Source organism: Arachis stenosperma, chromosome 10 (assembly GCF_014773155.1).
Source record: "Arachis stenosperma cultivar V10309 chromosome 10, arast.V10309.gnm1.PFL2, whole genome shotgun sequence".
In the NCBI taxonomy this organism is placed as follows: domain Eukaryota; kingdom Viridiplantae; phylum Streptophyta; class Magnoliopsida; order Fabales; family Fabaceae; genus Arachis; species Arachis stenosperma.
Window position 1 is genome coordinate 6188526 of NC_080386.1, and position 60948 is coordinate 6249473.

The following is a 60948-nucleotide window of genomic DNA, read 5'->3' on the forward strand; positions in this document are numbered from 1 at the left end:
AAGGTAATTAAGAATAAAGATGAGAGAAGGTGATGATAAAATAATAATAGAGATTAGAGAGTAAGCAAAGCCGGCTGATGGATATGATTAAGCAAGTAGTGAATGAAGGGAACGTGCGAGGATGGAACGTGATGAGTAATGAGCTGTCTTGCATTGTTTTGGAAATCGCAACGCGTGAGAGCCATTGGAGAGTGGAGACTTACTCATGGTCACTGCATTTTGTCAACAGTCAACGGATTCCTCTTCTACTTCCAAATTGCGCACGCTCAAAATCTTATCTACGTCCACAAAATTTGTTTAAGGTGTAAATTTAAGTGCACTTGATTTCACGTGAAATTAATTATTGAGAGTTGTTAAATAATTTAATTAATTTAATTAAATTTTAAATTTTTATCTAATAATTTTTATCTATTAGCTTTACATAAAATTAATTACACCTAAATTTTTATCATTTTTTAAATTATTCTTTTATCTTTTAAAAAATAAAAATTTTATAATTTAAAAAAATATTTTGATAGAAAAATATAAGATTTTCTTCACTTTTTTGTGTTAGAGTGTGCACGACCTAGCTAGGGCCAATAATTTTCACTTATCCATATTTATTAAACTATGCGTATATTAAAATCATTACTAATATTAATTATTAATATAAAATATATATTAAAATATAAAATATATATTAAAAAATTAAATAATATATATATATTAAAAATATTTTTTTATAAAAATATTTATATTAAAATTAAACTTGCAATTTATTATCTAAAAAAAATATTTTTATATAAAGATAATTATATATAAAATTTTTATGGTAATGTCCACCTAATTATATTACTATAAGAAAAATATCAAGAGATTGATAGTGCAAAAAATTAATTAGTGTTAGTTCAAATATTGCAAAACAAGTAAAAAATATGGTTATCTAGCATTTCTTTCATTATTATTATTATTATTATTATTATTATTATTATTATTATTATTATTAAGAGTAATAAGTAGTCATACCATATGACCAAGAAAAAAAACCGAAAAAAATATTATTAATAGCCAAATATTATTTTTTCCTTTTATAAACGAGAAAAAAAATTAAAAAATAATTGATAGCTAAATTACTAAAGAATTCCTATTGATCACCTAAAGTTTTTAAATTTTTTATATTTTTTAAATTTTAGCTAGCTAATGAATTTTATTCAAACCTGAACAAATAAAGTGGAAAGAATCCTCTAGCTTACATTGAAACCTACGTATCGTATATGGTTAGAAATTAATGACTAAATCTTTGTGCTAGCATTCAAACATATAATTAAGAAGATGTTATTAATATAAAGTATTGAGATTGCTAATACCGAAGGCGATATCATAGAGTAGCAGACTAGATCGGTTGAAGGGAAATTATATAATGAGGAGATGTTGAGAATAATTTTTTCATATTATTAGCATATTAAAAATGAAACACTAAAATTATACACGTGCTGGGTCAATTTTTTTTTATATTATATATTATATGTATACAAAAAATTAAACACTAAAATAATTATTAGTATATATTACATATTGAAATAAAAATACAATTTGAAAATAAATCAAACAAAATAAATATTTGTTCTACCAAAGATACTCTTCAAGTTATAACTCGTTGCTGCTATGCCGTGAATGCTTCCAATTTTTCGATCAGTAGAGATGAGAGACTCTCAAAACTCGAACTGAACGTAGAATCTGCAAAAAGATTCTGATACTCAAGTTAGTGATATATTTATTAAAGCATAAAACAGAACGAAAGTATTGTGATTGCTTGCTATATTTTCGGCCTGCCTTATCGTTGAGCAGATGTTGTTATTTATCGTTATATAAAGTAACAGACGTCGTAGTATTATGTCCGAGCTTTAGGGATAGTTCGAGATACGGGCGAATAGTTTGAAAATGGGCCGTTATTTTGGAATAGGTGAAGTAGAATCCGATGTATAACGTTATTAGGTGGAAGTATAAGGATTATGGAACACAACCTCTAAACTTAACTTGCTGACCTCTTGTTAGCAAGTTGAGCTTTTCTTACAGCTGTATATACCTCGGATTAGTGAAGTATTCCTGAGCCCCCAAGTTCTCTAATTTTGAATTCGGTCAATGTTTTAGGTTTAGTGACAGCAATAGTCTCCTGGAATCTCCTTGGAGGCAACCTGCTTTTTATCACATGAAGATGTATATCAGGACTGAGTTTGGGAATTTTTATTGCGACTTTTACAAATTGTGTCATTTAGTGCTTGAGACTTTCATATTATCCTTGCTTGATGGTGCTAAGAAAATTAGAGTCATGAATGTAGATCTTTGAAACTACAAAATGGTTAACAAATAGATCAGCAAATTCGTCAAAGCTGAAAATTGAACCTACAGAGAGAATAGAAAACTATAATAAGGCAGTTCCGTCCAAAAAGGTCAGAAACGAATGGCATAAGATTGGATCAAAAATACCATTTAAAAAATCATATATTCAAATTTAATGAAGTGAATTTTGGGGTCACTGAAGCCCTCATAAGGTTTTAATGTGGTCGGAAGTGTAAAGTTCTTTGGCATTTGAAAGTTCATGATTTCGTCAGAAAAAGAATTTGTTCTCTTCTTGTTGAACTTCGAGAGGTGACTTCCATTGCCGTATTTGTTTCAAAATAATGTTTGTCTTTAGGATTTTGCTTGCTTGTAGTCTTTTTATCACCATCTTCTTTGTCTGTCTTACCAATCAGAAGCTCGGACATTTTTTTAACTTCCACTTGAAGGGCAACACTTATGACCACTAGTTCGGCATGAGTGGGAGGAGGTGGCGGCAATGCGTCATCGGCCATATTTGAAATCCTGCAAAAGGAGATAGGACCAACATAGAAAAAGGGATTGCAGGGTGCTACGTGATATTAGAAATTGGCCCCACTGTGGGCGCTAAATATTCTATCATGAATACTCTTCAGGTTATAACTCGTCGCTGTTATGTCGTGAATGCGTCCAGCTTCTCGATCAGCAGGGATGAGAGATCCTGAGAACTTGGATTGGACGTGAAACCTACAAAAAGGACTCCAACTTTCAAGTTAGTGATATATCTATTAAAGGACAAAACAAAACGAAAGTATTGTGATTGCTCGTTGTGTTCTCGGCCTGCCTTATCGTTGAGCAAATACTACTATTTATTGTTGTATAAATTAACAGACATTGTAGTACTATGTCTGAGCTTTGAGGATAGTCCGAGATATGGGCGAATAATTTGAAAATAGGCCATTATTTTGGAATAGGTGGAGTAAAATTCGAGGTATAATCTTATTAGGCCGAAGTATAAAGTAGTGGCGGAGCCACATAGTGGGAAAGGGGGGCAATGATCCCCCTAATTTTATTTTTATTTACATATAAAATATATGTAAAAGTAAACTACCATTTATACCCACGAAAGTTGAAAACGCTGACATATCTACGCATAAAAGAAGGAAATTACTATTTGTACCCATAAAACATAAACTTTTGCTAGCAAAACTATCCAAATCCAAAAAAATTATTTGAATTTTTCAAATTACCCTACCACCACCACTTACTCCACACCACCACTTTTCCAATCCCAAATCCACCATCGAAATTCTTCCTCACCACCACCCTAAATCCTAACTACCACCATCACTCAAAATGCCTCCCATGCCTCCGGCGAATATTCCAGAAACAACGATTATTTCAAGCAAACACAGAACAAGTACAAACTTCAACCATGTCTTGTTGTAACTCCAATAAAAAAAAGAGACGAACCTGAATTTATGGTAGAATCCTTCCATTGAAGGGGTAGCAGATGTGACAGTCATAGGATACAGATTCTAATCCGTTTTCATATTTGGAAACAGATCCCAATCTGTTGGTTCTCCTGGAAGCGTTTTATGACCGCCATGAGGGAGTTCGACACCGGAGGTCCGTCGTTGTCGACAGTGAAGGAGGTCAATGAGGGTTTGAAGGAGGGGAGGCGGTCGAGGGACACGCCGATGGAGAGTTATAGGGTGCACAGCTGGAGGCGCGGGGAGATGGTTATGGCTGCGGCTACGACGGTGACGGTAGTGCGCAATTTGGTGATTGCGTCGAGGAGGGAGGAGGAAGGGAGGGCCAAGAGAGCGGAGACTGCGTGGAGGGAGGTCGTCTGGGAAGCTTGCAAATTTTTTATGGCGACAGTGATGATGGTAGTTGGGGATGAGAGTGGTGGTAAAGAAGAGTTTGGGTGGTGGTGGGATTTGAGATTAGAAAAGTGGTGGTGAAGATATGGGTAATTTAGATATTTTAAGTAATTTTTTAGTGTTTGGATAATTTTGTTGTGCAGAACCCATATTTCATGGGTACAAATGATAATTTATTTCTTTTAGGAGTAGATATGTCAACGTTTTCAACTTTTATAGGTAGAAATAATAATTTACTCTTATATGTAAATTTCAGCTTGACTCCTTTAAAATTTTATTTTAGTCTTATTTTATTGTATAAATATTTTTGACTTTTAATATTTTATCTAATTCTTTCCTTAATTAGTATAAGGATTATGGACCATATATCATAGCTAATTATTTAGTGACTAATTTTTTTTATGTGAATGTAGTATTTTTTAATATTTTTTTTGAAAAATTAAAGAAAAAAAAATATATGAAACAGCAGGCGATATTTCTTTCTAGCTAGCTTCCCGCTGTAAACCTGTAATTGCCGATGTTAAATTTGCTTCCAAGTTCCACTCGGTGAACATGAAAGTTTACGTTATTAGAATACTAGTAACGTGTGAGAAGTAGTAAATGGATGTACTAAAATATATTAATACATAGGAATCTAACTATTCTAAAGTTATATTGTTATTTTAGAAAAAAAAAATACATTATTAATCTTTTTTAAATTAAGATAGTAAAATTTATAAATAATAAATATTATAAATTTAAAAATAATTAAAATATTACTTTACTACTTTATTAATATTGTAATTTTAAAAACTCTTTTTCTAATACACAACTTGTCCATATATAGTTTGTTTATATCCTTTCAAATTTTAACATTTTAACTAATTATAAGTTGTAACCCACATAAGAGCTAAGACGAACAAATACGAAACCAGAATATAGCCAACGGTTTGGAGGCTGTTACTTGAAGACAAAGTCATATGTTTCCCGACTAATTGCAATTAAAAAGTGCTTGTTTACGGGACTATTATATGATTACAAAGCGAGAAGAATATGATGGTGTTGACTTCGGTAACTTATCTACATCAAGGGATATATATATATATATATATATATATATATATATATATATATATATATATAAAATAACAAAGAAGATTTCCAGTCATTTGTTGATCTATACATTATATTATAATTAGTAATATTAGAGAGATAAAAAAAATTAAAATTTATTTTATTTAATATTTATTAATTATTATTAAAATTAATAAATATTAATAAAATAAATTTTAGTTATTTTTGGTTAATCTCTTTTTGTTATTAAATATTTTCAAATTATAATACGAAAATTAATCTGCAAGAATTTGTATGTAATGTACCAATAATAGAATTTTAATTTTTTTATTATTATATAAAGAAGAGAGAGATACACTTAGCATGAACGTAAATCACGGATGTAGTTAAGAGTTCCATGCATCTATCTCAACATCATAGTGGTAGCTCTATCTTATATCGCCTCTTGGACGTAACTTAATTTTCTTGGACCATTTTAATATTATTTTTTTTAGAGGGATGATAGAGACATTCATTGCTATTTCTGAATTCTGAAAGCCATTATTGTCTATTCTTTCTAAGTGACAAATAGTACTAACTATATATTTCATTAATTTATTGACACTTACGCGTAACTATTTTTTAATGAACGAGTAAAAAGAGTGACTGAATTTAATGTACTATATATGGTAATAATAATTACTGAAGAGGTACAAAATAATAATCATATATACATTGGTTCAGTATTTAATCTATCAAACTTGGACATTTTGGCTCCGTTTATTTTTTGAAACTGATAATGAGAATAAAGAATTGGAAGTGAGTATTATGTTTAATAATTAGAGACTAAAATTAGAATTTTGTTAATTTTAAAATATAAAATTTTAATCTTTTTGGTATTTTTAGAAAATGAAGATATATAGGACTAAAATTTTTAAGAACGAAAAATTTTAAAAATATTTTTTTTAAAAAATACTTTTATTTAACTTTTCGAATCTTAAATTTAATCTTCAATCTCTCATATTTATCTTAAACTAAATATGATAATGAAATATAACTCAATCTTATACATTTTACATCAAACACAATATAAAAATTTAAATTAGTTTTTATTTCTACCTTTCAATATCTAATTCTCAGTCTCAATCTCTCTTTTAAATACAATTTTTTTTTGTGACTTAAATACAGTTTTTGAGATTTGTTCTAAACTCTTAACTGTGTTTATTTATAAATATAAGACACTAAAATAAACATATAAAGACATAAAAAAATATTTGACATAAGAGACATAAATATAGACATTATATTTAAAGATAATAAATTAATATATTTTATATCATTCTTGACAAAAAAATATTAAAACATTAATAATTGAATAATTTATTTTTTATTTTTTTATTATTTTTATTGATTTTATATATTTATATTTTTATCATTATATTTTATAAATTTTTTATATAAAAAAATAAAAATAAAATTAAATTTTATAATTTATTTTTTATATTTAATTTATTATTAAGTAAAATATAAAATATAATAATACTAATACTAATATTTATATTTATATTTTATTTTCAATATTCTATTTATCACAGAATCAAACGAAGTTTAACTTAACCACTAGCTAGCTTGGTATATTAGGCCTAGAAATATGTATATATTCTTTTCACACGGTTGCTGACATCTTCTAATTAGGCATTCAAAAAATATATATGATTGCCTAAGAAGGTTACAATCCAAGACAACTAATGAACTAGCTATGTCCAATAGGTGCAAGTGTTGCAAATAATGCCCATTCCGATGCTTAGAAAGCTTCCAAATCTTGTTATTGCCGGTGGCCAATCACAATAATGCAAATAACAAAAAAGTAAACCTTTTGGATTACGACTTTTTTTAAGAAAAAATATAGGAGGCCAATAATTTTTGTGTTTTGTGACTAATACTTCATTATTAAAAGAAGAGTGAGTGATTTTTTATTATTGGATGTAATTTTACACCATTAAAAATATTATTAATGACGAATTAATAGTTATAAAATACAAAAGTTACTACCTTTTAACACTCCTACTTTTTTTTTAAAGTTGACATCACAATTAGTCTTCGAAGTTCGAAAACCCTCACGCGGAAACTCACACACATGCGTGATCCTCTATATACATATACAAAAGCAAAAATACAAAAGGCATAGCCCCCCTTTACTTACTCATTTTCATATCTTTGACCAACTCAAATTATTAAACACAATTCCAAACCCCCTCTCCTCTCTATAAATACCACTACCTCACATCGCATTTCACATCACCAACACAATATCACATACATTTTCTATCTCATTCATCCTTAACATACAATATAAACAACTTTAATTTCTCAACTCATCATCATCATACTAGCTAGCTATTTGTGCTTGATATTCATTCCTTAGTTACCAAACTAACAATGGAGGGTGTTTTCAACAACAAAAAGTTCATTCTCGTGTTTGTTTTTATGCTTGGCTTGTGTATTGGTATCACCACAGTGCATGGCCAAGGTACCCGAGTAGGGTTCTATTCAAGAACTTGTCCTAGAGCCGAGTCCATTGTGAGGTCCACGGTTCGATCCCACGTTAACTCGGATCCTACTTTGGCCGCTAAAATTCTTAGAATGCACTTCCATGATTGCTTTGTCCAAGGCTGCGACGGTTCTATCCTTATTTCTGGCCCTGCCACCGAGAAAACGGCATTTGCAAACCTCGGACTTAGAGGGTACGAGATTATTGACGATGCAAAGACACAACTCGAGGCTGCCTGTCCCGGAGTTGTGTCTTGCGCAGATATCCTTGCTCTTGCTGCTCGTGACTCCGTCGTTCTGGTAATTACAAAGTCCTGTTGTGGTAGAATTTATGACAAAATGAAAATTTACTAGCATTGAGACTTCACAATGGATTGATTTGACTAAATTCTCATCTAATGATTCTTAACTATTAACTTTACGTGAAGTCGATTGCACCTTATTATTTTTTGTTATTAATTCAATTTTTATAGTCTAGGAATTTAACAATATATTTTTTGTTTATATTTTTAAATATTGATAATTGTCTAACATTTTTCGGGATGAAATAATTTTTTGCAGATTAATAAGAAAATAATTAATTTATAATATCCTAATATTGTGTGTTTACATGCAGAGTGGTGGATTGAGTTGGCAAGTGCCAACAGGACGCAGAGATGGGCGCGTATCGCAAGCTTCAGACGTAAGCAACTTGCCAGCACCTTCAGACTCGGTTGATGTTCAGAAACAAAAGTTCGCATCCAAGGGACTCAACACACAAGACCTTGTTACTCTTGTAGGTGGACACACCATTGGAACTTCGCAATGCCAATTCTTCAGTAACAGATTGTTCAACTTCAATGGAACTGCTGCTGCTGACCCTGCCATTGACCCTTCATTTGTTTCAAATCTACAAGCACTGTGCCCTCAAAACACCGGTGCTGCAAACCGTGTTGCACTCGATACCGGAAGCCAGTTCAAGTTTGATACCTCTTACTTCTCTAATCTCAGGAACAGTCGTGGAGTCCTGCAATCTGATCAAGCACTATGGAGTGATCCTTCCACAAAGAGCTTTGTGCAAAGATATTTGGGCCTAAGAGGCTTTCTTGGCTTGACATTCAATGTTGAATTTGGAAAGTCTATGGTTAAGATGAGCAACATTGGGGTCAAGACTGGTACTGATGGTGAAATCCGCAAGATTTGTTCTGCTTTTAACTAATGAAATGTTTGTTTAAGTGTATCATAGGTATATTTGTTAGAGTCTTATTGATTTTTTTTCTTTGTTTATTGTTTCTCTATAAGAGAATCAATTTCCAAGTGTAAAAGTTCCGATAAATAATGTCACATGTTTTTTATTACATTATTGTTTACTCTTAAGGCCAATGCTACTGTATAGATATCATTATTGTTAACTCCAATTATCATTTCACCACACCTCAAATCTATATCTATAGAAATTTTTTGGTCATTTATCCAGTAACATTGGCCTACTACTCTTAAATGTCTTTCTATACGAATTATATTTTATGGTACACATTTTTTTTATTTATCAAAGATTGGGAGATTTGAACCTGCAATCTTTTAGATGAATATAAGGAGATTATGTCATTTGAGCTATAACTCATTGGCGTTGGTTGAATTACTTAAATGAATATAAAAATGAATTTTTTATAGAAGAATATTAGTCGTTAATATTAATTTAAACAGAATGCAAAATGGAGATATTTAAATGAAACATAAGTACATTGTACATAAACCAATGAAAAGAATAAATTACCTGACTTCATTCCATTTTTTTTAATTTTTGTAAAAAACATCTGGGCCGGAATGGACTCAATTGGGCCTGGTTACTGTTGAGTTGCAGCAGGATTGGTGATTGGTGAATGGTTATGTCGCCTGAGAGCTGAGAGTCTGAGAGTGAGAGTGAGAGTGAGAGAGTGGCATTCCTTCAATTCCGACTCCAATGGCAGCCTCTGCTCTCTCCAATGCAATCCTCTCTCCCGTTTCTCCTCCTTCTCAATCTGTTTCCTCTAAACCCAAAACCTCACTTGTCAAATTCCCTAACCCCAGATCTAAACCCTTCATAGCGCTTTGTTCCTCTGATTCCGATGCTGCTCCTAATCATGATGCTACCCCCATTGAATTAAGTATGCTTCCCTTCTCTATTTCATTATTCATATTCATCTTCCCTTTCTTCTCACTCTTCCCCCCTTCTCGCAGGGTATCCCGCATTCCCAACCGTCATGGACATCAACCAGATTCGTGAGATTTTGCCCCACAGGTACGCTACCTACCTCTCCCTAAACTTCTTTTTAATATTTGGGATTAGGGTTTATCTAACTTGACAAGTACAAGTTTTTGAACCTTTTACTTGATAAATCTAAAACAAATGAATTGAAAGTTTGAATTTGTATGTTTTCTGTAAAAATTTCCTTTATTGGTAACCTTAAGGTCATATGTTCCTTTCTGAAATTGTGTTTCATACTTTATTCCTTGTGATTTTTGTTTCTTTGTTTCTCTTCTTGTTTATATTATAACTAACTAACTAACTGTCTGCAATGGTATGGTGGGATGTGGGAAGTTCAGGTTTCCTTTTCTTCTAGTAGATAGAGTGATTGAGTACAACCCTGGAAAGTCTGCAGTTGCCATCAAGAATGTAACCATCAATGACAACTTCTTCCCCGGCCACTTCCCCGAAAGGCCAATCATGCCTGGTGTTCTAATGGTTGAGGTAACTAAACTGTACACTCTATGCTAAGCACTTACTTTTATTGTGAAACCTATTCCATATTTTCTTTGAAGCATAGGAGGAGTAAATGTGTAGGGTAACCAGGGTTTATGAATATTAGGCTACATCTTTATTTCATTTGAAAAAAAAAATGGAAATACCAGTCTGTTACAAGAACCTCTTTTAGCTACTCCCAATGACTTGCTGGTTTTACTTGGAACTTCATTTGCCTAAGCATCTTGGTTCTCAAAAGTGCTCTCTTCTATTGATGTATGCTGGTGTGGTGTTTGCACCAGATATTTGCTGCAATAGAGTCACGTATATGCCTATATGGGCTGCAACAGTACCAATAAATGAGATCAACCTCCTGATTTGCCTACACATTGATGGATCAAACGCTTGTTACTAGACCAAAAGCTATAGTTGTTAGCAAGGGTGCAATTTTATTTCCCTATACTTTATTATAATTGCATCTAGCATAAGAGGTTGCATCCGTTACATTAAACCCTAAACAAGTGAAAAATCAAAGATTTAGGAGTTGAATTAGTTTTAGATGCTAATGAAGAGTAAATACACTCTTGTTTGCATGGCCAATAATGCAATAAAATAAATTTTAGGTCGAGTAGGGAGGAAGTAGAAGTAGCAGACCCCTTTGTGAATGAATGTGCAGTGTCTTTGGTATTTCATTTTTCCTTATTTTTGTTGGAGTAGTTATCTTACTTTTTCGGTCATGGTAAGTGCTCTTCCACTAAGGTTCCCACTTCTGAAGGTCCTTGAGAGTAGAGAATGTGATAAGAGAAGCATCTGGTGTTTGTGACTTAGAGTTATCTGCTAAGTTTCAGAAGAAGCTTTTTGTGCAAAAGCATTTCTAAATTTCTACGTTTGAATCTTGAGCAACATCTCTTCTAATTATTGGTTTGATGGCTGGGAACTAAATTGTATGAAGAGGTGTACCAAAAAGAAAAGGAAGAGCAAATCTTGTATGCTTTCTTTTATACTCTGCTTTTAAAGTTGGTGATAAATGTGAGAGATCTTTTGCTGCAGGCAATGGCACAAGTTGGTGGTTTGGTCATGTTGCAACCTGATGTGGGAGGCTCTCGTGAAAACTTCTTCTTTGCCGGAATAGACAAAGTGCGATTTCGTAAGCCTGTGATTGCAGGAGACACCTTAGTCATGAGAATGACACTTATTAAGTTGCAAAAGCGATTTGGAATAGCAAAGATGGAAGGGAAGGCATATGTTGGAGGCGAAGTTGTGTGTGAGGGTGAGTTCTTGATGGCTACTGGCTCGGGAGGGAGTGAATAGTTAGACATATCCCTTCCAACTAGAATAGAGTTGATTTTGCTGCGTGTCTTTTGAATTTTGATTAAATGCTTCTGCGTTTGAATGCAGAACTTTGTGAACGCCTATTTATGTATTTTTCATGAAATCTATCTTGTTCTTATGATTATGTTTTGTTTTCTGTGATTCATGAGCAGCTGAAGATAGCAGCATGTAACGTTATGTTCTCTTATTCAAATTTGTTGCATTGTTTCATATTTTCCCCATTTACTTTCTTGGCAATCCGAAGTTCCAAACAATCTTTGCAACTTGGACCCGCAGAGAGATGAGCAAGCTCGTATCTTTCACCACAACAGATTTGGTAAAGAGAGTAAAATGCTAGTCTTTATGCAATTGCTACATTTCAAATCATACACATGGGGAATCATCTAATATTAAAAGCATATGATATGATTTGAATTTGTTGTGAGGGAGCACATTGGCTCTACACAAGGCAAAGGTTCATGTTCAACATCAATCTAGCTTCTCAATTCAACTATCTACACGAATTGTTCCAAGTTTACAAGCCAAGAGCACCAAGGGGAGTCTTCCCTTGACCAGCCTCAAAGTAGAAAATCAACATAGCCAACATGGCAATCCTTGCATGCTTAATTTCAGCCAATTTGAGCCTTTCAAGCTTCTCTCTGTCTGGAATGTAAACGCCATCCTTGATGGTGCCAGCAAGTCCCAAAGGGTCAAAGAATTTGCCACCAGGGTAGCCTTGATCACCGGTGGCATTAGCAAAGTTCTCCGCTGTTCTTGACCATGGAGTGGCCCATTCCACTGACTGTGAATCAGGGTTGAAGAAGTCCACCCATCTCTTGCTCTCAACCCAACCCATGAGAAGCAACTGAGTGCCCAGTAGTGAACCAAAGGAGAAAGGAGCAATTGCATTGGGGTCAGCTCCAGCCTCAAACCATGGAACTCCACTCCATGCCTGGCCAACAAAGATTCCCACAACTGCAGCCATTGCCCACCTTCCATGAATGAGTTCAGCTTCTCTGTACCATTTCAGGAATGCTGGGTCCTTCCCTAGCCCTAGTGGGTCAAAACCATAGTCACCAGGTAGCGAGCCGTCAAGCCATTCAGGGTCAATGAAGTTTCCACCACCTCTAACACCAGGGACCCATGACTTCTTTGGTGCAGCAGCAGCAGCTACAACATATCTTTTAGGACTAACAGAAGCACCAGCTTTGCCTGCAATAGCATTAGCAAGTAGTGTCTGGCTCCTCTTTCCTCCACAAAGGAAAGAAGATCCCAAACCGTTCAACACAGCACCAGATGTTGCAGCTGCCATCGAGACAAGGGAGAAGAGCACACTGAGGCTGGTTTCAAGGTTTTGTTAGGAAGGGGAATGCAGACTTGGAAGTGATTTAATGTGTGAATGGATGCTGTGAAGTGGGAGAAAATCTAAGGGTGCTTTCATAGAAGGCCAAGTAGGAGTATGAAATCTGTAGAAGAAATCTTTGAGGGTATCGTGGATAGATTACGGACCAATGAAAACTAGATCTTCATCCTCATCCCATGTTGATTCCAACCACGTGGACATTGGGACCACACATCGCTCCACCTATTTCATCTAACTTTGTGTCTTTCCTTATCTTATGCTGACGTCGATAGTATTTTGGAAGATCATTAGATCCCAACAAGACCAATTTAATGAAGTGAGATAAGTAAGGGAGCGTAAATATGTGATTCTTTCATGCCTCAGAAAATGGGAATAATGCCCTTCATTTGAAGTTCTTTTGACCCAAGTTCATGAAGAATAATACTAAGATTTAGTTTGGTAAAATATTTTAAAAAGATATTTGTATTTTTTAGAAGTTCAAATATTTTATTTTATATTTGATAAATTTAAAAATTTTATGTATTTTATATTTGATCAATTTAAAAATTTTAAATATTTATGTTTACAGTTTTTAAAAATTAAAAATATTTTTGAAAATATTAATTTTTTTAAAAATTAATTTATATTTATTAAAATTAAAAAATTTAATATAATATTATATATTAATTAATATTTAAATTTAATTTTTTATATTAATATTTATTATAATATTTTTAAATTTTAAAAATTATTTTATTAAATATAATTTATTATTATTTATGTTTATTAAAAGTTAATTTTAATTTAATTTATCAAACATAAATAATATAATTTTTAAAAATTATTCTTTAAAAGTTAATTTTTATAAAATACTTTTAAAAAAAAATTTTTACCAAACAAAAGCTTAAGTAACAAAATGACCAAGTAATCTTGGCCATCTTTTAAATGAACAAAACTAAATGTATTGCTAGTTATTCTTCTATTAACCTGTTTTTAGTAGTATGAAATTTTTTTTATCGAATTTATTATTTTTAGTTATATGTGTGCGGTCTTATTTTTAGTCATATGTTTGTGCCGTCTTACACGGATTTCTATAATCATCAACAATAATAATAAGAAATCAAATATGATCAAATAATATAAAAAAAATTAAAAATTTATTTTAATATCTTACATTTAAGTCAAATTTTAATTTAATTTTTAATATTTTAAATATTTTATTTCAATTTTAAAAATTTTTAAACAATTTATTTCAATTTAAAAAAAATTTCAAGAGAGTTCAATATTGTTTCATTATTAAATTTAATACAAATAATTTATATATTTAATAGTGAATGACATTTAATTTCAATATGTAAGTAAAATTGATTCATCAACAATTAAAGATATAAAAATTTTTCTTTAATTGTGGAGTGTTGATATTTGATTGTTAAGATTTTGAATTTTGTATAAAAAAAATGAAAAAAAAATGTTATAAATTTTTTTTTGTTATATTTCTTTAATACATGAAAGATTTTGGTTATTTTGTTCTGTTAATTATTTATATTAAATTTAACGTTAAGACAATATTAAACTTATTTAAAATTTTTTGAAATAAAAATAAAATATTAAAAACTAAATTAAAATTTATCTTAAATATTAAAGATTAAAATAATATTTTACTTATAAAAAAAATATCACAATAATTTGTTATATTTTATAATATTCTAAAATTTGGTGATATTTCTTTGAATTGATAAATGATAGTGTTAGAAATATAATTATTAATGTTGCTTTTTTCTATTAATTTAAATTTTTTGGTATAAGTGATTTTGTGATATAATATCAAAATTTTATGTTGGAAAAGTATAAAATTTGATCATTAGTAAATTTTTAAGATGAGTGATTTTATGATTAATAGATAGACTAATGTCTCGAAATAGTGAAAATGAAGTTTGATTGAATTTTTTTTTTATTAAAGATAGAAGACTCGAACTCGCAACTTTTTAATTGAATATGGAGAGATTATGTCATTTAAGTTATAACTCATTGGCAAGTTTGATTGAAAATTTATCTTACTTTTTTCATACACATAAATTAATTAATTTTGAAATAAAACCAAGGAATTTTCAACCCGTTTTATTCAATTCAAAAGCTTATGTATTATATGCCACTAGGAAAAAATTAAATCAAATCTACAACCTACCAATGATTATATGACTAATTTGATACTTTATCATCTTTGTTGCTCTTCACCAATTTAATGAGGTTTTTTTCTGATGGCAATAAATGTACATCATTATCATATTCCGGATTAGTTTATGGTTCAGAATGTTCACCACCTTATTTGCTTTGTTTATTATCCACATGTCCTTCATTTCCTCAACCATCATCTTCAATCTTCACCCTCAGTCTCCAAATAATGCCTTAAGCTGAAAAAATTATGTTATAATATTCTTTTTAAACGAAACAAAAAAAGCACAACAAATATTTGATGAAATGGCTGATCTCTTCTCCAGAAGCTTCCAGTGCCTCGTGGTTCCAAGCTGCAATCTTCCCCAAAAATCTTCGGAAAGGCTTCGAATTTCAGCTCCAATTCCACTTCCCAAACGATCTCTCAGAGTTACCCACCATACCCATGTGCTTGCCAATTCCACTTCACCCTCAAGCTCTTCTTCAAACTCTGTTCCTGAAGAAGTTGACATTCTCTCTTCAACTGGTATGGTTGCCGTATCTCTCAAGATATTAACTTTTTCCCTTTTCGTTTCATGGGTTTATGTCAATTTTTCATTTTGTTTACTTGGATTTTTCCCCCTTTGTTTCTTTATTTTTTGTTGAGCTTTCTGAATTGTGCATTATACTTGAGCTTATTGTTATTATGGCAGAGTGTTCCGATGGAAGTGTTGTGTTCCAATTTGCCAATGCTAGTGAGGTTAGAAAAAGGATGGCTGAGTTGGAGCAAGAAAAACTAGCCAGGGAAGCTGTTGAGAAAGTTGGTGAAGCTGGTCCAGCTTTGTTGAGTGAAGGTGTTGAAAAATTAAACACTGAGATTGATCATAATCTAGTGGAGGAAATTGAATCTTCTTCAACTGTAGTAGTTAGTGTTGCTAATCGAAATCTTCAGCTTGCCGTAAATGAAGAGGAGAGTAACGTGCTTTATAATGTCTCTAAGGCAGCTGTGATCAGTGACGAAAATGAAATTGATGGGAATTTGATGTTGGATTCAGGAGAGGATGTTCAGCATGGAATTTCAAGTGAAGATGTTGCTGCTGAGGGTAATGATGTGCCAAGCTTGTCTGAGGAAGATTCTGAAACTGACAATCAGAAAGAAGTAGTTTCTACAGTTACCCCTGAGTCACGTATCATCCCTGGTCTGAACAGTCATGCTTCTGGTGAAGTTGAAGAAGTGAAAGAAGGTGATGTCATGGCTTATTAGGTGTCTTCTTAATCAACATTATCCGTTGAAGTTTTTAATAGTTATTGTTCTCTTTGTCAGGTAGAAGCCTAACATTGAAGTTGCTCCTCTCTCTACAGTTGACAAGGGTCATGGTGTAGATAGAGCAATAAACAGCGCGACTGATGGCAATGCTGCTGATATAAATGAACCTATATCAGTATCCAGTTCTTTAGAGCTAGAGCAAGAACAAGTTGCTGACAACAAAGAAATAACTCATGAAATTGTGGAAGTAGATGGAGTAGCAAACAACCTGACTGGTGACATCGATGTGGATGCCAATTCTAGTGAGTTGATGCCAGTATCCACTTCTTTAGAGCCTGAACAAGTTGCCAATGACAAAGAAACAACTCACCACATTGCGGATGTAGATAGAGAAGAAGAGAGCCTTGCTGCTGGTGTTGATAATGTTATCAGTGAATTGGTGTCAGTATCCACTTCTTTAGAGCCTGAACAAGTTGTTGATGATGAAGAAATGGCTCACCATGTTGTGGACGTAGATAAAGCAGCAAACAGCCTTGCTGCAGGTGTTCATTCTGATAATGTCGATGTAGATAAAGCAGCAATCAGCCTCACTGCTGATGTTGATTCTGATATTGGTGAATTGATTCCAGTATCTTCGGAATCTGAAAAAGTTGCTGTTGAGGAAACAACTAACCATATTGTGGAAGAGCCATTTGATGAAAGTAAAATGGAAAAATCAGTCACGGTTAGTCTTTATCATCTTCTTTCCAAAAGCTAAATTAACATTTGCTTTGGATTTGATTTCTTTTAGTGCATTTAGCTGTCTAATGTTAGTGACCTTAATGGCTGAGAACATCCCCTCATAATTCTATTTTTGATGAGTTAATGTGCTACTGGTTCTAATATGAATATAAGATTTGTGTTTATTTTGTGTCTAGTTACATGACTCAGTTGCAACACCGGATTTGGAAAACAAAGCAGATGTGGGAAGTATGGGAAGAAATGATTATGAAAACCCATCACTTCCTACTGGACCAGAGACACATTATGTTGAGACAGCTAGTCATGGGTATGCAAACTATATTCTCCCTTCAGTTTTGTAAATTAATGATGAAACTATCTTTTTGTGGTCTTCAGCATGTGATTAGTGAAATGTGTTCTCTCTGTTGAAAGCTTTCTCCTTTCTTGCTGAAAATGATCATCTTCAAACAACTGATAGTTATTGATTTTTGTCACAAAGCAAGGATTATTTATTTCTTTTATAACTTGTAACAAATGAAACACAACGATTGTGAATGCTCGACATCTTATCACACGCATAGCTGAAAGTAGAAACCAGTATAGATGTGACTTTCTAGGTTTCATCATCATTTGTTTTGGATACTTGCATGTGAAACAGGAGAAAAAGTTCCACAACAGAGTTTTGCTTAATTTCCGGTGCTGCTTGCTTGCCTCATCCCTCTAAGGTACCTTCAAGATTTTAATATCTTCTGTGTGTGTAATCAGTGGGGAGAAGAATGAAACATGAGTTTACATGTTAAAATAAAATTTTGAGGAAAGTTATACCCAAAAATTAAGGGCTGCCCAAGCATTTGAGCTCCACCAAATGCATTATTTACATAGATCTAGAAATAATATTACCAACAATATTCCAATCCGTCTAGCCTGGTCGCCTATTAATAGGATAAGTTAACCATGTGCATATCATACATGAGATTTAACTTTTTGTGAAACTTGAATCCTAAATGATGGACGGTAAATAAGCCAACTAATAACAATTTCCAGGCATCAACAGGTCGAGAAGATGCGTATTTTATTTCTCACTCAAATTGGCTAGGTGTGGCTGATGGAGTTAGTGATTGGTCACTTCAAGGTATACCATTCTGTCAGTTGTGACTGTGAACTCACTTGTTGGTTTTAATCTATACTTATGCACCTGAGAAAACTATGCAGGTAGTAATGCTGGACATTATATCAGGGAACTCATGGAAAAGTGCAAAAATATCGTGTCGGATCATGAAAACCTTTCAACAATGAAACCTGCAGAAGTTATCACCAGTTGTGCTGCTGAAACCCAAAAGTCAGGATCATCTGCTATTCTGGTTGCTCATTTTGATGGTCAGGTAAATAAATGATTAACCGAATCGCTAATTATCATAAAGCTCCTGCAGTATATTGTTCAACTATGTGAGTAATCCATAGAAATTTATCTGTAGGCCTTTCATGCAGCCAATGTTGGGAACACTGGATTTATGGTAATAAGAGATGGTTGCATCTTTAAGAAATCAACTCCCATGTTCCATGAGTTCAGTTTTCCGTTACAAATAGTTACAGGCGAAGATCCATCAGAAATCATTGAGGTATGTAATCTACCTCATATTCATCGTTCACCAATGTGAGATATAGTTTGGTTTTGGAGCCTTACAACTCACAATTTATGTTTTCAGGGGTACAAGATCGATGTAAATGATGGTGATGTGATTATAACTGCAAGTAATGGTCTTTTTGACAATCTTTATGATCAAGAAATAGCATCAGTTGTATCAAAGTCACTACAAGCTAACTTGAAACCTCAGGTTGATTACCTCTGCCTTTCATTTAGGTGAAAATTCACGTGCAGTTGTCTAACATAGTATTTAACTTTGATGATTAAGTAGCTTATGTAAAAGTGTAAGTATGGTTATATAAACTGCAGGAAATAGCAGAATTGTTGGCCATGAGAGCACAGGAAGTTGGAAGATCATCTTTTGCCAGAAGTCCTTTTGGCGATGCGGCGCAGGCTGCAGGGTACGTGGGATACACCGGCGGCAAGCTTGATGATGTAACTGTTATAGTCTCGTCAGTTAAAACTACTCCGATTGATAGATAGAGATAGGTTCTTTATTTATATTTCCTCTGTAAATAAATGCAATCATTTTTGTAAATTTATCTCTATCACCATGCTGGTGAGTCGTGACACTGCATATAAATTTCCTTCTATAACCATGGTCATGACATGATCCTTTTTTATTCATATTAATTTTTTTGTCTGTAACATATTTTATTTTTTTCTTTTTTTATGTGGAGTGCATTTATTTAAATTTATGCATACACAAAACGGCATATCACTTTGAATAACAAAAATATTATTTTTATATCAAAATCAATCACTAAAATCAGTCATCAATATATTTTTGTATAAATACATGTGTGATTTAATTTATTTTTAATGTATATTAGTGTTCTAATATATATTTTATACTGGTGGCTAACTATAGTGGTTGTCAAGAACTAATTTATCGCGAATTTGAGCTTCATTTGACCATTCGACCAACCAAATTTGAGAACCGATTGATTTTTTTATATTGCTTTTTTTTACTATTAAAAGAAAGAAACAAAAAGTACAAAAAAATCCAAAAAAATCAATAAATAAGTGAAGACAAGAAAGAATTCTATTTTTTACCAAAAAATCAATAAATCATTCATTGGAAAGGAAGGTGCATATGAAAGAGAGTCAAGAATAGTTACCCTTTTTTCCCCCTTAAATATAGTAAACATCCCCGGATTTTTTTTAATAAATAAAATAAATATAATTTTTGTCAGAATAAATAATTTAAAAAATATTTATTGATTTAATTTTTTTTCTTATTTCGTTTATACTGTAAATTAGATAGTTTTTTATGTATCTTGTTTACAGTATAAACGAGATAAGGCCCATCAACATGACATGTGTATATTTCGTTTACACTATAAACGAGATAAGATTTATACGCACCTATAAATAGAAGTCGTTTACATTTTCATTTCGGGTTCCAATTTGACGTAGTCAATCTCTTCCTCCCCTCTTTTAAGTCTTTCCTACCATATTTTAGACTGATACGGTGATTGCGCCAGGCGGGGAACGGCGGAGACATCAACAGGCTGAACGAGACGTCGCATTACTCCGGAGCGGCCCACTTGGAAGTTAGTTGCGTTCTGTTTGTTTAATCTAAGTATGTGGTCATTGTTAGGGTAGTCTTTAAGTGACAAGAACATACTAAAATGATTTAGGGATAGGTCTCTGGGAGGAATTTAGAACTATATTTGCTTGTGCAAAGTTGTTATGACATAATTATTGGTTTGGAACTCTATTTTTATTGTGCTAGGTTGTTAGTATTTATAACGTTGTAATTAGGATTTTTTAGTATGGAATATGTAATTTAGGAACATGTGTAGGCTAGAAACATAGAAGTAAGGACTTAAGTAGAAGTAGTTGTAAGTTAGATAGAAATATTTGCTTAACGTCTAATTTACTGTTATCATGTTAAGTTGATCTAATTACTAAACCAAAATAAAGAGTAAGAATTCAGTAAAACAAAAATTTATGATCATCTCTTTATAAGGCTGAATTTTTTTTTATTCTTCAGAGGTCTCACCTTCTACTGCCTCGACGAGTGAGTCATACCCTTTCTCTACCAGACGCCACCGTCCCGTATCTGGCTGAGGCCGGATTCGGTGACATGGTGCCCCTCGGGGACTTCACCTTTGACAATTCCCTGATTTCGGCACTCGTTGAGCGATGGCGTCCGAAGACGCACACGTTTCATCTCCCTTGGGGTGAGGTCACTATCACCCTGTAGGACGTGGCGTACCATCTAGGCCTATGCGCACACGGTAACCCCGTTGGGGGATGCCTCCGTGACTTCGGTAGATGGTACCACACGGAGACGTGGGTATTGGTGGAGCAATTACTGGGTGCGAGGCCTCCCGTGGCAGCACAGCAGGCTGCGCAGAGGATGGAGTCCTTCACGCTCAAGCTTGTGTGGCTGCGGGATCGTGTCTGCCAAATGCCCAAGACAGACGACCCGGAGACCCTTTGACAATACGCTAGGTGCTATATTATGTTACTGATCGGAGGGTATCTTATAACTGACAAGTCCAACAACCTGGTTCACATACGTTGGCTATTTCTTCTCCGGGACTGCAGGGAGTGTAGGGCATTTTCGTGGGTTTCAGCTGTGCTGGCCTGGACGTACCTGTCACTTTGTTAGGCGACACAGCGAGGCGTCACGGACATCGCCGGTTGCATGGTGGCTCGCCTATCACAATGAGTGACACGCATCTTCGGAATTCCTTCTCTGTTCTTCTCAATGGGGGCCAAGACTCTCTGAGAGAAGCAGTGTCCAGCCGCCAATTTTGACTGCGCCTCCCTGCCCTTTGTGACAAACAACTTTGGCAGTCTTTCGTACGTGATGCGCACAATGGCTGAGATCAGCAAGTACTGTGTCCCCTTCAACACTGCATTGATGCACTCGGACAGATTTGTGGTCATATGACCAAACTGCCGCCCGCTGTCGTAATGTTGTAGCCAAAACTTCTTTCTGAAACGACCTGCCTAGTCCGCCATAGTCGGGGAGACTCCTCTCAAGGCATCCATGTACCACTCATACCCAGCCTTGCTTGGACTGTAGGAAGCGTTTATGAGGTATCTCTTGCTCTCGACTGACTTGAACCGAGTCATGAAATTCGTAGCCATGTGTCTCATGCAGTAAGCATGGAAGACTCTTGGGGGATGCCAACCGCTATCATCAGAGCTTAGCACGGCCTTGATGGCCTGGGATTTGTCGGAGATAACCAGCAAGCCGTCTTGTGGGGTGACGTGGTGTCTCTGATTAGTAAGGAAGAACGACCATGACTCGGTGCTCTCGGACTCGACAATGGCAAAAGCAATAGGCAGGATGTTGCTGTTTCCGTCTTGTGCCACCGCAATGAGCAACACTCCCCCATACCTGCCATACAGATGCATGCCATCTACAAATACAAACGGCTTGCAATGCTTGAAGGCCTCGACACATGACAGAAAAGCCCAAAAAATTTTGTCGAACATACTGCAGTCGCGTACCAGGAGGTAAACATCGTAGAACGGTTTGACACGTAGGTCACAAATGGTCCCAAGAAAACAGCTCTGTAGTGCATGAAGCAGCTTGGGGACTTTGTTGTACGACTATTTCCAATCCCCGTATATTTGTGCAATTGCCTTCTGCTTTGCCATCCACACATTTCTGTAGGATGGTTTGAAGTGATAGCTTGTCTGGATTTGCACCTTGCAAAACCGAAATACTCACAGAGGGGTTGGACTGAATCAACGACAGTATGACCCTACATATCAGACTGTTGTCTAACTGACGATGGTCTTGAGACATGGTGGGTGCTACACAACTGTGCGCTCCACCAACCCTCCAAACCTCCCTGAACACAACAAAATAGTATTACTTATCGAATATTTCAAACCTACTTAATATATCATACAGAAGTACCGAAAAGCACAATTAAAGTTGAACTTACCAGTATCCAAGGTTCTGCCGAAGTGCCACACGGAGGCTCCATTGACACCCATTGTCAGTTTGACGGCACTGCACATGGTACTTTAACCGGTCCGATTCGATCACCCGGTACTCCGCACTCCTGCGAATACTGTAGTTCTTCACACCCTAAAGCACTGCCTCTTGGCTTCTGAACCTGTGGCCGACTCGAAACTCTACCCCGCCGTCTAGGTTGTAATCCTCTTCACCCGTGTCAGAAAATGGAGTTCTCTCATGCATAGCGTCCAGATCCAGACTGTGATAGTGACTTGGCACTGCCGATAACGCCGAAATTAGGTGGGGAGGAGGCAGGACATGGCGCGCCACAGTCTGGGCAGGTGTCTCTGGAACAAACTCATCCTCTCCCCACCATCGGATGAATCATTGTCTGCACTATCTGCCACGTAATAATCGTCTGACTCCTCACCCTCCTTTGCCTCATCCACTGGAATGACGACATGAATGGGCGGTGGTGCGAGAGGTTAGTCGTCTTGTACATAGGTCGAGTGTACGGAACCACCGTGGCCACTATGTCCCACCTCGGCAGAAAGCTCCATTACCTGCTCCATCATGATCCTCCCATGTATGTCGAACATCAGTTGCACATGCTCGCCCTCTTGACGTTGGAATAGTCGAAACCGGAAGACTCCGTTACCCATGGGTGCCAACAACCTATACGATACCCTTCCGATCTCCCTCACTTCTGTACCACCGAGCATGCTCAATATCGAACTCTTCAAATCCGACAACGTATTCACACGCTGAGTACAAAACAATATTAGATCCTCACACTCAAATGTCACCCCGTTGTCGCTATTTTTCATACGACAATTGGGATAAACAAACACAACTATGTGTAGATTGTTACTGGCCATTAATGCCTTGTTTTTGTGAGAAAAACAAAACAAGAAAAGGATAAGAAATGTTTGTGAAGAATATCAAGGGTTACACATCATTTTATAACTGCTACCAATTTATTTTCTTCTATTTCGTTTATAGTGTAAACGAGATGATATCTCATGTATCTCATTTACCGTGTAAACGAGATATACACGAGTCATGCTGATGGGTCTTATCTCGTTTACACTGTAAACGAGATAAAAAAAAAATTTAAATCGGTAAATATTTTTTAAATTATTTATTTTGATAAAAATTACATTTATTTTATTTATTAAAAAAACTAAACATGAAACATCCACAAGACCCCCAACAAAAATTAAAATAAAATATAAATCAATTTACAACAATATAAAGTGGTTATTTTAGTTATTTTATTGAATTTATTCTAATGACTTTATCTTTTTTAATTTATTTATTTTATGCACTTTCTTTAAGAATAGCGTAATTTAATTTTATGGTGACTCCTATATTCTCTTTTTAATATATAAATAAAAATTACGTACTTTTTCAAAAGAGAAAAAAACTATAAAAAACTGAATATCAAACAAAATATTTCAATTTAAAAATATAATTTCGATGGATTTATAAATTTTTTCGCTCAACTGTTATTTTATCTCTATATCTTTTCTATCTTATTTTTTTAATAAATCATTCTCTTATAATTTTTAAATTTTAAATTTATTAACACCAAAACATAAATTAAAAATCTAAAGTTCCTGCACAATAAAATAAAATGAAGTTTAACAAACTTATGCTATTCATAATTTTTGAATAATAATATAAAAGTCATTAAATTTGTTAGAGCGTTCATATTTTAAAAATGTTATCTCATATTAATTTTATTGAATAATATGTATATCTAAGAGATTATATTTTAAATAAAAAACTTAAAAAGAGAGAAAAAAAAAAAGAAATCTAATTGGTTTTAATAAGCTCTACTGTGTTGAGCGCATTAGTTTTTTTTTAAAAAAAAAAATTGGTAAATAAAGATTTGATAGAAAGGCACAAAATCTCCGTAATGATAATATAACTTAAATTCGTAAAAAATAAAATTTGATTTTGAAAATAAGATCAGTATGAAATTTGAAATCTGAATCTATCAAATTCAAATTAGTGGCTAACAACGCTGGCATGATGACACGTATTCCATGTATGGTTGCAGAACCCTTTAAATACGTGACCTTCTCTCTCTTTTTCACAGTCATCACTCATCACTACCACCAATGGCAGCCAAGCTTTCACTTTCGTTCATCATTCTGTGTGTTGTTGGTGCCGTCATGTGTGGCGGCGTTGGCATTTGTGACGGCGCTCGTTCACCGCCACCTTCCGTGGACTGTTCGAACTTGGTGCTAACAATGGCGGATTGTTTGTCATTCGTCACGAATGGGAGTACCGCAACGAAGCCAGAAGGAACATGCTGCTCTGGATTGAAGACTGTACTCAAAACTGCACCAGACTGTCTCTGTGAGGCTCTCAAAAGTAGCGTTCAGTTTGGTGTCGTCTTGAATGTCACCAAGGCCTTAGCTCTTCCTTCTGCTTGCGGTCTCTCTGATTCTTCTGCCACTGACTACTGTGGATGTAAATTCTGGACTCGTAATTATTTATTTACTATTAATATTAATATTTAGATTAATTATGGTAACGTGGTTATGGTGTTTTTGTTTTGCAGTGAGTGGAGCGCCTGCTGCTTCTCCTGGAGGTTTCTCTTTTGCTTCGTTTTGTTATTATGTGACACGTTATATTTTGTCATGTTTCTGCAACTTTCTCATATCAATCTTAATAGTAATACTTTACTTTATGTCATGTATAAAATCTTGCTTATATTGGATTTTCACTTCTTCTCTGTTGTTGCTAGCTGTTAATCATAATTCATATAGAGATATATTCCTTTAGTGCAATACAGATAGACATTATTATTATTGTCTACCTAACACAATTTAAAGAAGAATTATCAATAATTTACTCCGTCTTTTATGGGATTTTGTAGTTTATCATTATCTTCTTCTTTTTTTTTTTTTTTAATTTTGATTAATATGATATGAGTGGTTTAGAATGTTACTTTTGATCCTTTAAATAATTGTAATTTGAATGAGTTTTATTTATTCCGTAGGTGGAAGGATTTCTCCAGTTAGTTCTCCAAGTCCAGCGTCTGGTAGTGAAGCAACAGCACCAAGTTGGAATAATAATGGTCCAATAAATGAGGTATCTCCAAGATTAGCACCATCATCACCATCTCAAGGGAAGAGCTCAGCATCAACTATTTTACCTTCATCACTCTTTCTTCCCTTATTATTGCTACCTCTCTTCTCTCTGTTTTGAATCATTCATTGTTTCATTTTTTAGATTTAGTCTAATTAGTTAGTTAGTTAGTTAGGTACTTTAAGAGGGACTATATGATGTACATGTTTTCTGGTTGATTTATGAGTTTTTACTTTACCATTATATTGGATCTCATCTATGCTTGTCTATTTTTTTTTGAAAATAATGTTTTTGCCATGTGTGGGCCTCTGGGTTAATTCACCATACACATAGAATCGGCCTTTTTAAATGTTTAGGATAAAACCAAATTGTTTATTGGGCTTATCTGTGATCTCTTCTACTGGACCACTTGCATGGGGGCCCAAAAGGAGAAGATACTTGTATATGTCATGCTCTCATTATATTCTTATCTACTAGAATATTAGTTCCAAATCATTTGTTCAAAAAATAAAATAATTTCTCCCATTTCTAATTGATTAGAAATGATCGATGATCTAGATTCTAGATGCATATTCAGAGTTAGAAAATGGAGTATCGCAGAGACATGATCGATGTTTGGCGCAATGGCATTACAACTTGGGGCCGAAACATAGAGTGATTCCAAATCACAATTATCCAAAAATTAAAGGGTCCTTTGACAGTTTGACTAGTTGCTCCATTTTGTTTTTACTACTGTTCATTTTTAATTGACAAATATATGCCGCTAATTTTATTCCTTTAAATTTATTTCACTTCCTTATTATTAATTTGCTTTTCAAGGTATAGTAGTAAAGCCATCGTGTGGGATCAAGTGTAACACTTTAATTAAACTCAACTTGGGGAACATAATTTTTCTCACTGGTTATAGTCTTATAGATAACTACATACCTCTCCAAATTTAGCACAAAGTTCACAATAAAAGAAGTTAACTAATATTACCTATTTAAAAGTTAGTTCCTATATTTCGTTTCAATTGCTCTGCTAGTACATCCTGGGCTGCAAATGTTTGTTTTATTGTTTTTTTTATATCTTCAGTTTTTAAATGTTTATGGAGACATGAACTAAAATAATCCCAAAAGTGGCAAATGGTTTCAAATGGTTAGGAGCATAAATATATATCTCGATAATCCTGGCAATTCTATACACATTATTATCCAGCTGGATTTGTCTAAAATTAAAGGTTGGCTCTAAAGTTTACTGTGTGTCCTTTCTACAACATACAAGAACATTTTCTTAGGGAACCATGTCTAACAATATGCATCTGAATATTTTTATCGTCTTCTTTTTCTGGATATTTATATACATTATTATAAAATGAATATCATCATGACTTGTTACTATTAGCAGATTAGTGTTTGTCATTGATTTTTGTCCATGATAAAATGCTGAAGAATGATACTATCACTAACTCCAAAATGTTATGCATGGTTTTTATGGTCAATAATTAAACTATATATATGTAGATCTTGTGGCCTCTAGGTTACTATACATATTATGTAATTTCACCAACCAAAGGGTCCAGGTTATATATATTATATATATAAGGTCTTGGGAAGAAACGTAACGCTTACTTAGGGTCAGTACAGGGTAGGTCTTTGCAAGTTGCAAGAATAATGTTTTCTAATATATGAAGTTGTTTGTTAGTTGTTACACTTACCATGTGGGTTGTGCCATCTAGATGCATCTTCAAAATACCCTCTAGAAATGTTGAAAAAAAGTTACAAAAGTTAACCATGCTTTTGACGTGAAGAGAAATTCTTACACCATCTGACGATAACATGATATCACTAAAAGTTGAACACTATTTATAGATTAAGAAAAATGATGAATGTTAGATTATCATTAGAATTTATTATTTTTAACTACTAATTAATTATTAATATTTAAAAATATGAGTTAAAATATATTGGTAGATTATTAGACTAAAAAATTAGGTTAATAACTAAAAATAATAAATTCTAATTACGGATGTGGCAATGGAGTAGAATGGGGTGGGAATGTCTTTCTACTCTCTATTTCTGTTGTCAAATTTGTTCTCTTTTTTCTGTTTCTGCCTCTAATCTATGTCGTTGGGAATATTGCCTCATTTTCATTCTCCGTGAGGTCCTATTTCCTGTGTGGAGCCTCATTCCTCATCTCTCTAATAGTTCTGATTAATCGTTAATTTTTATAGGAGTAGAGCTACAAATATTCATTTATAGGACGAGGTAAGAAACACAACAGCAGAGAGGAGAATGAACACGAAGCAGAACGAGGTATAATTATAGATAGGAGAACAACGCACTCTCAAAGAGAAGAAAGAACGTTGTAAACAGAGAGAACAGCGCAGTAAAAGTTGACGGCGCAGTGAGGGACGACAACATGGTGACTGGTAAGGGGTGATGGTGCAATGAGAAGGAAGAGCGGTAAAGAGGTGGTTGGATAAAATATGGAAAACATTAACTAAAAATCTCTGAATTAAAGAAGGGTTATCCAAATGAGAATTAAAAATTTATAATTTTTTTCTGTATACATGACATGTGAAATGACTAAAAAATATATATAAAAAATTAATTATTAATGACAATTAAATAAATTTTTAAATTTTGAGAATTAGCGGATATGAGGTGGAACTCTCTGCTCAAGTCCCCATGCCTGCCTTGAAAGAACCCCTTGGATCCTCAACCATGCAACTATGCGAGAAAAATCCCCCGCCCCTGCATTTGGAGAGTTTTATCATCCCTAATTTTACTAACTTTTTAATATTTCTCAAAACAAAAAACATAAAATGATTTTGATAATATATATAAATTTATATCTCTAAATAAATAAATATATAATAAATAATTATTGTAATTAAATTAAAAATTATTGTTAGCATAAGAATCACTAATGATACCATCATCATATATGAAATTTATGTTTGAGCCCATAAGCATGAACGATGATTAGTGATTACTGTTTCATTTCTCTTTCTGTGTGTTCTAGATGCAATTAGAGTTGCCATTCCATATTTGCATATATTCCAAATAGACATAAAATTATTGAATTCATTATTCGAGAAGAATATAATTGTCACACCAAAATCACACGGTTGATAATACAATGACTTGAAGACGTTGACTATAAATACTACTGTCTCTAGATGCATGCCGGCTGATGACGACGCATTATATAGATGATACTTTTTCGTTTCTTTACGTAATTCAGTAATGAATGTGATTCTAGATGCAATTAGAGAAATGGCCACTTAACTAATTCATTCTTAGCCTTGTGAGAGCAGGTGTGGTATATCAAATTCCAATCGACAATTGATTTTTCCAGAAGAATTGTCACATCGCAACCAAAAATGGTACAATTATGACTACTTAATTACTTGTTTCTTGGGTAAGGATAACACGTGCAAATACAATGACTAAAGAGGCTAGCTTGCAAAGAATCACGTCACACAAATTAAATCTCTATTTTTTCTCTCTTAAAATTTGCAAATTTTTTTAAAATATTTTTAATATTTAATTTTATTCAATTTTATTCTTAATATTTTTAATTTATATCAAAATTATTTTCAAACATTAACTTGATTTAAAATATTAAAAATGACTTTAATATATATAAAAATATTAAAAACAAAATCAAATAAATTGAAAATGTTAGAAATAAAATTAATTAAAATTAAATATTAGAAATATTTTTTTAAAAAAATCATAAATATTAAAAATAAAAATTATACTTTATCCATATTTATTATAATAGAATAAGGTATGCCATGTGATGAGCAAATAAAATGTCTTTTCTCCAATTCCTTAATTATTTGAAGCTGCAATAATCAATTTCGGTTGGTTAATTTATAATCAATTTGATTATAAAAATATTATTTGTACATTAAAATTAGCCATTAAAATCAATTACTAATTATATTTGTATATAAATACATGTGTAATTTAATTTATTTTTAATGTATATTTATATTTTATACTAGTAACTAATTATGATATACACGTAGCATACATAGTCGATTTGATTAAGTGTTGGGGTTTGAATTTATCCTTGTATATACAGTAATTTATTGATCTACAATAAATTTTTAAATGTAACTCAAATTTATGATAGATTAATTTTTTCCTATCATATGAAAAATAGGAAAATCTAAAAAAAAGTAAAATATATTTTTTATCCTTAAAATGTGATAAAAAAATTTAAAAATATTCTTAAATTTTATTTTATTTTAATTTTGTTCTAAAAATTATTTATTTGTATTAAATATATTTTTGAGTCCTGACTACTAAGGTGTGTTTGGTTTGTATTTTTATTTTTAATATTTTCTATTTTTTGAATTTTATAAAAAAAGTAAAAGTAGGAGGTAAAAATATAAAATAGAATTTTATTGTTTTCACTTTTTTTTTACAAAATTTAAAAAATATTAAAAATAATAAAAAATACAAACTAAATACACCTTAAAATTTTAAAATATTTAAAATTATACATGAAGATTATATTTAATTTATTTGTATTTGTCTTCAGTTCCACAAATTCCCCATCCACCTCAATCTCAATCAATATATTGCGTGTGAAAAGAATAATAGAATCCACCAATCAAGAGATATAAAAATCGTCATGTCATAACTCATAAGTAAATATCCCCTACACACACCATGACACCAACATATATATGGCGTGGCTGATACTTTATAATCGGCTCTTAGCTTAGCCTTATGCCAATTCGGAAACATGACAAGATAAACATCTAGATTGTAACCAGTAACCCTAAACAAACCGTGTAGCCTTTGAACACTTCAATATATATTAGGAAAGTAGGAGGAGCCAATAAAATATTTGTATAATGTATATAAATTTTTAAGTGTATTATACACTAATATTTAAATAATTTTTAACTGTTAATTTAATTATAAAAAATATATAAAATATATATAATTAAAATTCATAATTAAAATTTATTAAAAGATTAGTGTATTATTTTATTTAAATTTTTTTTATATATATATTATTTATATATTAAAATTAACTATTAAAATCTGTTATATATATATAAATATATATAATTTAATTTATTTTTAATGTATATATAGTAATGATTAAATTTATAATATCTAAAAGTTAGTCTTTATATGCTAAAAAAATAAATATTTAATTTAAAAATATAAAAAAATGAATTTTAAATATTATTATAAATAAATTAGACAAAAATTAAATATCAAATAAAAAGTTCGGTGGTACAGTGAGAAAGTTCCGATGTGATTCGTTCAAGACTATACTATATATATACTTGGCACCTCCTTGTTCCTTTAACTTAATCACACTAAGAAAGTTCGAAAACTAAAGCACCTCTATATATATTTGCAACCTCATCGGCATTCATAAGAGCAAGAATAATGGAGGTGTTATCGATGAGCAGTTTAAAAACACTACCTAACCAGTGGTGTGGAGTCCCAGAGCGAAAAAGAGGGGTGGTTTCATGCAGAGCGACAACGGTAGCAAATAGCAACACTAACTTGTACAAGGTGCTGTCACTGAGTCCCAAGAGTGCAACAATGGATGATATCAAGAGAGCATACAGATCAATGGCTCTAAGGTACCACCCTGACGTCTGCCATGACCCTTCCAAGAAAGATGAATCCACAAGGCTCTTCGTGCAGCTCAATCAAGCTTATGAGACCTTGTCTAATCCCACCCTCAAACAAGAGTACGATCATCAATTAGGTTTGATAACCGCTCATGATGAAAGCTCCAGAAAGAGGTGGAAGGAGCAACTTGCTGAGTTGAAGACAAGGTCCCATAGAAAACAGGGATCATGGGGTAGTAGAATGAGGGCCCAAAACATTATCATCATGATGAACAACCACAACTAGTACCACTTTATTAAATTTACATATATTATGCGTGCAATTACATCTACTTTTTTGGATGATTATTCAGACGGTGAATGAAAATATTAGTTATTTTTGATGATGTGGCATTGCGTGATTGGATGCATATGTAAAGTGTGTATCAAAATTAAATTTATCTTGTCTTTTTAAATAGAAACAAGCTAGGTAGGTGGTTTATATATATAAGAATCAAGTTTTTTCTGTTAGAGTTCTTCCCTCTTGGGACCATAAGTAATAACAGCACCAGCAACTGAGAGGAATATTTTATCTCGTCCAATTAACTCTGTTAACTTGGATTCCTGAAACTTCTCCATTACAATCTTCCCCACGTTTGCCAACACAAGCTGTCAAAATTTATCACGAATTAACTACCAAAACAAGCTAATTAAGCCATTAATTAATTCCGTAATTACCTACTTACCTGGACATGTAATTTCTCAAGGCTATGATATAGCCTTTCAAATGAACTGATGCCACTCGAGTCAATATCGCTAACGGCTGCAATGCAATGCAAACAATTTAGTCAAACACGTCAAATCATCTAATTAGCTGCAATGCAATGCAAACAATTTAGTCAAACACGTCAAATCATCTAATGATTCTTAACTATCAACTTCACATGAAAATAATTGCGCCTGAGTCTTCACCATATAATACTAATTCGTTTCGAAATAAAGAGTCTAACCTGACATGTCAACAACCACATATTGTATTTCGGCTAATTCACATTCTGCTCTCTCCTCATTTTCATAACGCAACCATCTCAGAATTCTGTGCATTATTGTCATTGTTGTTGTTGAATCATGCATTAGCCAGAATTCCTCAAATTAAAGAGATCATAATTAAAAGAAAAATGTGTACCTGTCCTTGACAAAGTTGCAGTTAGTGAAGTAGATAGGAGAATCAACCCTAAGAATGAGCATGGCAGTAATCTGGAATGCCTTAGGATATTGCTCAATGTTCCTGTAAATAGAAGTACCTGGAATTTTACCAAGTACTACAACCTTTGGCCATGTCACTCTAAACACTATTTTCACAAAAGATATTGACACCTATAGTACAAAAGAAAGATCAGAATTAAACAAACTAGTCTATGGTTTATTATATGCATGCCAATGCTGAGGGAATATTTGAGTTTTACCGCAATTATAAGGGCATATTCAAGATTCATGAATATGACACCAAAGAAGGCTCCCATGCAAACCATGAAGTCAAATTTGTCAATCTTCCATATCATGATAACTGCATTTATGTTCACCAAGTTTGTTGTAGCTGCTATTATGATTGAAGAAAGCACTGCATTTGGAGTGTACTTAAACACAGGTGTAAACAATGTTAGTACTAACAATACAACAATGGACAAAACTATGTTTGATGCTGCAGTTTCACAACCAGCCATGTTGTTCACTGCTGACCGAGAGAAAGATCCTGCATCCACAAGCTATGTATTATTATATATATGATTGAGTTTTGAGTTTTGAGTTTTGATTTGTTGTGTGTATACCTGTGGCCACAAAGCAAGATGTCAAAGAACCAACAATGTTCATGGTTCCCATTGCAACCATTTCCTTGTTACCATCCAGTGTATAATGTTTCATGGCTGCAAATGTTCTCCCAATTGATACAGCTTCCTGAAGAAGTAGCTTAGCTAGTTAGTTATATTCAAAAAGATTTTGGCATAACATAAGATTTTCAGTAATTTGCTTATTACCGTGAGTGCTACTATACCAGCAACAGCACCAATCCGAAAACCTCTTACAACATATTTTCCTTTAAAGAAAATTTCATTAGCAGAAACTGAGTTAAGACCTCCCTTGATGTGGTTAATCTGAAATAGCACAATTCTAGTTACAGGACTACCTCTGTTTTTCCCTGAACTTTAATTACTTGTTGAGTAAATATTATATAGTAATGTGATCTATCTTACAGTTGATACGCCTTTCTCATCAGCCCTTGTAATGTAGACACAAATGGTGGAAACTATAACACAAGTCATAGGAGCAATTGCAGCTACCCAGAAGAGTTTCTTATGCTTTTTACCCTGTCCATTTTTAGAACATTACAAATCAAAGTTCAAATGGAAAGAAAACAGAAAGGAAATTGTGACATTTATTATCAGGATTCTTACAATGTACTTGGTTATAAGAAGGAAGATCAAGCATGATGTTCCAATGATAATTGTCTCCAAATTCCACTGTACTTAATTAATAACATACAGATTAAAACCAATTTTAAAACCAAATGAAGGCTTAATTATTTAATTAATTTGCTAGTTTACCTCATGGTGCACTATAGCGCTCTTAACTGAGCCAATGCCAGAAATAATATCAGTTTTCTTAGTAAAGTGTGGTATGCCAAGGAGGCCTCTAAGCTGTTGAAGTGAAATAATAATGGCAGCTCCACTCATGAATCCCACAATGGCAGCATGAGATAAGAAGTCTATCAAGAAACCGAGCCTGACGACGCAAACATATTCACTCAATAATGTACTAAAAAGTGATGGCGAAAAATAATAAATTCTGATGACCCTCTAGCATTTTTCTGTAATAAATAATACCTAAGAACGCCGAGTGCGAGCTGAGTAACTCCGGCAAAGAATGTAGCAGTGAAGGCAAGGCGTAGATATTCATGGCTCTTGTGGTCTCTAATGTCATGAGAAAGCATAGCTCCAAGCAAGAGTGAGACCACAGCTGCAGGTCCTATAGCAATGTCTCTTGAGCTTCCCATGGCAGCATACACAAGAGGTGTCACAAAGCTTGCGTCTGCACAACTTAATGTCATGATGAAAAATCAAATCACAAACAAAACAAAGTCATAAAAATATGAAGATACTCACATAGTGCATGGTGAGGGTCCAAATTTGCAAGTTTGGCATATGCAATATCCTGTTATTAACAAACTCTATATAATTAATGATCGATGCATGTTACTTAGTTAGTTGATTATGGAATATTAATGAATTAATGACCTGAGGAATGCAGAGACTTGCAGTGGTGAGTCCAGCAATGAAATCACCTCTCAAGTTTCGGATAGTGTAATATCTTCCCCAATCTAAGATAGGGAAGATTGATTGGAGGCATAGACAAAATTTTCTTGTTTTGCTTTTTCCCTTATATTTCCTCATTAAGGAATTGTTGTCTGAGATTGTGAATAATGTCTCTAAAGGCTTCATCTCATGCACAAAAAATAAGTATATACGTTATATATTAAGATGGCATGCCATGCATTTTCCCATAAATGGTTTAATTTCAACAACGTTAGCTTAGCTTATACTAATGTCATTTAATAATACTATATGCTTCTATAGTTTTTTTTTTCTTTTTTCAGTTATTAACATGTAGTCGGTGCTAATTAATTCTGACACTACAGACACATATATATAAATGTTCATAGGCATACATTACACATACGTTACCCCTTGGTATTGGGAATTGGCAACAGGTTTCATATATCGTATCCCTTGAGGCACTGCAAGTGCAAGGTAATATATAACTTAAGATTCCGATTATATAATATGTTAATAACGTGTATAGTATGAAACGATAATAATTAATCGTCCATGTCGCATTATTTTAACTAAAGATCAAATGATGATTGACGATATGAAGGGACGCGTATAAACATTTTATGGATCATGTTACATATACGTTAAAATCAGCCACCAAAATCAGCTATCAGTATAAAATACATGCTGAAATATAAATATACATTGAAAATAAATTAAACCACACATGTATTTATACATAAATACATTCGTGGCTAATTTTAATGTACAAATAACATTTCTCATATTTTAAATACGTTGTGTAGATATACATGAAACTTAATTATATGTTAACCAAGGGTTAACTCCGTCCTAATTAATAATATAATTATTTTAGCATATATTGAACTGTACAAATAAATAATCGATGATCATCACGTAATTTGTTTTATAAAATGACAATTTCATTACTATTGTACCTTATATATCATTTAACTGAATATATGATACTTATTTATATTTTCTTTTTTGTTATTGATTTACGGTTTAATTCAGTTTGCGCCTCCTAAACAATGTTCATCAAGAAAATTGATCTTAGAGTTACTTAAGCACCCTAATGTTATTATGAGAGTTTAGTATTAAGGGAGAAAAAAAACATAATAATAACAGTGTAGAGTGCTTTCCAATCTAAGAAAATTATTAACTTTTCCACAATTGATGAATCAAACATTCCAACTTCAAAGGATAATGTGTGTAACATAGTACCTAAATGCTTAAGATAAAGTCATATATATAGAGCACTAATGAATATTAATATAACTTATCTGAATATAAAACAGGGTTGAAAAACAAGATAAATAATGCTCTATGCTTATAGTGTTTCAATGTGATGATATCCCAATGATGGTAATTGAAGTATGTCATTTTGTTAATACAATAATTGCATTATTATGAGTATATGTTAAACAAGTATAAGCTAAGTGAACTCTTTCAACTCTCCCACATTATTTGTTTATAAAATGATATTAGCATCCATTATTGGCGAGCTCTTATCCACACACCTATTATTATATCCATTATAACCCTCTCAGTCCACCAAATCATGAAGCCGATATATATTCTAATCTTTGCTGGTTTTCATGCAACCTTAAAGTATATTGTATTGTAAATCACAACTACCAGTTGAAAAACAGAACATGTAATTTTGCTTCTATACATTAATTGGGACTATATGTAAAATCAAAGACAAACAAAATTAAATGAAACTACATAGAAGACAGATCAAGGTGACTAATAACTCTCTATAAGGCTATCTATTATACAATATAATACTAATTCCCACCCATTTGTATTTGTAGCATCTTAATTATAACCGTGGCTTCAATCAACACTTGAATTTGATCTTGAAACAGATATGTTTTATTTAACACCCTTTGGACCAAAAGTTGCAACAGCATCAGCCACTGTGAGAAATATTTTATCTTCTCCAATTAGATCTGTAAGCTTGGATGCATGGAGCTTTTCTATTACAACTGGCCCCGGATTCGCCAATATAAGCTGTTTATATAAACACACATGATACATGAACATGATCAATACACTCACAATTGTTTTGTACATGACATCAACATTATTATTGTTGGTGATATATTATTATCATTATACCTGAACTTCTCTTTTCTGAAGGGTCTTGTATAATTCTTCAAAGGCATGGATGCCACTTGTGTCAATATCAGTAACAGCTGCAACATGACAAGGTAAATTATAATTAAGTTCATGCATCAGAATTACTATCATTAATAATGACTTGTTGGTAGAAAGAAAGTCTTACGTGACATTTCAACAATGAGATTCTGTATTCCCGGTAATTCACTTTCTGTCCTTTGAGATTCTTCTTCAATCAACCATCTCAATATTCTGCCAAAAAAAAAGAATTAATTGACTTATTCATAGTGCACAATTACATTGATTAAAGTCAAACCTCCCTAAAACTAATAAAACTATCATCACATTATTGATTGATACAGTCCACATTTTTTAGATTATCATGTTAGCAAGTAATCTTTACCATTTTAAATTTAACAATAATAGAGCATAACGTGGACAATATCATAACTAATTAAAGAATGATCTTTAGAAACACAACCCCATCAAGTTAAAAGTATCTATAAATTTACCTCTCCTTGATATAGTTGGAATTTGAGAAGTAGATAGCAGAGTCAATCCTGATAATGAGCATGCCAGGAATCTGTGCTGCTTTGGGGTATTGCTGGATGTTCCTATAAACAGTAGTCCCCGGAAGCTTACCAAGAACTGCAGTTCTTGGCCTTGTCACTTGTAAAAGTATCTTGGCAAATGAAATTGCCACCTTCATAAACAAAATGAGATTAGCTTAAAACACTACTGAGATGAGATGCAAGAAAGCCATAAATAGATATCTTTTGAATAGATTAGTATCTGCATTGTACCGCAATTAGAAGGCCAATCTCAACACTCTTGAAGATGACACCAAAGAATGCTCCCATGCAAGCAACAAAATCGAATTTGTCAATCTTCCAGAGCAGAACCATTGCTTCAATGTTCACCAGGTTTACAACAGCAGCTATTATAATAGAAGCAAGAACTGCATTTGGAGTGTACTTAAACAGTGGTGTGAGGACCAACAGAGTTAGTAACACAACAATGGACATCACAATATTTGATACAGCAGTTTGACAACCAGCCATGAAGTTCACTGCTGACCGAGAAAAAGATCCTGTTGTCACATAGCATGATGTCAAAGAACCAACAATGTTCATTGTTCCCATTGCCACCATTTCTTTGTTGCCATCCAGTGAATAATCTTTCATTGCAGCAAATGTTCTCCCAATTGCTACAGCTTCCTGAAGTAGTTTAAAGAATTCGGCATAAGTGCCTAGCAGATTTAAAGCGTTCTCTAGAAACATCTTATGTTAAATATAAAAAATGGTATGTGGATTGAGGAATCAGCTTCAGAATTTTCTTACCGTAAGTGCAACCATGCCAGATACAACACCAATTCTAACACCAGCGCCTAGATATTTTCCACTGAAAAAGATTTCGTTAGCTGATGATGGATTCACACCACTCTTGATATGCTTCACCTGATGAAGTATCATATAAATACTTTGATTAAAGTTTTCAACTTTAGAGGAAGTATATTCAATCAAGATTATCATCATGGTACTTACAATTGATACGCCTTTTTCGTCTGCTCTGGTAATGTACACAAAAAATGTAGACACTACAACAGAGATCATAGGAGAAATTGCAGATACCCAAAAGAGTTTCTTGTTTCTTTTAGCCTGTTATCACAATATAACAGTTATTCAAGTTGTAAAAAGGAATAAACTATGTGCTAAGCACTGTTGTTTAATTTTAATATTTGTAAAAAGTAACTTTTAGCTGCTAGTGCATTTTTATTATGGTCCCCATGACCTTTTAGACATGCTATTTATGTAATACTTTTCTTTAAAAATTATTATTATAACTTTGATCAAAGTGACAATCATTTTGTATTTTGACATGGTAAATTAGAGGAAGGGAGGGAAAATATTGGGATTCTTACAATATACTTGGTTATAAGAAGGAAGATTAAGAATGATAGTCCAATGAGTATAGTCTCCCAATTCCACTGTAAGCAGAGATTAAGAAAACAAATATTATTTATGAGCTTGTTCATTGTCTAAATATACTGAAACATATATAAATATAAAGCAAGATGAAAAGATTTACCCCGTGGTGCACATTACTCCAAACCGAATGCAATACAGAAACAATATCAGTTTTTGTGGTGAAGTTCTTTATGCCAAGCAGACCTTTAAGTTGTTGCAGTGCAATAGTAATGGCAGCTCCAGCCATGAAGCCCACAATGGCAGCATGAGATAGGAAATCTATCAAGAAACCAAGCCTACAATAACCATTCATGAATGCACAATACTTTAGGCAAAACACCACCAAAAAGGACAATGCATATATGAATGAAAATGAACCTTTTGCATAGTCAAGTCCTATCTAGTACTGTATGTACCTGCAAACTCCAAGTACCAATTGAGTGACTCCTGCAAAGAAGGTAGCAGTGAATGCAAGGCGCACGTAGTCATGGCTTTTGGTGTCACTGATCTCACTAGAAAGCAAACTTCCAAGCAAGAGGGACACCACAGCTACAGGTCCAATCGCAATATCTCTTGAGGTTCCCATGAAAGCATACACAAGAGGCGCCACAAAACTTGAGTCTGCAAAAAAGGTAATATTAATTAGCAGAAGAAATTAATTACTTATAAATAAGAACTTATCAATTATCATCATGATACTCACATAATCCATACCAAGGATCCAAATATGCAAGCTTCGCATATGCAAGGTCCTGTTATAATAAACACAATCAGCAACAAAGTGGTGACTACATATTAAAAAATTATGTATTTAGACACGTATACCATCGTATCTGGACATACCGTATGTCTAAATACATTAGTTTTCTGGCATAAAAATTAACTTCACGTGAGAATGATAGTTGAGATCTCTTCACGTAAAGACAACCTCATGTAACGATCGAATTCGTACGTACCTGAGGAATGCAAAGACTTGCAATGGTGAGTCCGGAAACGAAATCGCCTCTGAATTTCTTGAGGTTGTAATCTCTTCCCCATTCAAGAATGGGGAAGAGAGATTGGAGAGCGAGAACGAACTTTCTAGATCCAGATTGGTCCTTGAACTTGTGAAAGGGCTTGTCAGCGAAGAAAGTCTCCATGAGAGAATGCTTGATCTCTTGGAAGAGTGGCTGCTTAGGAGGAGTTCCAACTCTGTGCATATATGGCAGATCAGTAACAACAGCATCATCTCCTCCTCCTCCATGTCTACGTGAAGAAGAATCGCTTCTTGTTTCTGCTATAACTTCTGCCATAGCATCATCACTCACACGCTGACTCATTGAATATCAATCCCCACACAACACGATAGAACTGCAAAAAATAATTCAAAGATCCGCATACACTGCAATTATTCAAAAATGCATAGTAGTAGTGCAACGCTCCAAAACTTAATTAAGCAAATGATTATGTTATCTAATTAATGTAATTAAGGGAAAAGAGTATATATGGAATGTACCAAATGGTGTTGTGTGAATGGAGAAGGCAAAGAACGTGGTGTGTTTGGGGCAAAGTTTATGGATTATATATAGAGAGAGTCAGAACTGAGAAAGTAGAAGGAGGTGTTGATGATGGAGACTATCAACACTTGTTGAATGTGAATGTGATGTTTGGCAAATTGCTCATAAAGTCAACCATAACCTTGTTCATATATATAGATTTATAAGATCAGTTTATTATGTCTTAATTTAGAGGATGAAGGTCAGAGATTCTATCGATAGATAATTTAGTGAAACAAAAATAGTATTTTTTCTGTTTTAAAATTTATGTTCTTTTGACTTTTTTTTTAATACATTAACAATTTAATGTATTTAGATACAAAATAAGTTTAGATACATTCATTTTTTAATGTACAGAAAAAATTATCACAGTAATAGTTGATAAAATTGTGAAAGAATAAGAAAAAAAAAAAGAATGCGAACTTTTATTGATTGTTAATTGATTGAATTGTACAAAAGAGTGTGTTGTAAATTATGAGGGTAAAACTAAATATATATAGAGCATTGTCCTATGAAAGATAAAAACAAATAAAGATAAGATAAAAATAATTAAAGATAAGATAATAAAAACTAAAATTGTAATTGAATTTATGTATTCTTAGACTGAATTTATAGATCACGAGATTTCTTTATTGTTGTTATAGGCTAAAGTGAAAAAGTAGTTTAATAATAGTTATTTTAAAACAGAATGTTATTTTTTAAAAATATTTTTTAGATAAATATACACTATTATTATTTTAGAAGATCTTTGTTATTTAAATTTAAATTGCATAAGTAACTCTGTATTTTAGTTTTAAATAGTTTATTCCTCTCTATACATATATATATAAATATTTTTATGCAGAAATTTGTATTTAGTATCAAACTGTCAATTAATTCTTCTTTTCTTTTTAAAGTTCTTATTTTGTATTTATCCGTAATTAATAAATATATTAATCATAGTTAAATACAAAAAGAATATAGTTGAAACAAATTAATCTTTTTATTAAAAGTTTAGAAGATTATTATGAATGGAGAAAGTACTGATAACAAGAACCCTCAGTCAAATGACAAAAGAGAATTTTGGTTATGATATCATAAAACTAATCAACTTTGACCTTTATAGTTTATATCAAATAAAGATTTTGCATACAATAGGTGACACCTAGATAAGCTTAATTATTGCAGTTGACCAAAATAATTAATAATTTGTGCTTATTAAAATATTAAAACATTACTCAGACACAGTTTTGTGTGGTGTGTGTTTTTATATATAAAAATATTATTTGTATATTAAAATTAATTACTAAAATTAATTATTAATATATTTGTATATAAATATTTACATAATTTAATTTATTTTTAATATTTATTTATATTTTAACATATATTTTATATTAATAATTAATTTTAATAATTAATTTTGATGTATATATAACATAATCGTAGCTTATATTTATTTTCTCTGGACTTTCTCGTTGAAATTAGTTGTCCACTATCTACTCTCGGAAGTTTTACTTAATAAAGCTAAGAAAGAGTTTCACTTGGCTTTCCCTATTAACTTTAAGGGTATATAGTTAATAGTTTTGTTTTTAAGACACCAAAAAAAAAAAGCCAACTTTAGTCAATAAATAATTATTAAATTACAGTTATATTAATTTATTTCACAATTTTTTAAAATTATCTTTATAATATTTTTTTTCTCTTTTTCAAAGCCGCAATTTTTGTTATTCAGTGATAAATCCAAAAAATTTAACAACAAAGATAAAGTTTATGTAATATGATAATAATTTTTATAATAAAATTATTATGTATACATAAATTATTAGTTATTAAATTATTTATTAATTATTATATATATGTGTATAAATAGATATTATTTAATTTATTTTCAATAATTTTTATATCTTAATACGTATTTTATATAGATAATTATTTTTTATGTATATATAGTATAATTATTGTTATAATTATATTTTATTATTATAAAATACAATTAGTTTTTAAAATATCTAATTTATAAATTAAAATATTAAAATAATAATTTAAATAATAAAATATAATTTAAAACTCTATTTCTGTAGGTTTTATATTTTAAAAAGATTAAGTAATTTTTTTTGTAGTACCATTGAAAATTTTTTCTTTCTATATATATCGCTAAACAATTATTTAAAAATTCACTTCCCAACACAATTAGAAAATAATTTTCATTGATATTCATAATTAAAAAAGTTATTTCAATTAATGTAATTGCTATGAAAAACTAAAACTAATTTCAAACGAAGATAAATAATATATTTTTGAACCAATATATAAAAAAGAATATCAATCTCGTTTAACTTTGAGAATTGATTATTTTAACGAACATATGATATAAAATTTTTAAATCTACGATTAAATATAAAAAATTTGAATAAAAAATGATTGTAATGTCAAATTTAATAATTTAATAAAAATAAATAAATATTACTATTATGTACTATTAAAAAAAATTAAATTGTAGTGCACATACACTTACCCCCACAACTACATATTTAGAACCGTCCCTATCATTATTATCAGTTGACCATCAAACTGGTGATACTCACTATCCTATTATTTTCGACCACCTTAGATTTTAAATTTTAATTTTTCCTAAACTTTTAATTAAAATATATAGGAGCGAAACAGACTAACAACATAACCATAAGTGCATAACCTCATACACTTATAATTGTGATTTTGATAAAAGTTGACCCCAAAAAAATAGAAAAAAGTGTTGCCATTTCTCTAATTGTAGTATATGTTATTGTTATAACATTACAAGTAGTTAACAATATAATGCTATATACATATATATAAACAGGAAGCGTATAAGCAAACTATTTATCAATAAACATATATGATGCACCATTTGGGCAATTAAATACAGTTTCATTATAATTTTCAACTTTATATTCACGCGTTGATAACGTGCAGTATCATGTTATGTACGTACCAAAATTAATTACAAAAAATAATTATTAATATAAAATATATATTAAAAATAAATTATATAATATATATTTATATATAAATATATAATAACTAATTTTGATAATTAATTTTGATGTATAAGTAACTTTTTTGCTGTACAATTAATCTAACTTATATTAGAATACATAGAAATTGGAAACAATGCATAGTTTATACTTTATAGTAATGTATTATCGGTTGTAATATAACGTTTTTATGGTTTTGATTTTCTTTGTATATGTGCTAGTTATTCACTGAAGTTGCTTCATTTTGATTGTGTTGAGCTCTTTAATTTTACATTATTCATAACAAAAAGAAGCCATGGCTTATGCATTGGTGACTGGATGGTTGATTACAATATATGAAGCTTACTATTACTATTTATTAATCGAAAATATTTAGTAACAAAAAATAATCAGAATTTACTTTATTTAATATTTATTAATTAATTATTACAATAATTAATAAATATTAAATAAAATAAATTTTGGCTTTTTTTTCTATCTTTCTAACATTATCGTTTAAATTTATTAATATATAGTAACAATAAGACTTTAACTAATAAAAATGAAGGGGACTTGGTTTGCGTCCAAGTTCACTAATTATGGAAATTTGAAAGGGTTTGAATTTCTGTATGTTGTATAAAGGATGCAACAACTATAATATAATGAATTATCAATAATTAGGAATGAAGCCAAATAATAATTAAGGAAATTAAAGTAGCCAGCAAAGGGTTGCTTGCATTGCTATTTTTACTTTAATTTATTGATGCCATAAAATAATGTTTCAAAATGCATTTACTCCCAATAATGTTATTCTGCCACTTGGATTGGGTGTACTTGGGGATGGTGTTATATTGAATAGTAATAATCTTCATCATATCATGGAATCTGCTAATAACCATGAGATTAAGTTCAAGTTAAATTCATTTTGTTAAATCTTAAGATTAAATTTATTATTATTAGAATAAGTATAGAAACTTAAACTTTAATTAATCAATGTTAATGAATTGTTTATTGTAAATTTTTTTTTAATTTTAGGATATATACAGAGAGTTATATTAAATTTAAGATTTGAACTTTAGGATTTAATATTTAGTATTTAAAATTTTAGATATATAATTCATAATAAAAAAATCTAAAAAAATTAACTGATATTTACTAAAAAACAATTTTTTAATTAAACTCTTATTAATATTATTATTATTCATTTATATTTTTAATCTTTCTAAAATATTTTACTGTTTATATATAAAAAATATTCTTCATGCATTAGATATTACATCTTTTATTATTGTCAATAAATGAATAATTTTTCACTTTTTTGCCCCATTATTTTCTATCATTCCTGCAGCTGGTACACATAGGCTATTCTCCGATCCTCATTATATTAGTATGTTTAAATAGAGTTTTACTAGTGTTTAATTTGGTTTCATCTTCCATCATCTCATTCCTAATCAACTTGCAATAATACAACATCTCATTAGGTAATATAATATAACTAGCTATATATATAATCTTTATGTACAAATCGTACAGCTGAATAATATATTATATAATATCAATTGGTTAATGTTGTCACCTTTTTTTCGCGGCAGAAGTAACCGCCAGTAGTTGTGTAGTCGTGAATTACGAATAATGATTCATACAATATATAAACTACTTTAATTTATAAGAAAGGGGGAAAATGTTTTAATTATTCATTAGCACATAGTTATAAAACTAAAGTCACCATACGGGTGCACTATATCTAGATATATAGCTGCCTCATCATATCAAATTCGTCGTGTCTGCATTCCAAGTTTATCAATTTATAAATTATAATAATGTTTACAACAAAATTTATGTAATATTAGCTAATATTTTTAATGATATGAAATTATATATTTTTTTATAATTAAAATATTGATTAGATTTTAATAAAAGTGTTAATTTTGAGACTTTCTTATATATAAAAATTGTTCACAGTTACGCTAACCGACCACACTTTTAGTTAATTCTGTTATTGTATTATCGTTGTTATTAATTTTTTTCATTCTTTTTGTTAGAATATAATTAGGATCAATTAGGATCAATTAGTATTATTTAGAAAAATAAAAAATTAAACTAAAAAAAAAATTTGTGTATTATTGAGTTGTGTGTGTCTAAGTTGTCTGAAATGATAGAATATAGAAGAGTATTTATAGATGCTAAGAGAATTATAATAATAAAGGCATAATTTTCTATAATAAATATTTAGATATACTAAATAATACTAATTCATTCTAATTATATTGTAACACTTTTGTTTAGAATATAGAGTAGAGATTTAGAGCAACAATTAAATTACTTTCATAATTGTGATAACAAGATTACATATTTAAGTAGTAAAATTAGTTACTAATATAATTATTAAATTAGATTGGTTATATTATACTTTTTAGGTGTGATCATTTTCTTGAATTCCGTGTTAACGGAATGAAAATACTTGTGAATTAGATTGCTTTATAAACATAAATTAAAATGGAGATTTATATTGGGGTATATGTTACACACAAAACTTTGATACCTATAAACTTAATTTATATTGCAGTATATATATTTAGAAGTTTGATTGCTATTATTACATATAGTTTCTTGTAAATGATGTAGATTAAGTTATGAAGGATAAACCGTATTTATTTATTGATGGTATTTAAAATGGTAAGGGTGCGTGGATATATAGTTGCTAATGATTTAAATTTTAACGAAGAAACAAACATTGAGCATGAAATATGACAATTTTAACAAAATTCCACTTCATTCTAAGTCAAGAGAAATTTTTATATGTTTTATTAAGAGTTAATTAAGTTACTTACTTAATGTCATTTATTGTTTGATGACATATTAGCAATACAAATTGGAAAAATGTCAGAACATCATCAATTTTAGTGTAAAAAGAAAAATTATAAGGGTCATTATTTTTAGGGTTAAAAAAAGGATATTTATTTGGGTAGTGTTAAGTCAAATACAAGGTAAAAAATATGTCACTTAATTATTATTTTTTTGTATATAAAAAAAGGAAGAGTTGGTTAGTGTTATTGAACTCCTTATTTTAATCTAAAGATTTATTATTTTTGTTTTCAATTTAAATGTTAAAAATGCTATAAAAATACTACAACCATGATTATTATTATTTAATGATATAGAAATAGAACAAATGACTTGATTTAAATCAATAAGCCAAATTAAACAACACTACCAAGACAAAAGTATTATTGGTCAAGGAAGGTGCAAGGAAAAAAAGATTTTCTATGATGCAAATTAAATGGAAGAAAAATTGATTGAAGTAGCCAACCCTAAGATAGCATCCACATTCATCCACCCACCCACAGCCACCTTATACTTAATTCCATGACATTATATATTGAAGGAAGACACTTTTAATGTTTACCATTCATAGTTGCATATCTTATATATGGACTTGTCGACCTAACTTTGACTTGATGGATCTGAAAATAAGTGCAGCTCCAACAAAAGTGTTATATATGTTGGAGAATGTTAAGGAATAATATCAAACAAGGCCAATTACAATTCCAGTCCCTCCATCTGTACTCATCATATCATCTTACTTTATATGTATACTTTATAATTTATTTATACTTTAACAAAGGCAATAAGCCATATGATTGTAAGGCTGTTTAAAAAAAAAAAAAAAGACTGAAATTAAGTTTTTTTATTGTGTTTGGTGTAAAATGTACTGGATTAAGTTATGTTTAAATATTATATTTGGTTTAAAATAAATATAAAGATTGAAGAATAAATTTAGGATTTAAAAAGTTAAATAAAAATATTTTTAAAAATAAATATTATTAAAATTTCAGTTTTTAATTTTAAAATTTTTAGTTTTTTCTGTCTCTACTTTTTAGAGATACTAAAAAAATCAAAATTTTATATTTCTAATAAAATTAATTTCAAATATAATATTAAATTTCAGTTGCTCAATCCTAGTTCTAATTTTTAAAAACAAACACTACCTAATATATCATGGCAAAAGGTGCACATGTATTATGAACTTTGCGTTTCTAAGTACTTTCCAGTTACATAAAGTTGAAGATATCGTGAACTCTAACATCATATGCAATTTTTTTTTTTTTTTTTGGATGGCCCAAATTTAATGTATTATCTTTAAATATATTATATTTACAATAAAGAATTACACTGATTTTATTATAGATTTTAAATATTTTGTTTGTGTCTACAAATAAATTTAGAATTATTCTTTGCCTCACCTTTTTGTCTCTCCTATGATGAAATCCTGATTCAACTTTTTACTTTAGTTAGTTCACTTAGTTGCCTTTTCTTTTCTATTTGCCTTTTAATTGCTTTTCTCATTTTAATAATTTTCATTTTTTTTCTTTAACGTAAAAATTTAAAAGGTACACTTTTTCGTTTATTTGAATTTATCGTTTAATTGCTTTTCTCATTTTAATATTTTTCATTTTTTTTTCTTTAACGTAAAAATTTAAAAGTTACACTTTTTCGTTTATTTGAATTTATCGTTTTCTTTCAATAAATTTTGTTTTCTGAAAGTTAAATTTTGGGAGCTAGCAAAGAGTATTCAGAAGGCCAATTAATTAATTATCCAATTATCTTTCTAATTTATTGTTTTTATTTTTGTTTACTGTATATGTCCTAGCTACTTCATCAAAATTAAGCGTTAGTAATGATTTATTTTAAGTTTTATTATTCTGTTGGTTTCTATAATTTTGTTAAATCTGTAATTAATTTTCTATTTTTTTTTAATTAGATTTTTATACTGTTTTAATTTTACAATTAAGTCTTTTTATGTTAAAAATATTAAAATTAACAGAATATTTCTGTTAAAAATATGTTATCAAATATCTAATTATTATATTCTTAATTTTAGATACCTTTAATTTGTGAAAAAAATCAATTATTTTAATATTTATTATACTAAAAAAGCTATCTAATTACAAGATTAAAAGTAATATAGAAATCTAATTAAAAATATATATATAAAAATTTAATAAAATTATGAAAAATAACAGAACAATTAAATTTTTATTTTATTTGACCTCGTAATATTCCCACACCAAAAAAAAGGACCTCTTAATATTCATTGAAAAAAAAAAGGCGAAACTAGTAATCTTTGCCAAACAAATAGTCATCACTTTCTTTTCCAGAAATTTAGGTAGAGATTCTTCGTATAAACCGTGGATTCTTTGTCATCGCTGAAAGCAGAGCGCATTTCAATTCCTCAACAACCCACTGTCACCGATCTTTAGAATCTCAGTCAGTGAATCTCAGCTGATATTTGCATTATTTGTCAGAATTTTAAGTTATAGTAAATTGTTGAGGCTAATTTTTTATATGGAAAAAATATTTGTGTATTTTTGTAGAAATGAGATTATTTGGTATAATTACAAGTGAATAAATTTTGTAGGTGAGAAGTCAACATGTGAGGAACGTGTTACACACGTACAGCCAACATGCGGGAGCGTGTTAAATATACTGTAATACATTTCAAATGTCAATATTCAAACAAAATACCATATCCACTTTTATATTAAAATAATTTTTGAATTGTTGAATATTTTTTTTGTATCACAATATATAATTAAATATTTTTTCCATTGATAATCCATATGAAATAAATCCGAGTATTTACATTTATAATGCTATAAAATATTTGTTATGTTAATTTAATTTTAAAGAAATATAATTTGCCTCAAGTTAAATTTTTTTGAACTATTGAGTTGATGTGAAACTAATTTTAGTCTTTAAGAATTAAATGGGCGTGTTAGAATATTAAAATGCAACTATGTTATATATACTAAAAATTAATTATTCGTATAAAATATATATTAAAAAATATAAAATAATACCATACATAATTATTGATCTAGTAATATTAAAATATTGTTTGGTCACGTAAGGAGTTTAGAATTGTTTTATGCAAATGGGTAGATGAAGTTGCACGTAAAATAAAATACACGACGGGCTTAAAGTCCACGGAACGGTTTTTTAATCAGACACTGCAAAAATATAAGTTGAGATTATGTCCAGATTCATTGAATCAAGTGTGATAGCCTTGGTCAGAGTTTTGTTTAAGGGGAAGGAGAAAGGTTATGTTTATGAGTTTATCAATCTCAATTTGGATTGAGAGAGTGTTGTTAGATTTGAATTTATGTTATGTTTGTTTATGTACACTTAAATTGCAATTTTGCATCACTATTTGTGATTGTTAACGTTGTTACAATGTTTTTGAGATTGAGATATGATTTTATGTTTATTTTTCTATTTTTAAATTCTTCTACAAAAATTGTCAATTAAAATATTTTTTCATATTATCTTTGGCATACTAAGAATGAATTTGTTGTGAATTTAAGTTTTATTTAAAAATTTGCTACTAGTTAATGGATACTATATACACAAAGTAAGATTTGAGTTGTCGACACTTGTTTAAATAGATGAGTGAATTAACTGTTGACTAACTTAAATTGGTTAACTAGCTGACTTTTTTTTTCTTTTTTTGTAAAGACTAGCCAACTTTTTATTTTCTAGCATGTTTTTCTTGGGCTTTTTAAATTCTTTTGTTTCTGGGCTTTGCGATCCATAACAAATTTTATTTTAACTTTTTGAGCCCGGTTTGGTGATTTGCTTAGTCCATTTATCAGTCTTGCAAGGTTGAATCAGTCTAATACAACAAAAGACGTATAGATTTTTTTAATGGGAAAGTATAGGAACCAATGGTTTAAGCGTACAATGCATACAATGGAGGTTTAGAAAGTATTAGAGATATAATTATTAGTGTTACATTGTCTTATCAAGTTATTTTTTGGGATGAGTGGTTTCATGATATGATATTAGTCCTGGTATCCGGATGGTTATTCTGGAAAATATGAGTGATGTTCATTCTATTCATGGATCAAAGATTTAGCCCATTATACACTTAGGTCATTAGCTTCCTAGCACTACTCTTTTTTAATTAAAAATATAGGCGTAATTTAAACTAGTTGTTAATTAATATTGATTATTAAAAAAATCACTTTAAATTTAGATCACAGTTCACGAATGATGTTTATTTTAAAATCTTAATGCGTTGAATGACATGTGTATACGTGTATTGCTATAAATCAAAATTTTCGAAAGCTAGAATTTTGATAGATTAAGAATGTAAAGGTATAACCATCCTTAAACTAAGGTAATAAGGCTCATGCATAATTGAAGTTATAAATTCAATTATAATTAAAAACGTTCATCTTTTTTACTTTATTAAATGAGATTTTGTTATATTTATTTAATTTTGATCTATGAAGGAGTAACGTTGAAATTAAAAATTGTTAACAAATTAAAGTATGGAAAATGATAAAGAAGCTGGAGATGGAATAAATTTGGATGTTACCGTCGTCATGTTTGCAGTTCTTGGGCCCTAAGTGGAGAGTGAAGTAGCTTATTTTGCTTCAATCCCTAGCTTCTCATTCAAATGAATTTTTCTCTCTTCTTTATACCAAAAATTGGGAGATAATAATTGAATTTGAATAATGTATGTACAATTGTACATAAGGATATACTTATATATATAGCAGAATATGTATGCATCAATAATGTAACATTAAATAAACCAACAACAACAACAACAATAATATTATTAACATCATTTTCTCCCAGATCATCATTTTGACGACTGTTTCCAAGTGAATGTATGTAGGTGTGTACATAGCAATATTCATCAGATTCATTTTGGTATGATTAGATAGATAACTTAAAAGAGTCATTTGGATATATATTGTTGATATTTTCTATATGGTCACTTTCTCATCTTCTCTCCTATATTTAGAAATTTTTATTAATTTAATAATGAGTAGGAATCTAATGTGTATGTCTATTGCTACAACCGCCGGCTCAACTTAAATATATGGGTGGATCTCGTTTTAGAATGTTTAATTTTGTGACTATAAGAACATTGAATTTCCAAATTTTATCTGCAAGTCAATAAGGATGACATATTATATGCTTGAAACTTTGAAAGTAATCAGCCAATTAAATAATATATATGACATGTGACATTCAATATCATCAAATTGACTATGAAGATATGACAATCAGAAGCAATGCAGATTAATTAAAAGAGTAATTTTTGTTATGTGCTTGTCCAGAACTCTGCTCTTTTCACCTTTGAAATGCTCTCAAGGACTTCCAATGGAGAAATGTAGCCCATCACTGTCACCCTTTTGCTCTCTACATCTATATTGAATGATGTTACTCCTGACACAAAACATTAAAAACATGGAATCACAATTCTTTTCACCTTCACTGTAGAATAAATACTATAGTTACTGCTATTTTTAGAAGGGGTAAAACTGGTAGCTTCTTTTTCCTTTTTTTAACTCATTTATTTGTCACTGTTGCATGCCTATCAGTTGTTCTAGGCTAGGGAATCTAGAGCTCAAATGTATTTAGAACACTGATATTTTCGTAATTTTAATTGTTGATTTTAATTAATATATATTATATATATTTTTTTTATAATTTAGATCGATCATTAAAAGTATTGGAACAATGATGTTTTAGGTACATTTAAAAGCCTTCAAGTAGTGTTTGGTGGAGAGACAGAGACGGAAAGACAAAGACCGAAAGACAGAAAGACAGAAATTGAAATAAATGTCAGTATTCTATTTGGTGCAAAATGGGAGACAGAAATTGAAACAATAATGGAACTCTAATTTAATTTGTATAAAGGATAAAACTGGAATTAGTTAATTGAAATGAGAATATTTTAGGTATAAAATGTTATTAAAGTTTCAGTCTCCATCTTTAAAAATTTTAGTTCCGTGTGTTCCTAAATTTTGAAAGTACTGAAATACTAAAAATTTTAGAGATAGAGACAGAAATTTTAGTACCAATCTCTGAACTAACAATATCTCAGTTTCTGTCTCAATATCTCAAAACAATCGATACCTCAATAATTATTACCTTCCATCTTAGAGAGATGCTTTTTCACTTTGCCAGCACATCCTTGACAATGGATAGCAACCCGCATCACTACCACCTTCATTTAACATTAAAATCTTCAAACAGATAATGTAAAAATGGGATCAACAAGTACTACAACTACAACTAATAAAACTATAACCCCCTTGCTTCAAAGGCATTCTTAATTAATGCCACTGATTTCTAATGAGTCTAACCTGAAAGACATGTGTTGCAGTTTTGTGTTGATGATGAGAATTGTGGTTATGAACAAGTTTGGAGTTGATGAGGCATGTTGTGTCAGCAAGAGAAATGCTTCTGATATGCCTCCTTGTTGGTTCAACCACAGAACGGTAACTCATGCACACTGCTGTTGATACCTCAGAGTGGCACATGAATCCTCCACTCCTCCTCATTTTCATGCTCATCACACAACAACAAGATCAGAATAAACTCTTTCTTGTGGCGTGGAATATGTAATGCAAATGGGAGAAAGTGACTAGAGAGTAGAGACATGCTGTCATTATGACTTGGGCTATCAGTGTAGAACCTTTTTGGCATTTTATCATCTATTATATGCATAATGCCTATGATCTTAACGTGTCAAATTTCATGTCCTTTTCATGTGTTTAATGCTAAGGGATGGTTGGAGTGAATAGGGTTCATCCATTATATACAACATGATAAGTAAGAAATGGCTGTGAAATTAAATGTTAGGATTATAGAAAGTTATGATGATAAGTGCATCAAAACTTGTAGTAGGAGTAGGAGATTGGTTAGTCTACTTTTTACTTTAGCAGAGGTGTGGCATTGGCATGTGAAATTATTTATGTTGCTTCAGTCTGATTTCACCACTATTCCATTGTTAGGACCACCACCAACTCTGGCCCTTCCTGTAACTTCCACCAAAATTGATAAATTCCACTGTTTCATTACAACTACAACCGCTAAAAATCAATACATTACCCCCAAAAGTGAAACTCCCCTACAGTTATCTTTAAACAAAGTTGTTATTTAAAAATCGTTAAATAATTTAATAAGTTTGACTAAATTATTATCTAACAGTTATCAAGTACACGTGGATCTTCGTCATATTTTAAAGGGGATGTTTCTATAAAAACGCGTAAAACATCTTTTTGTAAAGACACTTACATGTCGTATTATTATTAGACGTATTAATGAACCAGTTATTTTTGAATTTCTTAACTAGAATAAAACCGATTTTTTTTATAACAATAACAATATACCCAATTTTTTTAGGGATTTAATTGTATTTTTAAATTTTTAGGGATTTAAATGTTTGCAAAACAAAAAGTCAAAGATATATTTATCTTTTCATAAAAAAATTTAAAGATATTCGATTTAGATGGTATAATTCGATCGGATCAAATCGGGTCTAATAATTATAATGCAGATAATTAGGTTTATTATTGTTACTATAATAAACCGATTTTGTTCAGGTTTATTAAAAAATAAATTATTAACCAGTTTAATAAAAATGTCTAATAATAACGTGATACATATAAACATCTTAAAAAAAAAAATTTAGTGTCTTTATTAAAGTGGTCTCCTATTTTGAACTAAGAATAAATTACCATTTATATCCATGACGCTGACAAATGTATCCATATAAGAATAAAACGACAATTGTAATCACAGAAGATGACATTCGTCTGCCAAAAGTATCGGGATGTTGGTTATGCAATTGGTCTGTTAGGGTACTTTTGGCACACATAAGTTATCTTCTGTAGTTACAATTGTCGTTTTATTCTTCAATTGATACATTTGTGTATCTTTCATGATACAAATAGTAATTTATTTTTTGAACTAATATAATATAAAAAAAAAACTATTTTTTCGTTCGTGTGGGCCATGAATTGGATTGGGCCCAATTTTGCCTTGGAAACAATCCAATTGATCTCGGCCCAAAAGAAAAAAGAAGCAGGGAATAGATGGAACGCAGTGTCGTTTATGGAGTTGGCCCATACACACCCACCCACACACTTTTTCAAGTTTCACCGAATCTATTTCGTCGTCTATGTAAAACTTGGAACATATCCCCCTGAATTTCATGGCTTTCCCCTTCTTCTGAGGTAACGCAAATTCGTTTTTTGTTTCTGTGTTGATCTGACTTTCTGTATTCAATATTCATATTGCCGGAATTGCTTTTTAATATTATCTGAATGTGCTTTTTCCAGAAATTGGTTCTGATTTATCTTATTTTCCTAAGAAGACACTTCCCTATTCTGTTCATGTTGTCCTCACTAAGGATATTTAATCCCATAATTATTTTTGAACATTCAAACCAACCAATTTACACTTGCAATTAAACCTTGGGTTTTCAATTCAACCGTAGGCTTTTGAATTTGCTATTCTGATTAAGTTGATCACTGCATTTTCCTGTTGAGTGGTGAGAAGTAATTAGAATGATGATGTTCCTGAACAGATTTAATTTATCCTTGAAGGTTAATGAGCTGAATTTGAAGTGGTTTTTGATGGGGAATGTACTTAGTCCGAATAGTTCCAAGACTAGATGGAATCATACCTCTGAAAATTCACAAGGTGAAGCTCGAAAGAGACAGAGATTGTCAAGCTCTTGTGAGGATAACACAAGATTGATTCCGTCCCTTCCAGACGAGATATCACTTCAGATTCTAGCTAGAGTTCCACGAATTTGTTATTTAAATCTCAAGTCGGTTTCTCATGCTTGGAAGGAAGCCCTTGTGAGTTCTGAACTTTTTAGTTTGAGAAAAGAACTTGGAACGACGGAGGAGTGGCTCTACATATTAACAAGGGTCAAGGATGACAAACTTTTATGGCATGCCTTGGATCCTCTTTCCAGAAGATGGCAAAGGTTACCTTCAATGCCAAATGTTTCCTGTGAAGATGAAGAAAAGAAGGGTTTGGCAGCCCTTCCCCTTCGGATGTGGAGCATGGTGGGTTCGAGTATCAGAATTGCTGATGTCATAATGAGCTGGCTTGGGAGGAGAGATGCTCTTGATCGGATGCCATTCTGTGGTTGCTCGATTGGTGCTGTTGGTGGTTGTATATATGCTTTAGGAGGTTTCTCTAAAGCTTCTGCAATGAAATCTGTTTGGCGGTATGACCCTGTTAAAAACACTTGGATGGAGGCCAGTCCGATGTCAGTTGGTAGAGCCTATTGCAAAACAGGTGTATTAAATGATAAGCTTTATGTTGTTGGAGGGGTTACTAGGGGTCGTGGTGGATTAAATCCCCTTCAATCTGCAGAAGTATATGATCCGCATACATGTACATGGTCCCAATTACCAAGCATGCCTTTTGCTAAAGCTCAGGTGCTGCCAACTGCTTTTTTGGCTGACTTACTCAAGCCTATTGCCACAGGAATGACTTCATACAGGGGAAGATTATTTGTTCCTCAGAGTTTGTATTGTTGGCCCTTTTTTGTTGATGTCGGGGGAGAAATTTATGATCCAAATAATGATTCTTGGCTTGACATGCCGGTTGGTATGGGTGAAGGTTGGCCAGCGAGGCAAGCTGGAACAAAATTGAGTGTTATTGTCAATGATGATCTATATGCACTTGATCCTTCAAGTTCTCTTGACTCTGCAAAGATCAAGGTATATGATTATGAAGGCGATACTTGGAAAGTTGTTGCAGGAGATGTTCCTATTCATGATTTCACTGATTCAGAATCTCCTTATCTTTTAGCTAGTTTACTTGGAAAGCTTCACGTAATTACTAAAGATGCCAATCACAACATTATAGTGTTACAGGCTGATTTGCAAAATGACTTAGCATCGCCCCGATCCTCGTTGTCACCAGATAATTCACTCACAGAAACGACTGAATCATCATCAGCAGCAGAATCAGACAGAGACATTTGGCAGGTTTTTGCTTCTAGGAGTGGTAGGTCTGCTGAACTAGTCAGCTGCCATTCCCTTAAAGTTTGATGAAATAGAGCTAGAGATCTTATATTGTTGTTCTGATTTCATGTCTGTGTTAATCTTGATTTTGCTGATAAGCCACAAAGATTTCAAATTGTAAATGGTCCTCTCTCCTCTGTATGATTGATTCATAAAGATGTAATTCCTTATTACTCGTATGCACAGAACAAATCAAGATTATACAAAGTAAGATTATCAACATAATATACTGGATCTAAAGATTTTCTGGTCCTTTCCTTCCTTTATATTCAGTACATCCTCTATGAATGAATAATTAAGTTATTTTGTCATGCGCTATAATTGCCCATTGCTTCCTTAAAGTTTGCATTTCCTGCGAACACATTCTTTTATATATTTTATACCATATTTAGTTTAGGTTGTAATTTTTTGGCCATTTCTTTATGAGGAAGCAAAGTTGTTGGAAAAAGCAAAACCTATTCAACACTCTGCAAAACTTACCAATCATCTTATGCAGTGAGCAGTCTGTTAAACTTAATATTAAGAACTTAAAGAAAGAGGAGAATATAAACAAAAAAGAAAGGAAGAAGAATCACTTGTTCAAATAACATTAGCAAGTCCAATATTCTGATTTGTTACACATATGTCCTCACACTTCTAGTTTTGGCAGGAGCACTTCAAAGTTTCTAGACGTAGAAAGTGTAGTTCACACCTGAATCCTCTAACAAGTAGTAGTGAAGGCTAAGGTTTGCCATTTTTCTTTATTTTATGTATAGAATATAGATCATAAAACTGAGATTAAGTATAATCATTAGTTTTCCTCCTGATAAAGGAGATATTTGAGCCTCTCTGAGGCTTCAATGATGGAATCTCTCTGGCCAAAAGCACTAACTCTTATGTACTCCTCACCACCTGGACCAAAACCACTGCCTGGGACAGTAATAATGTGAGTCTTCTCAAGAATTTCAGCAAAAACATTCCAGGATTTTGAGCCTGGAAAATGAACCCAAACATAGGGAGCATTTTTCCCTCCATAAACTGTCAGGCCAAGCGAAGACAGAGCATTAACCAGTATGCTTGCATTCTCCATGTAGTAGTTGATAAGGGATTTTACAGCCTGAGGTTTTGTTCAAAAACAATATTCAGCAGAAATCACAATAGAACAGAAGTTTCAATGAATTCTCAATTAAGATACTGATTCTTAGGGAACTGTAACTTACCCTGAAACCTTCTGGGGACAGACATGCTAGCCCACCAGCTTGGGCTATGTTGGAAGCTCCATTGAAGCAGGTGCACATTATGCGGTTGAAATCATGGACAACAGGGAAGCCATTTGAATATAAGAGTTCTTCAGGGACCACAGTCCATCCAAGTCGGACACCTGTGAAGCCTGCGAATTTTGAGAAGGATGAAACTTCGATCGCTACCTGAAAGCACAACGAGGAAAGACAAAAGTTAAGCTTGCCATTCGGGAATTTCATGCCAAAGTAATGTTGCACATGATGCAAGGTTAAGAATCATGAATAGGTCTTAAAAATAGGCCATGAGGCTTACTTCTCTGGCTCCAGGAATTTCGAAGATTGACTTGGGACTATCATCAGTGATATAAGCTGAATATGCAGAATCAAAGATAATGATTGATCCATTCACTTTGGCAAAATCAACAAGTTGTTCCAATTGCTTCCTTGTTGCTGCATGGCCAGTGGGATTGTTTGGAGAACAGAAGAAAATAAGCTCTGGCCTTGAAGCTTTATGCAGATCAGGAAAGAAGTTTGTTTGAGGTCCACACTTCATGTATTCTATGTTTTTGTATTTTCCAACTTTATCTACAAAATCACCAGCCTGACCAATTATAACACTTGAATCTATGTAGGCCTGCCTCAGTCATAAACACTTCCATGAGTTAGAAGCATCTTCTGTTTGCCTTTATAATCATGAAAATAAGAAAAACCATCACAGAGGAGTAATTACAATACCGGAAACGATGGATCCTGTACAGCTATCTTCAGATTAGGACCCATAAGCAGCTGCAAGAATTGATCAAAATCAAAGTAAGTACATTTAATGTAGTAGGTAGGTAGAAATCTACTTCTAGATTGTGGATTAACATTGATGGAATACCTGAAGGCGAGTAATATCACACTGTGCACCATCTGAAACAAAAACTTCTGTGGGTTTTACTCCTAGATCCTTGTAGTATACATCAGCAATTGCCTTCCTCAATGCCTGCAATTTTTTTTTTCCAGATTATATATGCATTTCATCTGCATGATATATATTATATTGATCTACTATATGGTAAGTGGAAAATTTTACTCCCTAACCAAAGATGCAAAAATTGTTGTTTTAGTGACAAAATTGTTATTAATGACTCAAGTACCTGTTCTCCTTGCTCAGGACCATATCCTTTATAACCTTTTGATGTTGAAAGACCAAGCACAAACTGCAAATAATGATGCATAGGTTACAAGAAAACCAACATGAAAAATTCCTATATAGGGGAAATATCAGTGTTGATTGTTAATTGTATAAGTATGATTCTTTATGTGCTTACCATTTCTTAAATAAAAAAGGGAATAGCTTATGATTTTTTTAGTAAGTATGATTCTATCCATTCATGCAACTAGTTGAAAGAGAAGTTGTCATGTATACACAAAGTTGAGGTGGTACATTAATTCTCAAAGTGACTTATTTATTTTTCTCCTGCTAATTAAGTAGAAATAATCTTAATGACTTACATCAACCATGCTTGATGTTACCATAGTTGGTAAGGGTTCTGTTGTATCACCAATTCCAAGGTCAATGATGTTTGCATGTGGATACTTTTGTAAGTGCATATGCTCATGCCTTTCAATCTGATACATGATACATATAGAACTAGTGATTAAAAGTCATAGAGTAACAAGACACATGAGCTATTAACTTGATCTTAGATTTAGTTGTTCATTGTAGCAATTTAAATTTTTAAGATATTGCTCAGACATTTGAATGAAAAGGGCACCTCAGGGAACAAATATCCATGTTGCAGTTTCTCCATATTTGAATTCCGGGGTACCTTTGTGCAGTGTCCTGCATATGACATTATTCATAATGATTAGTTTCATGCTAAGGGTAACAAAACAAACAAGTATGAGTTATTGCATACCAATTCTTGGACTTGGATTCTTCAACCTGAAAATTGTCATTGAATCAATAAGTCAAATATAGAAAAGAAACTAATATAAGTGGAATTTTGTCAGTACAAGATACATTTTAACATTCTTTTCTTTCTTTACCTTGCAACTACCATCTTAGGCTGCAAAACATTTGTATTAAGGGTATAGCTGAAAATTGATGTCTTGTACATTTTAGCACTGATTTCTGTTCTGCAACCAGAAGTAGCTTTGGGATTCTAGTGCATATGATAACTAGTAATAGTTGAATTAGTAGTAGTAGGAATTGTGCAAGTTTATCTCCCAATAGCAAAGCTTTATATATATAAGGGGTCAATCCAATAAAAATAGAGGTGTCTAATAACCTATGTGTATATTCTCATGCATACACACATGGGAAAGTCACATGTCAATTTCAACACTTCCATTTTCCAAACGTTCACCTAATTTCTCCCTTTTCCATTATGTTTATTTCATGATTTTATGACCATTCTGATAATTATGAATAAATGACCATTTGTACCCATAAAAAATGAAAAGGCTGACATATGTACCTACACTAAATCGAAACTAAACTTGTACATACGTAAGATGTCCTCCGTATGACAAAAGTTCCCTGTCTTTAGAGGGTTGGAGTGCCACGTAGGGTACTTTTGTCACACGGAGGGCATCTTATGTGGATACAAGTTTAATTTCGATCTAATGTAGGTACATATGTTAGCGTTTTCATCTTTTATAAGTATAAATGGTCATTTATTCGATAATTATATAGTAATTTGTAGAGATATATTTAGTGTTATATTTATTATTATAGCACCTAATGTCATATTTTAAAAAAGCATACAAATTATTAGTAATAATAATATTATCTAATTTTAATGAAGATTGAATGTAACCTATTTTCAAAATAAAATGTTTTAAAAATACATTGTTCTTTTTTTTTTTTTTCCGATAAATTGGACTGCTCTTAATCTTAGGTATTATATTACAAACTTATATCCACGCACAAACACATAACTACATGGGTTATTATTATTCCACTATATCAGCTAAACCTGTGTTTTGAACTCAAGTGCAGCTTCATGGAGAACAACAAATCTATATAATATATATTTATGCATAAATATATAATGACTAATTTTTTGTGTTCACATCGCATTAATAGGTATCATTTGACATTTGCTAGATTCTCAATACTTTTTAGTAATGAAATTGTGAGTCATAAAATACCATATCAAGAACAATGTTTTATTAGCAAGCTAATGCACAAATTTAAGAACTTCATTTCTTAATCAAGAAGCCGTCTCATGCATCAAGTCTTCAATAAATAAGAGGCAAATAAATGCCTTTATAACATACCACATACGTTATTGTTGAAAAAAAATAGAAAAAGGCTTAAATAAGAACCAATAAGTAAGAAGACCTATATGCCCATCATTATTGTATTTCCTCATATTCTCATTGATGGAGCTATCTTCAGTTTTGGACCACCTAACAA

At 31.6% G+C, this 60948-nt stretch overlaps 11 protein-coding genes across 14 annotated transcripts; 6 read left to right on the forward strand and 5 right to left on the reverse strand.

Moving 5' to 3' along the window:
- The first annotated feature begins 7501 nt into the window (after nucleotides 1–7501).
- On the forward strand, nucleotides 7502–9100 carry LOC130957936 (cationic peroxidase 2). Its single transcript, XM_057884794.1, has 2 exons — nucleotides 7502–8063; nucleotides 8380–9100. The coding sequence occupies exons 1-2, from the start codon at nucleotides 7653–7655 to the stop codon at nucleotides 8959–8961; spliced, it is 993 nt and encodes a 330-aa protein (XP_057740777.1). The 5' UTR covers nucleotides 7502–7652; the 3' UTR covers nucleotides 8962–9100.
- Nucleotides 9101–9651: 551 nt separating this feature from the next.
- Nucleotides 9652–11920, forward strand: LOC130955130 (uncharacterized). Its single transcript, XM_057881927.1, has 4 exons — nucleotides 9652–9889; nucleotides 9963–10023; nucleotides 10329–10473; nucleotides 11515–11920. The coding sequence occupies exons 1-4, from the start codon at nucleotides 9706–9708 to the stop codon at nucleotides 11773–11775; spliced, it is 651 nt and encodes a 216-aa protein (XP_057737910.1). The 5' UTR covers nucleotides 9652–9705; the 3' UTR covers nucleotides 11776–11920.
- A 188-nt stretch (nucleotides 11921–12108) lies between these two features.
- LOC130955129 (chlorophyll a-b binding protein CP24 10A, chloroplastic) lies at nucleotides 12109–13206 on the reverse strand. The gene has a single exon (XM_057881926.1). The coding sequence runs from the start codon at nucleotides 13085–13087 to the stop codon at nucleotides 12311–12313; it is 777 nt and encodes a 258-aa protein (XP_057737909.1). The 5' UTR covers nucleotides 13088–13206; the 3' UTR covers nucleotides 12109–12310.
- A 2213-nt stretch (nucleotides 13207–15419) lies between these two features.
- LOC130956273 (probable protein phosphatase 2C 62) lies at nucleotides 15420–19535 on the forward strand. Of its 2 annotated transcripts, none has more exons than XM_057883317.1 (10): nucleotides 15420–15815; nucleotides 15982–16512; nucleotides 16631–17259; nucleotides 17453–17583; nucleotides 17914–17980; nucleotides 18300–18387; nucleotides 18468–18637; nucleotides 18731–18874; nucleotides 18962–19116; nucleotides 19210–19445. In XM_057883317.1, the coding sequence occupies exons 1-10, from the start codon at nucleotides 15596–15598 to the stop codon at nucleotides 19214–19216; spliced, it is 2142 nt and encodes a 713-aa protein (XP_057739300.1). In that variant the 5' UTR covers nucleotides 15420–15595; the 3' UTR covers nucleotides 19217–19445. The 2 variants fall into 2 exon arrangements, with proteins under 2 accessions (XP_057739300.1, XP_057739299.1); XM_057883316.1 differs by having other exon boundaries at nucleotides 15421–15815; nucleotides 18962–19090; nucleotides 19210–19535.
- A 5412-nt stretch (nucleotides 19536–24947) lies between these two features.
- Nucleotides 24948–26252, forward strand: LOC130957924 (non-specific lipid transfer protein GPI-anchored 31-like). The gene is made up of 3 exons (XM_057884782.1): nucleotides 24948–25312; nucleotides 25404–25433; nucleotides 25845–26252. Exons 1-3 carry the CDS (start codon nucleotides 24958–24960, stop codon nucleotides 26051–26053), a joined length of 594 nt encoding a protein of 197 aa, XP_057740765.1. The 5' UTR covers nucleotides 24948–24957; the 3' UTR covers nucleotides 26054–26252.
- Nucleotides 26253–31341: 5089 nt separating this feature from the next.
- Nucleotides 31342–31918, forward strand: LOC130956017 (chaperone protein dnaJ 20, chloroplastic-like). Its single transcript, XM_057883040.1, has one exon. The coding sequence runs from the start codon at nucleotides 31342–31344 to the stop codon at nucleotides 31816–31818; it is 477 nt and encodes a 158-aa protein (XP_057739023.1). The 3' UTR covers nucleotides 31819–31918.
- Nucleotides 31919–32039: 121 nt separating this feature from the next.
- Nucleotides 32040–35189, reverse strand: LOC130956016 (high affinity sulfate transporter 2-like). The gene is made up of 13 exons (XM_057883039.1): nucleotides 34805–35189; nucleotides 34673–34721; nucleotides 34394–34598; nucleotides 34115–34292; nucleotides 33965–34030; nucleotides 33764–33877; nucleotides 33548–33664; nucleotides 33341–33467; nucleotides 32978–33264; nucleotides 32698–32888; nucleotides 32522–32607; nucleotides 32258–32334; nucleotides 32040–32180 (listed from the first exon to the last, which is right to left on the reverse strand). The coding sequence occupies exons 1-13, from the start codon at nucleotides 35006–35008 to the stop codon at nucleotides 32040–32042; spliced, it is 1842 nt and encodes a 613-aa protein (XP_057739022.1). The 5' UTR covers nucleotides 35009–35189.
- A 1247-nt stretch (nucleotides 35190–36436) lies between these two features.
- Nucleotides 36437–50982, reverse strand: LOC130955258 (high affinity sulfate transporter 2). Of its 2 annotated transcripts, none has more exons than XM_057882083.1 (13): nucleotides 50847–50982; nucleotides 39909–40302; nucleotides 39656–39704; nucleotides 39369–39573; nucleotides 39074–39248; nucleotides 38907–38972; nucleotides 38530–38643; nucleotides 38326–38442; nucleotides 37789–38202; nucleotides 37498–37688; nucleotides 37152–37237; nucleotides 36986–37062; nucleotides 36437–36877 (listed from the first exon to the last, which is right to left on the reverse strand). In XM_057882083.1, exons 2-13 carry the CDS (start codon nucleotides 40269–40271, stop codon nucleotides 36740–36742), a joined length of 1995 nt encoding a protein of 664 aa, XP_057738066.1. In that variant the 5' UTR covers nucleotides 40272–40302; nucleotides 50847–50982; the 3' UTR covers nucleotides 36437–36739. The 2 variants fall into 2 exon arrangements, with proteins under 2 accessions (XP_057738066.1, XP_057738067.1); XM_057882084.1 differs by lacking the exon at nucleotides 50847–50982 and adding an exon at nucleotides 40448–40608.
- Nucleotides 50983–51462: 480 nt separating this feature from the next.
- On the reverse strand, nucleotides 51463–52845 carry LOC130954103 (heavy metal-associated isoprenylated plant protein 45-like). Its single transcript, XM_057880843.1, has 3 exons — nucleotides 52633–52845; nucleotides 52418–52493; nucleotides 51463–51709 (listed from the first exon to the last, which is right to left on the reverse strand). Exons 1-3 carry the CDS (start codon nucleotides 52840–52842, stop codon nucleotides 51585–51587), a joined length of 411 nt encoding a protein of 136 aa, XP_057736826.1. The 5' UTR covers nucleotides 52843–52845; the 3' UTR covers nucleotides 51463–51584.
- A 1558-nt stretch (nucleotides 52846–54403) lies between these two features.
- LOC130955445 (F-box/kelch-repeat protein At1g22040-like) lies at nucleotides 54404–56585 on the forward strand. 2 transcript variants are annotated; one of them, XM_057882293.1, is made up of 2 exons: nucleotides 54404–54507; nucleotides 54880–56585. In XM_057882293.1, the coding sequence occupies exon 2, from the start codon at nucleotides 54910–54912 to the stop codon at nucleotides 56344–56346; it is 1437 nt and encodes a 478-aa protein (XP_057738276.1). In that variant the 5' UTR covers nucleotides 54404–54507; nucleotides 54880–54909; the 3' UTR covers nucleotides 56347–56585. The 2 variants fall into 2 exon arrangements, with proteins under 2 accessions (XP_057738276.1, XP_057738277.1); XM_057882294.1 differs by having other exon boundaries at nucleotides 54425–54507; nucleotides 54861–56585.
- Nucleotides 56586–56880: 295 nt separating this feature from the next.
- Nucleotides 56881–59785, reverse strand: LOC130955447 (aminotransferase ALD1, chloroplastic-like). Its single transcript, XM_057882295.1, has 10 exons — nucleotides 59574–59785; nucleotides 59444–59469; nucleotides 59300–59367; nucleotides 59037–59153; nucleotides 58679–58741; nucleotides 58420–58524; nucleotides 58275–58325; nucleotides 57853–58173; nucleotides 57519–57725; nucleotides 56881–57415 (listed from the first exon to the last, which is right to left on the reverse strand). The coding sequence occupies exons 1-10, from the start codon at nucleotides 59642–59644 to the stop codon at nucleotides 57110–57112; spliced, it is 1335 nt and encodes a 444-aa protein (XP_057738278.1). The 5' UTR covers nucleotides 59645–59785; the 3' UTR covers nucleotides 56881–57109.
- Nucleotides 59786–60948: the final 1163 nt, after the last annotated feature.

Bases quoted from the DNA above. Each gene is read 5' to 3' on its own strand.
- LOC130957936 (XM_057884794.1), top strand. From the start codon at position 7,653: ATGGAGGGTGTTTTCAACAACAAAAAGTTCATTCTCGTGTTTGTTTTT. The intron at 8,064-8,379 runs GTAATTACAAAG...GTTTACATGCAG, and splicing joins CTCGTGACTCCGTCGTTCTG to AGTGGTGGATTGAGTTGGCA.
- LOC130955130 (XM_057881927.1), top strand. From the start codon at position 9,706: ATGGCAGCCTCTGCTCTCTCCAATGCAATCCTCTCTCCCGTTTCTCCT. The intron at 10,024-10,328 runs GTACGCTACCTA...TGGGAAGTTCAG, and splicing joins CGTGAGATTTTGCCCCACAG to GTTTCCTTTTCTTCTAGTAG. The intron at 10,474-11,514 runs GTAACTAAACTG...CTTTTGCTGCAG, and splicing joins CTGGTGTTCTAATGGTTGAG to GCAATGGCACAAGTTGGTGG.
- LOC130955129 (XM_057881926.1), bottom strand. From the start codon at position 13,087: ATGGCAGCTGCAACATCTGGTGCTGTGTTGAACGGTTTGGGATCTTCT.
- LOC130956273 (XM_057883316.1), top strand. From the start codon at position 15,596: ATGGCTGATCTCTTCTCCAGAAGCTTCCAGTGCCTCGTGGTTCCAAGC. The intron at 17,584-17,913 runs GTATGCAAACTA...CATGTGAAACAG, and splicing joins GTTGAGACAGCTAGTCATGG to GAGAAAAAGTTCCACAACAG. The intron at 18,875-18,961 runs GTATGTAATCTA...TTATGTTTTCAG, and splicing joins ATCCATCAGAAATCATTGAG to GGGTACAAGATCGATGTAAA.
- LOC130957924 (XM_057884782.1), top strand. From the start codon at position 24,958: ATGGCAGCCAAGCTTTCACTTTCGTTCATCATTCTGTGTGTTGTTGGT. The intron at 25,313-25,403 runs GTAAATTCTGGA...TTTGTTTTGCAG, and splicing joins TGCCACTGACTACTGTGGAT to TGAGTGGAGCGCCTGCTGCT. The intron at 25,434-25,844 runs GTTTCTCTTTTG...TTTATTCCGTAG, and splicing joins GCCTGCTGCTTCTCCTGGAG to GTGGAAGGATTTCTCCAGTT.
- LOC130956017 (XM_057883040.1), top strand. From the start codon at position 31,342: ATGGAGGTGTTATCGATGAGCAGTTTAAAAACACTACCTAACCAGTGG.
- LOC130956016 (XM_057883039.1), bottom strand. From the start codon at position 35,008: ATGAAGCCTTTAGAGACATTATTCACAATCTCAGACAACAATTCCTTA. The intron at 34,722-34,804 runs GTCATTAATTCA...TGTTAATAACAG, and splicing joins CAAGTCTCTGCATTCCTCAG to GATATTGCATATGCCAAACT. The intron at 34,599-34,672 runs GTGAGTATCTTC...TAAGTTGTGCAG, and splicing joins GGACCCTCACCATGCACTAT to ACGCAAGCTTTGTGACACCT.
- LOC130955258 (XM_057882083.1), bottom strand. From the start codon at position 40,271: ATGAGTCAGCGTGTGAGTGATGATGCTATGGCAGAAGTTATAGCAGAA. The intron at 38,973-39,073 runs GTAAATCTTTTC...CTCTGCTTACAG, and splicing joins GGAGTAATGTGCACCACGGG to TGGAATTGGGAGACTATACT. The intron at 38,644-38,906 runs GTAAGAATCCCA...TTGTGATAACAG, and splicing joins TTCTTATAACCAAGTATATT to GCTAAAAGAAACAAGAAACT.
- LOC130954103 (XM_057880843.1), bottom strand. From the start codon at position 52,842: ATGAGCATGAAAATGAGGAGGAGTGGAGGATTCATGTGCCACTCTGAG. The intron at 52,494-52,632 runs GTTAGACTCATT...TGTTAAATGAAG, and splicing joins CTGCAACACATGTCTTTCAG to GTGGTAGTGATGCGGGTTGC. The intron at 51,710-52,417 runs GTAATAATTATT...GTTTTGTGTCAG, and splicing joins GCATCTCTCTAAGATGGAAG to GAGTAACATCATTCAATATA.
- LOC130955445 (XM_057882293.1), top strand. From the start codon at position 54,910: ATGGGGAATGTACTTAGTCCGAATAGTTCCAAGACTAGATGGAATCAT.
- LOC130955447 (XM_057882295.1), bottom strand. From the start codon at position 59,644: ATGTACAAGACATCAATTTTCAGCTATACCCTTAATACAAATGTTTTG. The intron at 59,368-59,443 runs GTATGCAATAAC...TGTCATATGCAG, and splicing joins GAATCCAAGTCCAAGAATTG to GACACTGCACAAAGGTACCC. The intron at 58,742-59,036 runs GTAAGTCATTAA...CATTATTTGCAG, and splicing joins TAACATCAAGCATGGTTGAT to TTTGTGCTTGGTCTTTCAAC.